The following is a 72,089-nucleotide window of genomic DNA, read 5'->3' as shown; positions in this document are numbered from 1 at the left end:
AATATTTTCTGAGCCTCAGCTCTGGACATACGGGTTGGATAACTCCCTCCCCTCCAATCTGTGGATATGACCTGAATGCCAACAAAAAGAAGTCCAGAAGGGTCCTTATTATGAATTTGGGCGAAATGGCTCGATAAGGGATGTTTCATGCAGCCCTTTTTAATATTGTACACGTGTTAAGAGATCCTAACTCTAAGGGGTCTCTTAGTTCTGCCAATGTATTGTTAATTACATTTACATTGTAACAGATAGAGAACACCCTTTGTGGTGCATGTAATAAAATTTGGTATCCGCCATTTAAAGCTATTGGTGGTGGAATTCACCTCCAATGTTTTTTTGGGCCCTCCTAACAAAAGGCAGTTCGGACAGGTGCCACACCGAAAAAAACCTTTGGTGGTTAACCTAGTGGAATACTTCTGGGTATTTGGTTTTTTAACAGATGGGGCTAGGGTGATGCCCAAGTTGGGGGCCTTGGTATAGACTACCTGAGGTCGGGATGGAATCAAGCTACCTATCAATTTATCTTGTTGGGCCAAATGCCAATGTTTACGAATAATCTGTTCTATTTTTTTAATAATCCTTGTTAAACGGTAATATAATTCGAGGTGGTTGATCTTTCGTTTCGGAACTGGTTTTAACATAAAAAAAAGCTGCTCTGTCGAGGTTGTTCACCTCATCTAATGACCTATGTGGTATATGTTGTGGATAGAAACTGCGAAGTCAAAATTTTAGCCTCCTTCTGAAAGTCCATGTCTGACGTGCAATTGCGTTTGAGACGCCTATACTGTCCTTTTGGGACATTAGTTAACCATCTCGGTAGATGGCAACTGTTGAACTTGATAAACCTATTTTTAGCCGTTGGTTTTGTAAATGTTTTGCAATGAAGTTTTGTGTTTACTGGAAAGATTTCTATATCTAAGAATTCTATATTATTTTTACTACAGGTGGATGTAACTTTAAATTACGGTCATTATTATTGAGACAGAGGATGAAGTCGTCTAGTTCGCACTGGATACCCCTCCAAATTAAGATGATGTCGTCTATATAATGATGCCATAGCACCAGGTTCGCGCCGAGTAGGGGAGTAATGATGGAATCTTCCCACGCCGCCATAAATAAATTGGCGTAACTCGGCGCGAACCTGGTGCCCATGGCTGTGCCCGTTTGCTGTAAATAATATGTGCCTTCAAAATAAAAATAATTATGAGTGAGTATGAATTCTATTGCAGATGTGATATATTGTATTTGTTCTATTGGGATATCTCCTTTCTCCAAAAATTTGGTAACCGCCTCTATCCCCTGTTTGTGATCTATAATGGTGTATAATGAGCTAACATCTAGTGTTGCTAAAATGTGCTCGGGTGTCCAAGTAAAGTGTTCCAATAATTTAATAATCTGTGTCGTATCCTTTAAATAATAATCTGTTTTTTTGAACAAAGGGCTGGAGAAAGCGATCAACAAACTGTGAAAGATTTGATGTTAAAGAACCTAAACCAGAAACGATTGGACGACCTGGTGGGTGAAAGAGATTTTTGTGTGTTTTAGGTAAACAATAAAAGATGGGTAAACGTTCAGGTGTGCCCAGTATGAACTTAGACTCATCCTCAGTGATAATCTTATTTTCCAAAGCAATGTGACATAGGTTATGTAATTGAGTACTATATGTGGAAGTAGGGTCAGTCTCAAATTTTTTGTATGTCTGTACATCCTGCAACTGTCTAAGGCATTCTTGGTTGTAGTCAGTCGTGTTTAAAATGACTAAAGCTCCGCGATTATCCACAGGGCGGATGGTTAAATTGGCCATAGATTGTAAGTCCTGAATGGCCTTCTTTTCTGTCACGATGCCGGCTGGCAGGTAGTGGATCCTCTGTGCCAGAGAGGGATGGCGAGGGCCGCGCTAGTGGACCGGTTCTAAGCCACTACAGGTTTTCACCAGAGCCCGCCGCAAAGCGGGATGGTCTTGCTGCGGCGGTAGTGACCAGGTCGTATCCACTAGCAACGGCTCACCTCTCTGACTGCTGAAGAAGCTGAAGATAGGCGAGGTACAAGGGAGTAGGCAGAAGCAAGGTCGGACGTAGCAGAAGGTCGAGGCAGGCAGCAAGGATCGTAGTCAGGGGCAACGGCAGGAGGTCAGGAACACGGGCTAGGAACAGACAAGGGAACGCTTTCACTAGGCACTAAGGCAACAAGATCCGGCAAGGGAGTGCAGGGGAAGTGAGGTAATATAGGGAAGTACACAGGTGATCACACTAATTGGTAATTGGGAAGATTGGGCCAGGCACCAACATTGGTGCACTGGCCCTTTAAATTGCAGAGACCCGGCGCGCGCGCGCCCTAGGGAGCGGGGCCGCGCGCGCCGGGACAGGACCGACGGAGAGCGAGTCAGGTACGGGGACCGGGGTGCGCATCGCGAGCGGGCGCCACCCGCATCGCGAATCGCATCCCGGCTGGAGGCGGGACCGCAGCGCACCCGGTCAGTGGATCTGACCGGGGCGCTGCAGCAACGAGGATGAGGCGAGCGCTCCGGGGAGGAACGGGGACCCGGAGCGCTCGGCGTAACAGTACCCCCCCCCTTGGGTCTCCCCCTCTTCTTGGGGCCAAAGAACCTGAGGAAAAAAAAGTCAATTTTTCCGTGATGAGGTCCGATGCACATTAGGAGGGGTTCTGTGCGGAAACGCATGAGACAGTCCAATCTTTCATTGTTAATACAATAGATGTAGAGGGGTCTGGCGAGACTGGTCACGGGGACGTAGAACCTGTTGAAGAGAGAGGCCAAAAAAATTTTTCCTGCAGATCCGGAATCCAAGAAGACCATAGTAGAGAAGGAGAAGGTAGAGGCAGATATCCGCACAGGCACAGTAAGGCGTGGAGAAGCAGAGTTGACATCAAGAACTGTGTCACCTTTGTGCGGAGTCAGCGTACGTCTTTCCAGGCGGGGAGGACGGATAGGACAATCCTTCAGGAAGTGTTCGGTACCGGCATAGTACAGGCAAAGATTCTCCATGCGGCGTCGTGTCCTCTCTTGAGGTGTCAAGCGAGACCGGTCAACTTGCATAGCCTCCGTGGCGGGAAGCACAGGAACGGATTGCAGAGGACCAGAGGAGAGAGGAGCCGGGGAGAAAAAACGCTTCGTGCAAACAAAGTCCATATCCAGGCGGAGCTCCAGACGCCATCCGGAAGAACGCATGTCAATGCGAGTGGCAAGATGAATGAGTTCATGTAGGTCAGCAGGAGTCTCTCGTGCGGCCAGAACATCTTTAATGTTGCTGGATAGGCCTTTTTTAAAGGTCGCGCAGAGAACCTCACTATTCCAGGACAACTCGTAAGCAAGAGCACGGAACTGAATGGCGTACTCGCCAACGGAAGAAACACCCTGTTCCAGGTTCAGCAGGGCAATCTCGGCAGAAGAAGCTCGGGCAGGCTCCTCGAAGACACCACGGACCTCAGCGAAGAAGGACTGGACTGTGGCTGTGGCAGAATCATTGCGGTCCCCATCAAACTTGTCCGGCAGGGACAAGCAGGGGTTAAGAACGGCCGGTTGCTGCGGATGAGTTGCAGGAGCCGGCGGAGGAGATGGTTGTTGCAGCTGTAGCTGTGACTGAAGTTGCTGTATCTGCGGCAGCAGCTGCTGTGACTGAAGTTGCTGTATCTGCGGCAGCAGCTGCTGTAACTGTGACTGAAGACGCTGTGTCTCGGAGATCAAGTATGCCAGCTGTTGATCTCGTTGGGCGATCTTTACGCCAAATTTGTCCGGCAGGGACAAGCAGGGGTTAGGAGGGGCCGGTTGCTGCGGAGGAGTTGCAGGAGCCGGCGGAGGAGATGGTAGTTGCAGCTGTAGCTGTTGCTGTATCTGCGGCTGCAGCTGCTGTATCTGTGACTGAATACGCAGTGCCTCGGAGGTCAAGTATGCCAGCTGTTGATCTCGTTGGGCGATCTTTAGGGCTAGCTGGGCGACCAGTGTGGCGCCCAGTGTAGGATCTTCAGCGGGATCCATGGCCGGATCTACTGTCACGATGCCGGCTGGCAGGTAGTGGATCCTCTGTGCCAGAGAGGGATGGCGAGGGCCGCGCTAGTGGACCGGTTCTAAGCCACTACAGGTTTTCACCAGAGCCCGCCGCAAAGCGGGATGGTCTTGCTGCGGCGGTAGTGACCAGGTCGTATCCACTAGCAACGGCTCACCTCTCTGACTGCTGAAGAAGCTGAAGATAGGCGAGGTACAAGGGAGTAGGCAGAAGCAAGGTCGGACGTAGCAGAAGGTCGAGGCAGGCAGCAAGGATCGTAGTCAGGGGCAACGGCAGGAGGTCAGGAACACGGGCTAGGAACAGACAAGGGAACGCTTTCACTAGGCACTAAGGCAACAAGATCCGGCAAGGGAGTGCAGGGGAAGTGAGGTAATATAGGGAAGTACACAGGTGATCACACTAATTGGTAATTGGGAAGATTGGGCCAGGCACCAACATTGGTGCACTGGCCCTTTAAATTGCAGAGACCCGGCGCGCGCGCGCCCTAGGGAGCGGGGCCGCGCGCGCCGGGACAGGACCGACGGAGAGCGAGTCAGGTACGGGGACCGGGGTGCGCATCGCGAGCGGGCGCCACCCGCATCGCGAATCGCATCCCGGCTGGAGGCGGGACCGCAGCGCACCCGGTCAGTGGATCTGACCGGGGCGCTGCAGCAACGAGGATGAGGCGAGCGCTCCGGGGAGGAACGGGGACCCGGAGCGCTCGGCGTAACATTTTCTCTCATACTAGTATTGTAAATTCTGGGTTTGACATATTTTAAAGTTTTTCTTTTTTTTTTTTTTTCATTTTTTATGTTATTCTACTACATGCATTCCCATTTATTTACATTTTTATTCATATTCCCATTTCTATATTTATTTTTGCATTTATTTATTCATCATTACGCTATTCATGACTTACTGTCTACATTACATTGCATTTTTATTTACTATTATCATTACCATTATCTTGTTGTTGTATCATTATTATTCAGATCCTAAATGGATCTGTATGGAGCAGCACTATGTGTTTGAATCATATGTTTATATTGTATTGAATTCTCCATCTATAGTTCAGATGAACCTCCATTCCGGAGATTTGCACTCTTTTAGTCTGCTGAGTCCAGGTCATTATTTCATACCTGGTCTTAGATGTAACCCTAATTTAGTGTCCATCATTGAGAGACATATATAAGTGAGTAGCCACTTTATTAGGGCATATACCACTGGGTACAACTAATGCTTCTTTAACCCTGAAACGCATTTGGTGACGGAGATTCAGCTTCTTACACTCAGCTCCAGTTCACATTACAGTTGCGGTTTTACAGTGATTATTGGACTATCGCAATTGGAGAGACTTTCAAATATTCATTTCCATTACGGATCTATTTTGCCATTGATCAGTTAAAGCCGGTTTGAAACCCTCCATCTCAAGAACATTGTTGCTGAAAATCTGTTGAAGTGATTCCGCAATATCTGCATATCATCATTTACCTGCATCCATTCAGCGCTCACCAGCTTTCCGTATCAGGTCAGCTGACCTGCCATCAGCTGACCCCTGACATCAGACGCCAAGGAGTAGCTCGCAGGTGAGAACGGCCGCACATTGTGCGAACACCACGCCGCCCCAGCTGGAGCGCATCTGAATTCATCCAACTCGGCCTGACGGCGGTGCGGTGAGTGGCACAATTGTGCCAGGTATTATTTCTATTGCAGAGTTATTCAATGCGGAGTGGACCAACCGGCATTTACGATCTAGTATTGTTATTTGAACAGCACATGAACATTCATAATTGTTTCAGGACCATATTCATTTTTTCAGGACATCACCTGCTACAAGTCATTATCTATTTCATAATTTTACTTACAGGACTGTTCACATTTACAGGGCATTTCTTTTGATTTTTACAGGTGGAATTAATCTGTTGAGCAAAATCTCTCCCACAACACAGACACACTACCATTTTTGTGTCAATTCATGCTCTAACCGCGACATATACTAGTTACAAGTAACCATTTCCAGAGGATTGATAATTTCTATCCTTTTCTATTCTGTAGTGTATGCTTAATTTATTGCTGAAGTGTATTGCTTAACCATTTTATGTATTTTATATTGTGATTCTTATCATTGCGCTAAGTAGGGCCCTGCGGGACACACATCCATTTTATTTTCATTTTTATATTAAATAAGCTATTAGAGTTACTGTTGTCTTTTGCTCTTTCTGACACCAGACATCTACCACTTAATCTTTTTTGATATTGAGCTTAGGACTAATAACTTTTATTTACCTAAAATGGAGAGTTAGTTGGGTTTTTTTCAATTCTGGTGCAAATTCTGGCGCAGACAGAATTTCTGGCGCTCAACCTGACAAAACATGTCAGGTTTGCAACAGTAAATGTGAGCCAATATGTGGGTTAAAATTATCAGGTAATGAGCTCAGGGCAAACTCTTCCCTGCCCTACATGACATATAGGCATGACAAGTATGCTACTTTATCAAACAGACGTTTTTGGTTCGTAGTTCACTGTGAACCAGGAGTGAAAGGGTTAAGTTGCTCTTAAGAATGCTAAGTGCAAAGCATTTTCACCTTTTTTATAGCAACACAATGGCCTTGATTTACTATTATAAACCCGACATGTTTTGTTGGGTTGTGCGCCAGAAAATTCTGTCTGTGCCGGAATTTGCACAAGAATTCTGTCTCCGCTGGAAAAGAATAACCCGACCAACTCTCCATTTTACTGAGAAAACCCGAAAAAAGGGCGTGCCGGTTGGGAAAAGGGGGCATGGTAACAGAAAAGGGGCGTAGTCCCGACATTTTCACAAAAACCCAACATATTTACTAAGGCTTTCACAGAAAATGTGGTGGATTTGAGTTGAGGAAAACCAGACAGATCAGAGCATGTGTAAAAAAAGCAAAATGTAGGGAAAAGTGCAAAATGTTGGGAAACATAGTTACATAGTTAGTACGGTTGAAAAAAGACATACGTCCATCAAGTCCAACCAGGGAATTGAAGGGTAGGGGTGTGGCGCGATATTGGGGAAGGAATGGGATTTTATATTTCTTCATAAGCATTAATGTTATTTTGTTTCAGGAATGTACCTAACCCTGTTTTAAAGCTGTTGTGCTGCTGTGGGCAGTTCCTGAGGTAGACTTTTCCATAAGCTCACAGTTTTTATGGTAAAGAATGCTTGTCGCCCCTTGAGACTAAACCTTTTCTTCTCCAGATGGAGGCAGTGCCCCCTCATCCTTTGGGGGGGGGGGTTTAAACTTGAACAGTTTTTCTCCATATAACCTTAGTAAATACCGTGGAATATAAATTGTAGGGAATTAAAACCCACAAAAAAACCTACACAACACTTTTAGTAAATCAGGGCCAATGAGTTCTCTACTTCTAGTCAATATTGAATAAAACAATGCTCCATTTTGCAACGCAGACTAAATGTATCATCCATACATATTGGTGTCATATAATTACTGTATAAGGTGGAATTTATATTGGTTTATATAGTGGTATGGGGTAGTCTACGAATATACCCCTTTCCAAATGTGTTTAGGGCCTGCAGACTGCTCCACTTACCTTCTTCTGGACCACCTTCTATGAGCCAGAGCAGAAGGTCTGCATGCCCACATGTTAGATTACAAGAACTTCCCTCGTCTGCAGTCATATTCTGACATGACCGGTCCAGTTTCTGGGGAATGCATAGTGTTCTGTAAAGCACCAAGCCATGTTGAACAGGTTAGTGATCAAGTGCTTTTTAAGGACATCAATGTTCTACCGAGTATTTCTGTTCTTGCATAGTGAGTATTTTTGTTCTTGTATGTAATGGACATGTACGTCATGTGTCGCTAGGAGTTAAAGGGATACTCCGCTGCTCAGAGTTTGGAACATACTGTTACGAATGCTGGAGCAGGTGCTGGGAGCTTGTGACGTTATAGCCCCGCCGCATCATGACATCACATCCCGCCCCCTCAATGCTATGGGAGGGGGCATGACGGAAGTGCACATCCTTTTTAATGGCCTGAGCTGTGGAGCTCTATGCATATGGCGGAGTGTGTTTGATGAGCTGCCAACCTTCACAAACCCATAAGATGGGTGAGTGATCCCCAAATTCTCAAAGGGGTCATTCACTTACATGGTAACTTTTTCCAAATAGGTGGCACTAACGAGCAAGCTTTCAAAAGAGCTCATTTGCATATATATTTTTTTTACCAGGGAGCTTTGCATGGCTCATAGGACTCCCTGCACCAACTAGTGGTCTCCATAAGAAAACACTCTACCCTCAGATTCACCAATAACTAGGCCCATTTATAAGGGTACTCCAGTAGAAAACAATTAATTTTTTTTTTTATCAACTGGTGTCAGAAAATTATACAGATTTTTATATTATTTCTATTAACAAATCTTAGCCATTCCAGTTCTTATCAGCTGCTGTATGCTCCACGAGAAGTTCTTTTCTTTTTTAATTTATTTTCTGTCTGACCACAGTGCTCTCTTCTGACACCTCTGTCCATGTCAGGAACTTTCCAGAGTAGGAGCAAATCCCCATAGCAAATCTCTCCTGCTCTGGCAGTTCCTGATACAAACAAAGGTGTCAACAGAGAGCACTGTGGTCAGACAGAAAAGAACTCCAGAAAGAAATGCAGCTTCCTCTGAAGCATACAGCAGCTGAGAAGTACTGGAAGGATTAAGATTTCTAAATAGAAGTAATATTCAAATCTGTTTAACTTTGTGGCACCAGTTCATAAAAAAAATATTATAATAATTCCATCGAAGTAACCCTTTAATGTTTAGAAAAATCTGACTCTCGTCACATTGCTTTTCACCTAACTTTCCCTAGCAGCATATAAAACCGGACAGAGTTGAATTCTTTAGCAGACTCTTCCATTATTTCTGTAGATATCATAGAGACAGGAAATTTCTTATTTTTAGGCCTAACTGCTGCACCAATAAGGAAAGAAATGTCTTTTTTTTTTTTTTTGTCCGTGACGTGGTTGCTGGTCCAATTTATAGAAGCGTCCTACCTTCTCTTTATGGGCCTGAGCTGTGGGACTCAGATATTGCATCCTAATTATACCGCCGAATCCGTCTGGAGACTGAGGTAGGTCAACAATGATGAGACGGTCTTTCATCCTTCCCTGCATGAAGCTTCTCCACTTCGCGTGTGTGTGTTGGCAGTCTCTTAGAAAGTGACTCTGTGGACTGGTATGTCAGGACTTAAAGACGTTCATTGTCTGCTCCGTAATGCCTGAATCCCACTTGAGAAGTGTTGAAACTCAAGCGCACATTTAAGAAGTGCATCAGGGGTTATGTTTTTTTGCAGAGCGGCTGCCATATAAATAATCATTTAATGGATTTTCCAGGTCTTCAGTGAACCCTCGTTCGCTTACAGGCAATAGATCTTATTTAATATTATTCATAATTGTACAATAACAATTAAAGTGATATTTGTCTGACAATAAAAGGGGTTGTCCTCTTTAGACCTGAACTTTCCACACGTCCTATTAGAGCAGTGGTCTCAAACTTTGGCCCTCCAGATGTGGCCAAACTTCAACTCCCAGCATGCCCGGACAGCCATTGGCTGTCCGGGCATGCTGGGAGTTGAAGTTGGGCCACATCTGGAGGGCCACAGTTTGAGTCCACTGTATTAGGGCATATGAGGCTATAACGTAGTTGTCTGCAGATTCAAATCCGCCTCCATTAACCAAACCTACAAAGAGTAGCTTCAGCTCTAAAGATCCTATTGCATCCAAGAGCCACAACATATTATCACTACTTCAAGTAATATTCTTAAAGGGGTACTCTGCCCCTAGACATCTTATCCCCTATCCAAAGTATAGGGCAGGGGTACTCAACTACTTTTAGTAAGGGTCCGCTTATCCAGGTCTGCCATCCGGTAAAGGCCAGAGCTGAATGCTAAGGCCTGGTTCACACCTCTAGCGGCCTCAGTGCCATGAAGTCAAGAGCAAACGAGGGACTGAAGTGTAGGAACTGAATACTGCCACATACTGTACCCTCTGAATATAATACTGCCACACACTGTACCCTCTGAATTTAACACTGCCACACACTGTACCCTCTGAATATAAAACTGCCACACACTGTGCCCCTGAAAATAATTCTGATACACATTGTGCCCCCTGAATATAATACTGCCACACATTGGGCCCCTGGTATATTCCTGCCATATACTATGTCCCTGGTATATTACTGCCACGCACTATTCCCCTGCAATATTACTGCCACACGATATGCCCCCAAATACATTTTCGACAAACACTGTGCCCTGTCCCAACTAATTGTACCTCTGTGCCCCAAATAATTGATGAAACTGTGCCCCCAGAATTAATTATGCCACTGTGCCCCTTGAGTTATATATGCCACTGTGCCCCAGAATTAATTATGCCACTGTGCCCCCAGAATGAATAATGCCACTGTGCCCCACAATTAATGATCATAATGGAAAGAAAAAACATACCCACTCAGAGGGTTACTAATATGGGCTTAGAAATTGCTGTGAATTATTGGCCTTCACTTACTCCACAATGGGGGGAGCTAACCATAGCTCCGCATACCCCCCTCCAAGTAGGTGTTTCACTTAGATACCAGATTTTCAGCAGGGCGTCCACCACAATAAACAAGGAACTTGTCGAGTCAATCCAAGGTAGATATATTCATATTTATTGCGACACGTTTCTGAAGTAAAAATTGGCTACCGCCACTTCCTTCATCAGGCATAATAAGTACTAAAACATCCCCAATATAAACACATTCAGAAATTAGGCATATTACCGGATATCCCACTTCTGTCTCTGCGTTCCGTTCGGCACAGAGGATCATGTGAATGGACCCAGACCGGAAGTCATGTGATTGGACTCATACCCATCATGTGATCAGATCCAAACCGGAATGCACGAGATGCCAAACGGGATGCAGAGACAGAAGCAGGATATCCGGTAATATGCCTAATTTCTGAATGTATATATATTGTGGATGTTTTAGTACTTGTTATGCCCGATGAAGGAGGTGGGGGAAGCCAAATTTCAGAAACGTGTCGCAATAAATATGAATATATCTACTTTGGATTGACTGGAGCAAGTTCATTGTGGTGGACGCCCTGCTGAGAATCTGGTGTCTAAGTGAAACACCTACTTGGAGGGAGGTATGCGGAGCTATGATTGTATCCCCCCCCCATTGTGGAGTAAGTGAAGGCCGATAATTCACAGCAATTTCTAAGCCCATATTAGTAACACCTCTGAGCGCTTGTATATATATTTTTTCTTTCCATAATGGCCATTATCTATGTATGTACCGGGAGTCTACTCGGACCTTAATTCCTGTGGTCTCCAGTGGGTTGCGATTGGAGACCCTTATTGGTGGAGGATCGTTCTATTATCATATGTTTACGTGGCTCCAGGGTGTTTGTGGTGAATCCTAAGTCATTGGGGGTTCACTGGGTGCACCGGTTGAGTCACAATCATTCTATTATTCATACCTTTAAACTAATACATTGTTCCAGTTAGCAGCACTCCCTCATTTTTATTATTTTATTGTGTCCAGAATTTATGATGCCACTGTGCCCCCAGAATTAGTGATGCAGCTGTGCCGCAAATAATTAATAATGCCACTATGCCCCAAGAATTATGCCACTATGCCCCTGAATTAAGGATGCCACTGTGCCCAAGAATGAATTATGCCACTGTGTCCCCATAATTAATTATGCCACTGTGCCCCAGAATTAATTATGCCACTGTGCCCCACAGAATTAATGATGCCTTTGTGCCCCAGAATTAATGATGGCACTGTGCCCCCAGAATTATGGATGTGCCCCTACATGAACTTTGTCACTGTGACTCTACAGCTGTTGAAACTACAACTCCCATCATGCACAGACAGGAGGTCATGATGGGAGCTGTAGTTCTACAACAACTGGAGAGTCACAGGAGGGGGAACACAAATTTGTACCTGAGAGCTTGGCTCCTGCCCCAGATCCTGCGCTGCTCCGCTGCTCTGGGCTCTTCTAGTCAGGCCTGGTCAGAGCAGATAATGCAGGCAGCCCTAATCGTGCCGCCTGCATCACAGGAGAGGCCAGACAGGGACACAGGGTTCCCTCACTCTGGGCGGCTATTCATTTGTATCGGTGTTTTAAAGACACCTTTCAAAATGAATGAGGGGAGATCCGGCGGGAGGTCTGGATGACTGGCGGCCGCGGTCCAGATCTGGACCGCAGTCTGCCAGTTGACTACTCCTGGTATAGGGGATATAATGTCTGATCACGGGGTCCGGCCACTGAGACCCACAATCTCCGTGCAGACACCCGGCATTCTGTACTTTATGATCAGAATGCTGGGTTTGGGAGGCTGTAGTCGTGAAGCCCCACCCCCTTCATTCATGTCTACAGCCAAAATAGTGCTTGCACAAATTTTTTCTCCTCTAATCTCCCGTCCTTCTGGCCGAATTACCAACAGAACTGCGAATAATGGAGTCCGATGGCAATGTGAACGAGGCCAAAGAGGGGTTTTGGGAACCATTTCCTCCTAAAAGATGTGGTGCTGTAGATAGAACCTGTATCTATCAGATCCACCAACAGCTTTGCCTCAGGCACCCAGCTGTACGTGATATTTTTCTAAAGCCTTCCTATCAGAATGATACAGTAAAGCAATAAATGGAAAAAGTGTGAAAAGCCAATGGACTGATCTGGTCCGTTTCATAAGAATATTTCATACATCTTAATAACAGCCCAATCAGAATATGCACATTGACTACAGTGGTTCACAGCCCTCGGTCATGGAGAAGCTCTGTCTTGTTCATTAAAATATATATTTTCCCATTTCTTTGTTCTGCAGTTTTACTTGAGGATGATAAAGCTCATCAATCAAGAGAATCAAAGCTTCACGTTTCATAGGGATATAAAGTGGAGTCACCTACAAGGCAGCTTGGGTATGCAAAAAGGAACCATAAATCTTGCTTGCCGCACGTCTTGTAAAGTTCTACAATTTTCCAAATATTCTTTTTGCATTAGTTCCTCGTGGTTTTCAAAATAATCAGAGATTTTTATCCATTGGACATAGACAATGAAGGTTTTCTTTCAATGGCTGCTGGTAGGGATCTTGAGCATTGTGAAGAATTCATAAGTTCTATTGATAGATTCGATCCAGTTCATCAAAGCTGACCACTCTACTGAGTTAGAGGCTGTTAACACAGCAGAATTTCCATCGGTGGAATTCCTCCTGAAATTAAAACCCCATACACTTCTATGGGTTTCTGCACTCCCGTTGACATCACGGAATTTCCACTTGCCCAATTCCGTTAGCGGAATTCCGTCAATGGGAGTGCGGAAACCCATAGAAGTATATTGGGCTTTCACCTCAGGCAGAATTCCACCGGTGTATTCTGCTGGCGGAAATTTTGCTGTGTGAATAGACCCTTAGGCTACAACAACGCCCGTTCTTGTTGCCGTTTGGCATCTATGTCCTCCCCCTACCTGTTTTCTTCATTGAAATAAAGTCCTGGATTCCACTTTCAAGACATCCTGGTGTGCTGCTTGCCTTCTCTCTGTTTGTTGGATTACATGGACAGTGTTTTCATCAGCTGAGCACCTAAGGAGGAGAAAGAGAATCACCATGTCCACCCTCAGAAGCCCTGCCAGGCTCTGAACTGCAGGAACAGATAAGTCTGTTTTATTTCTTAGCCGTATCTTATGCTGTGCCACATTCTTTTGTATCTCTCTGCATTTTAGACCCTTAGGCTGTGTTCACAGGATGGCATTTCCATGCGGAATTCTGCTTTAGAATTCCGCATCGAGATTCCACAGCAGCAGAGTCCCATTGATTTTAATGGGATTCTGCTCCCCTGTTCACATGGCAGAAATACAGTGCCAGATGTTTCTGGTGTGGAAATTCAGATTCCGGTATCTGCAGATAGAATACACTTGTTTATTCTTTATAGAATCCTAGCACCGGTATTAGTGCCGGTATGTTCACGGCTCCCCAAACTTTAGAACATTGGCAAACACATTTTTTATTTATCTATTTATTTATGTTAGAAAACATGTGAGGTTCCCCGTATAAGCAGTGTGTTTACAAACAGAGAGCCTTCAGCTGTTGCTAAACTACAACACCCATCATTCCCGGACAGCCTCCGGGGGTTGTAATTTAACAACTGGAGGCTCCCTGTTGGGAAACACACTGCTTATACGGGGAACCTCACATGTTTTCTTTCATAAATTAATAGATATATAAATAAGAAACGTGTTTGGCATTGTTCGAAGGGTCTGTTCCCATTATACATTTTTAACATGCCTTTTTTTAAACAACAAATCATGCTAAAAACCCACACAAAGTTCACCGCCAGCCGAACACTTTTCGACAGTTTGGTGAGCCGAACTTGCAAAAAAACTGGCTCATCTCTACTAGTGTCGGATTTCGGCAATTTTTTCACCATGTGCCCATGCCTTTAGGTACCCACTGCTCCCAACATCTCCTAACATCTTATTCAGAATTATAAAGATTGTGGGCAAATTCCCAAACCCCCATCTCAGTCCAATGATACTCCCCTCTAACCGTCTGTCACCTGGACAAAATGTCTTAAAGAGTACCTGTCATGATCTTATATTTTCTAATCCTCCCAGTTAAATGCCTCAATCATGATAAACCACCCCCTGCCTCTATTTTTATAACTTTTTTGTTTTCTACCTTGATATTGATCTGTATATTCTGCTCAGTCTCCATCAGATTCACAGACTGAGAAGGGGCGTTCCCCAGCAGGCGTGACATCCTCTGAAGCCATACAGGGGAGAACTTCCTCCCTCCCTCTGCTACACACAGCCCAGAGCAGTTCAGTGTGAGGTGAGCTATGATTGGTTAAGGCTGCACCCCTCCCCCCCCCTCAGCACTCCAGACTGCATTTCCTGATTTTGGACCTCTGCCAGGCAAGCAGGACCTAGTGGCAGCTTTATTTTTAAACGCAAATAATCATAATTTTTTTTAACAAAGTATATTAGAAAGATTTTTTTATTTACCATAAGGCGTGCAATAGCAACATTTTTTTTAATGACAGTGCCCATTTAAAGTGTGTCGCATAGGCATGTCTAACAATCATTGATCTCTTACCAGGAGGTTCACTACCTAAAAGCCATTCACTTTAACTAGACGTCTTGGAACGTGACTGAGAATTTGTACCTTGTATTTCACCCATGGAAATAATAACAGAATGGCCTTCGCACAAGTATGACTGTTACAACTGTGAATACAAAAATAGGGAACTTCCATTCTCCCAGTGGGATTTCCATTCTCCCAATAAGTGATCAAATACCTTAACAATGCATAGAGAGAGGTTAACCTTTTGTGACAATCCTTTCAATCCTTTTAAATCAATAAACATAAATGTCCTTCATCAATGAAGCATGAAGACCTCTGAATGTCTATTTCCAGCATTTTTTATTTATAGGATGAATTTATAGGATAAAAATCTGTGCCGTCTGCTTGTAAGTCATGTTTTTTTTTCCATTGTACACTAAACCATTTCAATCTTCTATTTTAGTGTGAACACATCCTGATAATCGAATAATCCAGTCTACCTGCAGGGTACATTCACCTCAATGGACAACATTTCACTTCGTGTTACCAGCACATTCCGTATGTGTTATTGTCTCATCACCTCTTCTCTTCATATTGTCCTGATGGATTTTATTTTCACCGCTCTTACTGGAGATGAGAATGACCAGCAGGAAGAGAATCAAACTCCAACAAGCTTTGTTTAGGCCGGATTCACCCTTCAATGGATTCACCAGTTTTGATGTAGTTTGTGGAGTGAACAAAGAAAAGAAAACTACAATGTTTGGAGAATGCAGCCAAGTACTAGTGAGAAAGTAAAAACTGCACATTTTGTGAAAACAAATAGATTTTTGGTTATTTATTTTAGTTTTCATACATTCAAATCCATTTGAAAGTACCAAATTAAATCAAAGTCATATATTCGGACAAACAGATATTCGGAATAGACAATCTGCAAAAGAAGAACCTAATGGCAAAAATCAAAAAGACAAAAATGACGAAAATGACAAAAACTGTCTGATACCAAATACATTAAAAAATTTTTGTTACATTTCGGCCACGCATGATAAAAATTCATTTGGATATAATCTACTGGTTTTTCGGATGAGCGGAGTTATTGTCATGTGTATCTTCTTTGGCCAATCAGCTAACTCCTTCTTGGTTTTTGTGGAGTCAGACTGCAGACAGGGAGGGGGTTGTTACCCTTTTAGGAGGAGGCCGAGCAGATCATGTGACCAAGAGGTTTGGGGAGATTTATATAAACCTGTGCAGAGAAAAAGTTAAACAGTTGCCTATAGCAACCAATCAGGTGGAATCTTTTATTTTGCAGAAAAATTTAAAAATTTAAGATGCAATCTGATTGGTTGCTATGGGCAGCTGCTCCATTTTCCTCTAACAGGTTTTGATAAATTGCCTCCATTGTAACCTTACCGAAAGAAAACAGTTCACAGTTAGGGGCTTACAGTACTTACACAGTTTTCCCAGTCTCTTGAAGATAATATGTGTCTGGTAAAGCAGCCATATTGGAGCTCTTCAGGAGACTGGGAAAGATGGGTGGCATGCATACTGCATGGCATCCAGCTTTCCCAATCTCTTGAAGCCACAGCAGTGATATGTTGCTCATCTTCCCCGCAATCCTCACTGCAGCAGCGTTGCCACTCCTTCTCCACACTAACTATTCTCTGCACCTGCCTGCAGGATAGTTAAATCATACTTTTCTATCATGTTGCTGCAGCGGCAGGACCTTTTATACTCCAGGAAAGCTTTGCAGCTCCTGCCACGCCAATTTTAAGTGGATATATAAGTAACATGTGACCAAGTATTATCGAAATATCTCCAGCCGTTTGGAAGTTATTCAGTAACATATATTTCCCCATAGACTTGTATGGGACTTTAAACATAAACCCCGCCCCTGGCAAATGGCGGTGAGTAAGGGTTAAATCACCTATCCTATGTTTGTTTATGACATATAAGTAACATGTTTGCCAAGTTTCATGTTAAAATCTTTAGCCGTTTGGAAGGGATGCTGGAACATACACACATACATACATACACACACATGTTGAGTTATATATATATATATATATATATATATATATATATATATATATATATATATATATTTACATATATATATATAAAAAAAAATATTGTTCCCCCCAAAAAATGTGATTTTGAACTTTTGTAGAAAAATTTAAAAAATTCTCATAATAATATAAGCCTTCTAATGTCGTAAAAAAGTAAAAGAATATTTAACAAATTATGCCAGCATAAGATAAACAAGTTGTGGATGTGAATTAGTAACTACATTTATTTATCACGGCCACGCCCCTAGTGATGTCACGCCACACCCCCTCAATCCAAGTCTATGGGAGGGGATGCGATGGACGTGAGGCGATCCCCTCCCATAGACCGTCATTGAAGGGGCGTGGGTGGGGTGATGGCACAAAGGGAGTGATCGTTATGTCACGACCCCAGTCACCCGCACCAAACAAAATATTCTGAACGCTTGGGCAATGGTGTACCCCTTTAAGATATCATCTGGCTGCAGCCTAGCATGACCACTACACAATGTGTAGAGTTATCTGCTTTCAACTCTGTGTTCTGTAAATGGGGTGCCGGCTATCAGACCCCCACCAAACAGATACTGATCCTAAGGGTAGGTCATCAACTGAAAAATCACATAAAATCTATTTAAGGTCAAACATATGCTAGAAAATTAAAATAAAAATCTTACTCATTCACTGTAAATAGAATATAAGTGGAATAGCCCCCTCCAATGTATTCTTTCCTATCTTTGACTAAATAGATGGAAACGTTTATCTGTCGGTCATTTTCCGGGAGGTATCTGGAATGTCCTGCTATTAGCTGTGGTCATGTCTCCTTCTTTGATAAATCAATACTCAGCCATAGTCATAACTGTTCTGCGGTATCTTCAGTGATCACTTGCAAGGACAATTAAAGGATTTGGGAAGAAAGTAGTCTTACAATTAAGTCAAATCATCTCCGTCTTCCCCCATCCGTACAGTTGGGTTTGCTTTTTAACCCCCTGCCCCAAGCATGAATCACTGGAGAAGGGCCTGATTTAGCCCGATACAATTTTCGACATCTATTAGCCGACGTTAGGTATCGTATATCCCAATGAATTGTGAAGGGGAGTGATTAATGGTTGAGTTAATGCACGCAATTTAACCCTTGACTACAATCACAGGAAAGAAATGAATCTCTCTTTTATGTAAGAAGTATAAATATTTCCTGAAATTTTGCAGGCTAAATCTGTCTGCATAGGAAATCCTATTAGTTATAATTAGGGCAGATGCCGGATCGACAGCTGGCACCTTCAATCTATACTGGCAACACTCTGAAAGTACATTAGCTCTGTGTTGTATGCACCTTTGGAATATATTGTCTGTTTATGAGCATCTCCTCAAGGTGCACAATAAATGGCCAGCAGTATCTTGGTACATTATATATATATATATATATATATATATATATATATACACACACACACAGGGGAACTCACCCAAAATTTCCCCTCAAGTGCTGGTCCTGCTTATGGGAACGATGTTCCTGTTGTGGAAAAAGTGCAGGAACTTAGTTCCCACACGTTCCTGCAGGACTTGAGCCCTGTAGGGGTCTCCTAGCAGACCAGTGTGTGTGTCCCGATCCCCGTGATCGGAACACACACACACAGCTACTTAGGATTTTTATTTGCGAAATGCTACCATCAGCGAGCAGCAGCCAGTATCTGCATGACATACATGTACGTCATAGGTCGGGAAAACCTTACCGGTAATGACGTACATGTATGTCATGGGTTGGGAAAGGGTTAATAGAAATCCTTGAGTCACATGATGAAAAAAGTTAAAAAGTCTAAATTTGGTTTTGTTATAGATGTACTGACCCGCAGAATAAAGCCATGATGTTATTATTTACTGCATAACAGCATGAATTTAAAATGCAAAAAATTGTATGACAAAATAAAAAAAAAATTCCATTCGACCAGCAAAAAAGAAACGAATAAGATATAGGTAGAAAATACAACTTGTCCCTCAAAAAACAAGCCCTTGTCACGAAGCCGGCTGGCAGGTAGTGGATCCTCTGTGTCAGAGAGGGATTGGCGAGGACCGCGCTAGTGGACCGGTTCTAAGTCACTACTGGTTTTCACCAGAGCCCGCCGCAAAGCGGGATGGTCTTGCTGCGGCGGTAGTGACCAGGTCGTATCCACTAGCAACGGCTCACCTCTCTGACTGCTGATGACAGGCGCGGTACAAGGGAGTAGGCAGAAGCAAGGTCGGACGTAGCAGAAGGTCGGGGGCAGGCGGCAAGGATCGTAGTCAGGGGCAACGGCAGGAGGTCAGGAACACGGACTAGGAACAGACAAGGGAACGCTTTCACTAGGCACAAGTGCAACAAGATCCGGCAAGGGAGTGCAAGGGAGGAGACTAGATATAGCCAGGGAACAGGTGGGAGACAATTAAGCTAATTGGGAAGATTGGGCCAGGCACCATCATTGGTGCACTGGCCCTTTAAATCGCAGAGACCCGGCGCGCGCGCGCCCTAGGGAGCGGGGCCGCGCGCGCCGGGACAGGACCGAGGGAGAGCGAGTCAGGTACGGGGGCCGGGGTGCGCATCGCGAGCGGGCGCTATCCGCATCGCGAATCGCATCCCGGCTGAAGGCGGGACCGCAGCGCACCCGGTCAGTGGATCTGACCGGGGCGCTGCAACAACGAAGATGAGGCGAGCGCTCCGGGGAGGAACGGGGACCCGGAGCGCTCGGCGTAACAGTACCCCCCCCCCTTGGGTCTCCCCCTCTTCTTGGGGCCAAAGAACCTGAGGAAAAAAAACTCAATTTTTCCGTGATGAGGTCCGATGCAAATTAGGAGGGGTTCTGTGTGGAAACGCACGAGACAGTCCAATCTTTTATTGTAAAAACAATAGATGTAGAGGGGTCTGGCGAGACTGGTCACAGGAACGTAGAACCTGTTGAGAGAGGCCAAAAAAAATTTTCCTGCAGATCCGGAATCCAAGAAGAGCATAGTAGAGAAGGAGAAGGTAGAGGCAGATATCCGCACAGGCACAGTAAGGCGTGGAGAAGCAGAGTTGACATCAAGAACTGTGTCACCTTTGTGCGGAGTCAGCGTACGTCTTTCCAGGCGGGGAGGACGGATAGGACAATCCTTCAGGAAGTGTTCGGTACCGGCATAGTACAGGCAAAGATTCTCCATGCGGCGTCGTGTCCTCTCTTGAGGTGTCAAGCAAGACCGGTCAACTTGCATAGCCTCCGCGGCGGGAAGCACAGGAACAGATTGCAGAGGACCAGAGGAGAGAGGAGCCGGAGAGAAAAAACGCTTCGTGCGAACAAAGTCCATATCCAGGCGGAGCTCCAGACGCCATCCGGAAGAACGCATGTCAATGCGAGTGGCTAGATGAATGAGTTCATGTAGGTCAGCAGGAGTCTCTCGTGCGGCCAGAACATCTTTAATGTTGCTGGATAGGCCTTTTTTAAAGGTCGCGCAGAGAACCTCACTATTCCAGGACAACTCGTAAGCAAGAGCACGGAACTGAATGGCGTACTCGCCAACGGAAGAAACACCCTGGGCCAGGTTCAGCAGGGCAATCTCGGCTGAAGAAGCTCGGGCAGGTTCCTCAAAGACACTTCGAATTTCCGAGAAGAAGGAGTGTACAGAGGCAGTGACGGGGTCATTGCGGTCCCAGAGCGGTGCGGCCCATGACAGGGCTTTTCCAGACAGAAGGCAGAACACGAAAGCCACCTTAGACCTTTCAGTAGGAAACTGGTCCGACATCATCTCCAAGTGCTGGGAACATTGCGAAAGAAAGCCACGGCAATACTTAGAGTCCCCATTAAATTTGTCCGGCAAGGACAGGCGGAGGCTAGGAGTGGCCACTCGCTGCGGAGGAGGTGCAGGAGCTGGCGGAGGAGAAGATTGCTGGAGAAGTTGCGACTGAAGTTGGTGCGAAATGGTGGACATTTCCGACAGCTGACGGGTTAGAAGGGCGATCTGTCGGGCTTGCTGGGCGGCCACCGTGGTGAGGTCAGCGACAACTGGCAGAGGAACTTCAGCGGGATCCATGGCCGGATCTACTGTCACGAAGCCGGCTGGCAGGTAGTGGATCCTCTGTGTCAGAGAGGGATTGGCGAGGACCGCGCTAGTGGACCGGTTCTAAGTCACTACTGGTTTTCACCAGAGCCCGCCGCAAAGCGGGATGGTCTTGCTGCGGCGGTAGTGACCAGGTCGTATCCACTAGCAACGGCTCACCTCTCTGACTGCTGATGACAGGCGCGGTACAAGGGAGTAGGCAGAAGCAAGGTCGGACGTAGCAGAAGGTCGGGGGCAGGCGGCAAGGATCGTAGTCAGGGGCAACGGCAGGAGGTCAGGAACACGGACTAGGAACAGACAAGGGAACGCTTTCACTAGGCACAAGTGCAACAAGATCCGGCAAGGGAGTGCAAGGGAGGAGACTAGATATAGCCAGGGAACAGGTGGGAGACAATTAAGCTAATTGGGAAGATTGGGCCAGGCACCATCATTGGTGCACTGGCCCTTTAAATCGCAGAGACCCGGCGCGCGCGCGCCCTAGGGAGCGGGGCCGCGCGCGCCGGGACAGGACCGAGGGAGAGCGAGTCAGGTACGGGGGCCGGGGTGCGCATCGCGAGCGGGCGCTATCCGCATCGCGAATCGCATCCCGGCTGAAGGCGGGACCGCAGCGCACCCGGTCAGTGGATCTGACCGGGGCGCTGCAACAACGAAGATGAGGCGAGCGCTCCGGGGAGGAACGGGGACCCGGAGCGCTCGGCGTAACAGCCCTGTTGTTTGTTGACAGAATTTTTTTTTAAAGTTACAGCACTTGCAAGGCGACTATGGGGAAAAAAAGGCTTTGGCATTGAAGGGGTACTGTGCCCCTAGACATCTGATCCCCTATCCAAAGCATAGGGGATAAGATGTCTGATCGCCGGGATCCGGAAGCTTGAACCCCCTATAATCTCCAGGCCGGCACCACGTCATTCTGAACATTTATGTCACCTCATGCCCTCTCCATTCATGTCTATGAGAGGGAGCGTGATGGCTGTGGTCACTCCACCACAGCCATCATGCCCCCTCCCATAGACATGAATGGAGGGGGAATGGCATGATGTCACAAACATGGCCGCCCAAAGCCAGTGTTCTGAACATAAATTTACAGAATGCCAGGAGTGACGGCCTTAAGATCATAGGGAATCCCAGTGGTCGGTCCGCCCTTAATCAGACATTTTTTTCCCTATCCTTTGAATAGGGGATAAGATGTCTAGGGGTGAAGTACCCCTTTAAGACCCCACAGGCATGCTGAGGGAAGGGGTTTGCACCTTTGTGTATTTTGCCTGAGAATTCCGCAAATTGGATTTTATTTTTTGGCTCACGAATACTGCATTTACCTTTTCTTATTAGAATGCAAAAAGAGCTGTTTAACGCATTATCTAAATCTATGTAATGTACCTAATAAAAGACAATATAACGCATGTAATGAGAGTCTTGTTTGCATAAACTTGTAATGCAGAGGGACAAAGGTTACTTTGATTCACATCCAACAATTTTCCTTTCTGCTTCAGATTTACACCAGAGTTCTTAGTCCTTCTTCTCTGTCGAGCTCACGCCAGTCTCTCGTGTGCTGTAAAACAATACAAGTGATCATGATAGAAACACAAACAAGTGCTATAATTTGCCTTTTGACAGTACAAGAGCATTAACAATACAAGGATAACACAATCTAGCCGAGATCCTGGATTGTAAAGCTCGAGGGGCCTCATATAAATTGTCATCCTTCAGTTTATGGAGCTTTCCTGGTTACCGTCAACCGTAAACCAAAAAACAACATCCGCTCCATTTCCTTGTATCTTTATAACATATGTGAGGGAGCGCGACAAGTAGATATCTAATTTATTGCAACAAGCAATACAAAAAGAAGGTTACACCAGCACTCTTGGTCAAAAAATGGGGCTCTTAGCACCCCTTTTGATCAAAACATGTCCCCCATCCAACACGCGGAGGTGGCCTCACTTTGGATGGGACCCTAACACTCATTCCACTCACTTCTGCTGGGCATATAGCCTCTGACTGGGTGACATGTAGGATCCAATATCAATTTAAAGGGGTATTCCTGGTTTATACATCTTATCCCCTAAACAAAGGTGCTGCCTCCAAGACGTGGACGTGATGTTACGGCCATGCCCCCTAATGACGCCACTTCCCCTCCATTCGTGTCTATGACAGCCATCGTGCCCCCTCCCATAGACATGAATGGAGGGGTGTGGCATGACATCACTAGGGGGCGTGGCTGTAGCGTCATGTTCCCATCTAGGAGACTGAGTCCGGCAAAGAATGCTGGGGGCTCCACCGAGATCGTAAGGGTCCCCATCCGCGGGACCCCTGCGATCATAAATTTTATCCCCTATCCTTTGGATAGGGGATAAGATGTATAAACCCAGAATACCCCTTTAAAAAACCTCCTGGGAACAGTGGTGGATGAGGGACACATTTTGATCAAAAAGTGCACCGAGCATCCATTTTTTACCAAGAGTGCTGCTGCAATCTTTTTTTTTTTTGTATATTTTGTATTTGCCATAGCAGCGTGCACCCGTGTATTAGGTAGTTGTGCTGGTCATTTTTCCATTTTTTATTGCTATACAAGGGATTATGATTTGCAACAACCCATGTGTTATTCAATTGCGTTGTAGTGTTTCCCAACCAGTGAGCCTTCAGCTGTTGCAAAACTACATCTTCCAGCATGCCCAGACGGTCAAAAATGGTCCAGACGTGTTGGGAATTGTAGTTCTACAACAGCTGCAAGCTCCCTTTTTGGAAACACACTGCTTTGTGCACTTAATGGGTGCTCTCTCCAGGAAAGTGCACCCAAAATGTGCTAACCCATTTTTTTTTTCTTGTTGTTTGAGATATGTGCATGCTGAGGATTACATCAGATTTCAGGACTACACCAATGACCAGCATTTCTTATTTTTTTTTATTTTTTATTTTTTGTATTTTCTTTTATTACATTTCTTTTATGTGTTTTGTGGCATATAAAAGTTCCATCCACAGGATAGGGGATGTGTTTTTACCTTTACTTTACAGGCTTAATAGTAAAAGTGTCTCATTACTAAGCCAGGGCTTAGTGTTAGCCCCCAAAACAGCTAGTGCTAACCTCAAATTATTACCTTGATACCCAGAGGTACTGGGAAGAGCCGGTACAAACAGGACAGGAGCATCAAACATGGCACTCCTGGGCCTAGGCGGTCAAAGGCTGCTGTTATTTAGGCTGGGGAGGGACAATAAGAATGGTTCTCACTCCCCCTGGTAACATCAGGCTGTTGCTGCTTTGTTGATATCTGGCTGAGAATGAAAAAGTTGTTTTGCAACAGCTGGTGGCATCATGGTTGGGAAAAACTGCCCTAGGATATGGCTAGGATATGCAACCCTACCAACAGTGAGAATGAAAAGGCAGCATTGGTCACTGTTCTTCCCCTATACAGCACTACACCAGGGCAGCATACCCTTCCCCGATTAGTGATCCCAGAGCCCTACAAATCATAAAGTGATAGCTAAACCAAGTAATGTGCCGCCATGTTATTCTGGTGGAAGCTCCTTTAATGGACATCTCACCCTACTCGAATACATAAGTTCATTCTTAAATATTGATTCAAATACTTGGTCACTATGTAAAATAAAGGGGGATCAAATTGACTCCCCTCTATGGTGTTTGGTACTGCCATCGAGGACAGAAGATCCTAGTTTTAGGGTCTAGTTTCTCAATAGTGCACAAAATTTATTTTGAATGTGCCCAGCTCCATATGAGCAAATGAGCCTCAAGTAGTCATCGGGGTGTGCGGCCTCATAAACTAGTCATGGTATCCCGGCCTGTAATCATTCCTACTTAGGTATTATTGGTAAGGCTAATGTCACCACTTCTTTTTTTTTTTTACTGAAATTTAATGCAGGCCGAGTAGCAGCAATATCCCTGAGCATGAAGTGGCCTCTGGGCTAGATCGAGACTTCATGGATGGAAGCCAAGGTACCCAAAGGAAGTCAAAAAGAGGGTTGCTATGCAACTGTTCTCACAGATGATCTGTTACTATGGATCAGCTGATCATCACAACTCAGCTCTGGGCTTGATTAGAGATTGAATTCCTGATTGGTTAGCCTTTGTTTTAAGACCCCTGGCTTTTGCAATATGGTGCAGCTAATAGCATCTGCTCTTTGGATTTTCCCCCTGTGATTTCTAATGTCTTGTTTTAGTCTAGTTTTGTTTCTATTATCTCCAGTTTGTTCATACTTGTGTAGGTATTGCGTTTGAAGTTTCTGCTGTGAAATTGTCAGCATAGGGTGTAAAGGAGCAAGGACTCCTGTTAATTGTAGGAGTCTCAGCTTTTGTTTACTAAGCAGGAATTCAAGTAATACACATTTATTGGGTTGGGTAGTGAATGAGCGGCAATGAGTACAGCATTGCCATTCACCTTCAGGCCTCTGCACACATTAGCTGGGCACTCTGCAACTGTAGTGAGCAGCAATGCACACAGCATCACCCCTCACCTCAGAGTCTGAGCACTTGCAAGGCCGAGCAGGTGCAATGTCCACAAATTGCTAGTAGGGATGGGCGAACTTTTCAAAAATTTGATTCGAACGATTTGCCAAATTTTCCGAAAAAATTTGGTTTGATGCGAATATATTTGTGGCGAATTGCTATTAAAACATGTATTTCCGGGCTACAGAGAGCCTCAATAGGGGTGTAGAACATTTTGCCTTGTTGTAACACTCATAGGGAGTGTTCTGTGAAAGTGAAATAATAATGTTATTCAGTATGACATGCAGATTACAGGCATTGCTATTAGAATCGCTGCCGCAGAGTGCCACAATGACAGAGTCTGGATGTGGCAGCAGGGTCAGGAGACCATATGGCGACCCAATGGTTGCTTGCAGTCTTTGGATGGGGAGTGCTTCCTGTGATGATCTCAATTGGAAGACTATGAAACGACTTCTAAACTCTCCCTGCCTGCCTGCAGTGTTGCGGGCTTAAGGTCAATGGATTTCCCCTGTGCTGATCTGTATTAGTGACCACACAGTGTCTTCTCTCTCTATGGCCAGAATGAATGCGGGCTAGAGGTAAATGGATTCTCCACTGTAAAGATCTGTATTATCAGCAACAGTGATAAGTGCGCACACACAGTCTCTGCTCTCTCAGCTAAACGGGAAATGCCTGTGTTCGGCAATGGCTGCCAAATATATAGCGCTGTTACATCACAGAGCTGGCTGGCTGCTAATAGGCTGCATGCCGCCATGTGATTCAGGGTGATCCCACCTACCCGCCTTCCCAGACTTCCTTGCCCTATGTCCTTACACATGTAGCCATCATTTTAGCCCCCCGGCCCGCACAAAATGTAGTGAATGAAGTGATTCGTTACCACGAAGCGCGAGGAAATTAAGATTTGCTAGCGCTGAGACCCCTCAATGTAATACCCTTGTAATGTGTTTGGGGATGAAAGTCCTGGGGGAATCTGAGCACTGGGAAACAATGTTCGGACCCAGGAAAGGTGACTGCTATAGGTGAAGATCCGTTCTGCAGTCTTGTGACCTGTAGCATCGTTTCAATGATCCCACTAGCCAATGTTTTATCACCTTCATATTTGACCAGGGCAGATCTAACAGATGGGGAAACCTCTTTAATAATGCAGAAAACCTTGTATTGGAGTCTTCATCAGGAGTGTGCTTGTGTCCCTTTATTCTAGTGATTGGGGTGGTCTTAGTAGCCAAACCCCTTCCCACCAATTACAACCTCTGACACTTTAAAGAGGTACTCCGGTGCTCGAGCATTCTGAACATTTTGTTCAGAATGCTCAGAGCTGGAGGCCATGAACGTGATGTCACGGCCACGCCCTCATGGTGTCACACCACCCCCCCCCCCTCCATTCATGTCCATGGGAGGGGGGGTGTCTGTTAGCACGTCCCCTCCCATAGGCATGAATGTAGGGGGTGTGGTGTGACACCATGAGGGCATGGCCGTGACGTCATGACCAATGCCGCAGGAACCTGGTGTTTGTTTAGAACGCTGGGTCCTGCAGGAGATCGTGGAGGCCCCAGCAGTGGGACCCCCGTGATCAGACATCTTATCCCCTATCCTTTGGATAGGGGATGAGATGTCTAGCAGGGGAGTACCCCTTTAAAGGACATTAGCAGCTTTGTATAATCTATGGTCACAGTAAGGACTGAAGAACTAGTCATCGGTATTAAAGGTATCTTTCCAGAGACTGTCAATATCTTGGTATCACTTATCTGGTCCGATTTAATGCATAAATCAGGTAAATCGCTTTTGAACGGAAGCAAGAACCGAGCAGTCCCTAGAAATTTGTGACAATGACAATAATTACAGCAACAATTACTGACAATAATCACATTTTAATCGTTATAATCAAAATATCATTATATGTTATAATGAATTGTGCTTGCAGAAAAGATAAACATAATTATATTTAGCATTAGAACTATTAGATATTTTTCTAATTATAGTTTCTACTCATTTAAAAGTCTTGCAAAATACTGGTTTTTATAATAGCTGTAGAATTTTTTGTAGCAATGTATTCTAAGACCATAAACTAGCCTGAGATATCATGAGGTTGGGAGTCCAGAGAGTCAACCAGAGCAATATATTAAAGTTTAAGGCCATGTTCACACAACGGAATTTCCGAGCGTAATCCAGCAGAAAAATTCTGTTTGGAAATTCTGTTGCAGCAGAGTCCCATTGCTTTTAATCTTGATTCTGGCCTTCACCAAAAAACTTGACATGTCAATTTTTTTGGGTGGAATACACTCTGAAATGCATTGCCATCTATGGAGACGGCACATTTCCAAGCGATCCTAGCGCTGGCATGTTCCTCCAGCGCCCCGTATGCAGAATGTCTACTCATGTTTTCCCGGCAGACATTCCAAAAATGTAATACGTAAAGAAATATAGTAGTCAGCACTCACCACATTTTCTTTTAAAAATCCGAGGCCAGAGGAAGCACAAGTAGCGCGAAACTGCACTGTTGCCGTCAGCTGTATTTTCCCTGTTTGTCTCCCCTGTCTTGTAAGTTTTACGTGAGTATTTAATAAAGAAGATTTTTAAAAGAAGATGCGGTGAGTGCCAACTACTATATGTGTTTACAGGTTGCATCTCTATATCTTTTTGGGTCTGAGCACTGAGTTTCTAGAGCCATCTGTTCATACAGAGCTGCATCCAGTTATATTGTGCTGTAGGGGCAGTGCCGGCAGAAAGTTTCTTACTTCTATTTTGAATTCCAAAAATTTTCGTCATGTAAACATAGCTTTACCATCATTTAAAAAATAAATAAAAATACTTTTCATATGTCACTAAGGCATGTCAAACATTTTGTTTGGTTCAGGTCTTAGTGAGTCTCCTGATCACAAGATGTAGCCAGGATAAGCATGTGGCAAAGGACTTTCCTAGCTCAACGTTCAATCCATCTCATTACAAGATCTCTGCTCCATAGACTTATAATGGACTTATAAGCATTGAGCCCGGGAGTGAGGAGCACAGCCTTTTTTCTTTTAGCTATATCTGGAGACCTGGGTGGTCTGCCCTCTCCCTTCACAATCTCGAGAATAGGTGATCGACTCTCCACGCTGAACAAAACAGTAGACCCGCACACTATCAATTTATTCTATATGAAGCCACTAGAGATAGCCGAGTGCTGTACTCAACTATCTCTGATAGCTCCATAGAGAATGAATGAAGTGCATGGAGAAACACATCTCCATTTTTTTTTGGGGGGGGGGCTGAGTTGGGAACCCACTGTTGAAATGCAAAGAGTTCTGTCATTCGGGAACCCCAGCAATCAGCCAAGCATTGCATGGCTTATAGAACTACACACATCTTTCGGGGCTCTCCTCAAGGAGAAACTTTATCCCTTCAATCTCCTAGTAAAATACACTGCATTCCCTTTCTGACACCATTTTCACTAGTTACACAACTCATTGATCTTCGTAGAGAACCTCAACTAAACTTTATGAAAAGTTGTTAAAGCAAAGCTTTATGTCACAAAATAAAAACTGAAAAATAATGGGTTAAAAAATATATATTTTGACCCTCCTATTTGCTAATAAAATTTGCAACAATCATTGTATGAGAAATTTCTTTACAGGTCCTATTAATATAAATCTTTTTTCCAATATGAAGAAAATGTAGTTCTCCTTCGGTCAATAAATAAGACCTGCTTAATGAGGTGACCGGGAACATAATAGTCATTTAGCTGCAAGATCAAAGCTGCCACCGTACCAGAGAACCGGAGGAGCATTTTACTGAGCTCGACTGTATAAAGAATTGGTCTTATATGATACTCTGTAGGAACAAGTAAATTGTAGTTATGATGTTCTTTACGGCTCAGTGTTTTAGACTGTATGTTTCCATATACATTTCTTTCTCTGAAGGTAAGAACATTTTGAATTTACAGAGAACAAGGAGAGATCTCCAAAATGGTGAAGGCACGTAAGAGGTGGCTGACATGCCCCCCCCCTCTATCGAAGTCTATCGGAGAGCCCTAGAGACCCAAACACTGTATCTCTGGCTCTCCCATATAGATGCAGAGAGGGGGCGTGTCGGCCGCTGCTTCGTGCGGGGGCCAACATGCTCAGTTCCTGGGGACTGCCGGGGTTCCATTGCCGGAGATTGCCAGAATTCCTAGTGGTCGGCCCACCCCCTCGATCAGACACTTATGCCCTATACTCTGGATAGGGTAAAAGTGTTCCTGCACCACAATACTCCTTACATAGGAACACAGTACACAGTAGGACTAAAATGCTGCCTCTAGTGGTTGCAACAGGTAGCCAGAATGTTATTATTTAATTACAGTTAAAACAAGAAAAAAAAATAAGTGGCTCACCTTTCCAAAAGCTGAGTACGCTTGCTGTGCCTTTTCCACTACACTATATATATATATATATATATATATATATATATATATATATGTGGATAAAAAAGAAAAAAAGAGAGGCTGGCACTCTTAATCCCTTATCGACATCAGACGTCATGGTGCGGTGATACATAACGCACCATGACGTACGTTTACGTCATGAGCATGATCGCGAACACTGGACCAGTGCTCGCATCATGCACGGCAGGTCCCGGCTGCTGTCAGTAGCCAGGGACCTTCCGGTAATGGCGGAAATCAGCAATCGTTCAGATGTCCGCCATTAACCTCTCAGATGCCATGATCAATACAGATCATGGAATCTGCGGCAGTGTGGCACTTAAAATGGATGATCGGATCACCCGCAGGGATCCGATCATCTGTAATGGTGGACAGAGGTCCCCTCACCTGCCTCCGTCTGTCTCCAGGGGTCTTCTGCTCTGGTATGAGATCAAACAGACCAGAGCAGAAGGTCGCCGATAACACTGATCAGTGCTATGCCCTATGCATAGCACTGAACACATAAAAAGTGTAAAAAAAAAATGTTAAATGTCCCTTTACCCACAAAAAAAAAAAAAAAATGTATAAACATAGTTGGTATTTGGTGCATAAATGTTCGAACTATCAAAATGTAATGTTAATGATCCCGTATGGTGAACGACGTAAACAAGAAAAATTCAAAAATTGCAGCTTTTTTGTCACATCATATTCCAAAAAAATGCATTAAACATTTATTAAAAGTTTTAAATACGGAAATGTGGTATCAATAAAAAATACAGATCACTGCGCAAAATTGAGCCCTCATACTGCCACAAAATAGAGGGATTTTTAACGTACTAATTTGGTTAAAAATATATTTTTTAAAGCAGTACAATAATAGAAAAGTATGTAATCATGGGTATCATTGTAATCGAATTGACCCACAGAATAAAGAAAACATGTCACTTTTAATGTGAATTGTACAGTGTGAAAACAAAACCTTACAAGATTTGGTAAATTGTGGTTTTCTTTTCAATTTTGCCACACAAATAGTATTTTTTTGGTTGTGCCATACATTTGATGGTAAAATGAGAGATATCATTGCAAAGGAAAACTGGTTGCACAAAAAACAAGCCCTCATACTCATTTGTGGATGAAAATATTAAAGAGTTATGATTTTTAGAAGGCAAGGAGGAAAAAATGAAAATGCAAAAAATAAAATTGGCCTGGTCCTTAAAGGGGTACTCTGCCCCTAGACATCTTATCCCCTATCCAAAGGATAGGGGATAAGATGTCAGATCGCTACAGTCCCGCTGCTGGGGAGTGCCGGGATTACCGCTGCGGCACCCCGCTGTCATTACTGCACAGAGGGAGTTCGCTTTGCACGTAATGACGGGCAATACAGGGGCCGTAGCATCGTTACATCACGGCCCCGCCCCTCGTGATGTCTCGGCCCGCCCCCTCAATACAAGTCTATGGGAGGGGGCGTTGCGGTCACCAGGCCCCCTGCTATAGATTTGCATTAAGGGGACGGGCCGTGATGTCACAAGGGGTGGAGCCATGACGTCACACTGCTCTGTCCCCTGCATCGCCCGTCATTACGCACAGAGTGAACTTGCTCTGGGCAGTAATGATAGCGCAGTGCCGCATCGCCGATCCCCGGGGTCCCCAGCAACGGGACCACGGCGATCTGACATTTTATCCCCTATCCTTTGGATAGGGGATAAGATGTCTAGGAGCAGAGTACCCCTTTAAGGCTAAAATGGGTTTGGTCCTTAAGGGGTTAAGTAAGTACTCCGGGATATAAATTATTATTATCATTTTTTTTTTTTAAACATGTCAAGAATTCTATAATTAAAAAAAATGAACCTACCTTCCTCTTCTCCGAGAGAGAGAGATAACACAGCTTAGTTTTTATGTATAGGTCTACAGGTTTTATTATATATATATATATATATATATATATATATATAATATACTTATACAAAAATACAACAAATCATTTTGAAGGATATCATTATCTTAGTCTATAACTGAGAATTAAATATTAAGTATGAACATAATAGTGATTTCATTGGGAGATCAAATACACCATTTATTGTATCAGAGAACAAGAGGAAATCTTTTCAGCGTAATCTGGTCACGCACGGGATAGCATTCAGTGTCAGACGCTATAGTAACACTTATAGATAACCCAGCTGGATAAGCTTAGAGCTGAGTAAAAGGGAATTTGATGCTGTGCCTGAAATTTTTGCGATGAGCAGTCACAGTAGGATGTTTTCGGTAATATTTCTGCACCGTAAATTATTAAGCAAAACCACCTGATGTTCCTGTCAGACACTAAATCAGACAAATTACACTGGACGAAGGTTTTCATTGCTTTTGTTTAAAAGCTTGCATGAGGAAAAAGACAAGACCTTAAGTCGATCGTGAAATATTGGTGTCGGGTGTCATGGAAATATGATTAAGTAAGAAATGATGACTTAGGCACAAGAAGACTTATTTACTTCTGGTGCTTAAAGTGAAACCCTGCCATGTCATTATGTCTTGATAGACAATTTAATATTTTTTTTCTTGTTTTCCTGCACTTAACAATTTAAAAAAAATCCTTATGTATTACCAGGGAACAGTCGCCAAACTGCTGTTGTTGGATATTTTGGTTATTTTTGGTTTTGATGTATTATTTTATGTAATATAGAAAAATCTCCTTGTATAGTCAGTAAACTCCTGTTATTCGATCTGTTATTCAGATTATGTGGTTTTTATTTTATAATTTTTTTCAGTTTCGACATATTCTTCTGTGAAAAAATAAAAAAATAAAACTCCATGTATTACCAGGACGTCACCAGCAAGCTGCTGTTGATGGATGTGTTTGTTATCTAGTCTATTGGGGATATATCAAAACCTGTCCAGTTGAACGCCATGTCTAAAGTGAAACTGAAACCATGCCGGTTAGCTCAGTGGGCTGTTCGGGATAGCCGCGGCGAAATCACGGCATCCCGAACAGCTTACAGGACAGCGGGAGGGCCCCTACCTGCCTCCTCGCTGTCCGATCGCCGAATGACTGCTCAGTGCCTGAGATCCAGGCATGAGCAGTCATGTGGCAGAATCATCGATCACTGGTTTCCTATGAGAAACCAGTGATCAATGTAAAAGATCAGTGTTTGCAGTGTTATATGGGACCTATGGGAGCTATAACACTGCAAAAAAAAGTGGAAAAAAAAGTGAATAAATATCATTTAACCCCTTCCCTATTAAAAGTTTGAATCACCCCCCTTTTCCCATAAAAAAAACCCACAGTTTAAATAAAAATAAACATATATGGTATCGCCGCATGCGGAAATGTCCGAATTATAAAAATATATCGTTAATTAAACTGCACGGTCAATGATGTGTGCGCAAAAAAATTCCAAAGTCCAAAATAGTGCATTTTTGGTCACTTTTTATGTCATGAAAAAATGAATAAAAAGCGATCAATAAGTTTGATCAATGCAAAAATGGTACCGTTAAAAACTTCAGATCACGGCGCAAAAAATGAGCCCTCATACCGCCCTATACACGGAAAAATAAAAAAGTTATAGGGGTCAGAAATGACAATTTTAAACGTATTAATTTTCCTGCATGAAGTTATGATTTTTTCCAGAAGTACGACAAAATCAAACCTATATAAGTAGGGTATCATTTTAACCGTATGGACCTACAGAATAAATATCAGGTGTCATTTTTACCGAAAAATGTACTACGTAGAAACGGCAGCCCCCAAAAGATACAAACAGCGTGTTTTTTTTTCAATTTTGTCTCACAGTGATTTTTTTTTACGTTTCACCGTAGATTTTTGGGCACAATGACTGATGTCATTACAAAGTAGAATTGGTGGCGCAAAAAATAAGCCATAATATGGATTTTTAGGTGCAAAATTGAAAGAGTTATGATTTTTTAAAGGCAAGGAGCAAAAAACGAAAATGCAAAAACGGAAAAACCCCCGGTCCTTAAGGGGTTAAGCAGATTAAAAAAATATAAAATTATGGTCGTATTTTTTAGTACCTGTTTTTTATCTTTTTTTAGCATGTACATTTTTTATTTCTATCAGTAAATTTGGCTTTTATTACTTGTTATTTGTTTTCAATTTTCTGTGTTTTTTTTTTAATTATAAGTCAAAGCTCAAATTCCTTCCATCCCTCTTAGCACTCTTTTGGGAGGAACAATCAGGTAATTAAGTTGATTTAGATAAAAACTGACACATTTTTTAAATTATATACACCTGTGAAAAACATGTGAACAAGGAAAAAAAAATGTCCAGGCATGCTGGGAATTGTAGTTTTGCAACGGCTGGGGGCACCCGGTTGGGACTGAGCTGCTGTACCAGACACAACCACCACAATGGGGGAGATTCACCAAGATATGAGCTGAGGAAAGGCTGACTAGTTGCCCATACCAACCAATAAGATCACTTCTTTCATTATTCAGAGGCCTTTTCAAAATTGAAAGAAGCGATCTGATTGTTGCTATGGACAACTGGTCAACTTTTCCTCTGCACAAGAATTGGCGAATCTCCCCTAATGGGGGGCATCTATCAAAGTCAGTGTTGGTGCACTGAGGTTATACACATACAGTTTTGATGGTGTTTTTGGATTAAATGGTACAGGACATGTGATAAATATATGATCTAGTGCACATTTTTGTGAAATATCCCTCGGAGCTCCACTTTGTATGATTCTTTCTCTGCTAATTTTCTGACATTTGTTTCCCGTGTGACATTTGTGCGACTTTGTGAAACTACTGTCTACAGACAGTTTTGTAAGCCATTTCTGGGCTAGGGGTAGGTTTTAGTGTTGAGTGGCATAGGCTATGTTCGAATTTGCGATATTTCGCGAATATATGGACGAATATTCATCATATATTCGCTAAATTCGCATATTCGTAATATTCGCGTTATATTTTCGCATATGCCAAAATTTGCATATGTGAAAATTAGCATATGCAAAAATTTGCATAAAAGAACATTTGCATATGCAAAAATTAGAATATGCGAAAATTAGCATAAAAGAAAATTCGTACGCCAGTCTCACACAGTAGTATTAGAGCCTTCTTTACACCACACAAGCTGGAAGCAGAGAGGGATGATCACTGTGATGTGTACTATAAAAAACAAAACAAAAAAAAAAAAAAACAATATTCGTAATTGCAAATGTATAGTGCTAAATTCGAAATTCGCTAATAAAATTCGCATTGCGAATATTCGCGAGCAACACTAGTAGGTTTTTGGTTTCACTGAGGGTTATGCAATCAATTTGCAACTTTTTAAGAAAAAATCACACTTCATAAATCTCTGACCACTGCAAAGTGAAAAAGCAAAAATGTGTACCTAAGTCTTATTAGCCAAAATGAAATCATGTCAGCAAAGAGTTGCACACTTTTTGTGCAAGTGCGACAAATTTACTCCAAAATCTGTGTAAATGTCTCCAATGATAAATGTCCCCAATTACTTTTAAATGAAAGAATTGGCTCCTCAACTGTTCAGACTAATGGGGTCAGTCACCTTTGGATCGAATTTTGACAACATATCCTAACAATAGGGTTGGAAGAAGCATATGTGTGTGTGTGTGTGTGTGGGGGGGGGGGGGGATGGTCATTGCCCTGTGCTGGTGTCCAATTGTAATAAACCACAATTGTAAACAAGGTTCCGTTTAGTTATTGCGTTATTTATTCATTTCATATTAGAAAGTATATTATAACATTAGGCCATATGCAGGGTTGAGCCGGAGGTAGACAAAAAAAAAAAAAGTTTACATTCCATTAGGTAAAATTCCTGGTTCTCTCAAACTAAAGATCCCATAATTCCTTGTTTGTAAGTGTGAGCTAATTTTCCTTCCTCCCACTCAGCCACCCCACTCATCGAAACACACCTGTGCTGCCTTCAATGCAATAGACCAGTGTTTTCTGACCAGGGTGATGCCAACTGTAGCAAATTCTTGCAGAATGATCTTCCATACAGCGGTTGATCCACCTATTGAAGCAAGGACATGCTCCCTCTGATCACCTGACTTGTTATGTAATGTCTCGGCCGCACTGCAACCTGGGAAAACCTGAGACGACACTCATTTTGTATGCTGTTAAAAAATAAACATGGGGCAAAAATCACAGAAGAATTGTGAGACCACCATGAAACACAGGCACATACACTATACTATGAACTACACTAACACTATACTACACACCCCTGTAGCATAGTCAAATAACAAAATCCTGGAATACCCCTTTAAGGTCATCCACATTAATCTAAAGTCGATCAAAGTGATGATTTTAGCCCAAATAATGGTTTTAGCAAGTTATAGTTTTAACCAACCATTGACACTTAGCAATAAATGTAGTTTACATCTTTAGAGCAAATATCTGACATTTGCATAGGGCGCTGCCTCAAACTTGTGGTCTGTAGATGCCTTCTTCATGCCTCGAGTACGTAACATGATAGTAAATATTCCTTTCCCCTTTAGGTTCTTTTCGTATATATTTTATTACACTTGTGAAATTTTTAAGACAGATGTTGACTCACTATCATTTATTGCTGCAAAATGCCTGGCAGGGATCATAGAATCTCTTATTCGTGTCAAGATTTGCCATGTCACAGTCTTCAAAGAATGGTAAGTAATATCCCAGGCTTTTTCTTCTTCATATCCTGCTGTGTCTTACATGTAAAGCTATGATAACCCACAGGGATATGCCATCTTCTCTGAGACTGTGGCATTAGAGATGACAGCAAAATATCCACAATCTCAAGGTTGTGCAAATGGGAATTTACATGCTTTTATTTATTTATTTTTCACTTACTTCACCAACATTTCCTATAGAGTAAATTTACCTGAAAAGTGCTTAATGGTGGATTATGCTTCTGGTAAGAATAAATATTGTCCTAATAATAACAATAATAGATATTACAATATTGAAACTGGCAATACAAATTATAGAGCTGTTGGCCAAATACTGATTCGAGCGGCAGCTACATTCATCAGTCTCCCCATACACATGCAGGCTCAGCTTTGCTTCTCTGGTAATAGCTTATCTTCTTGGGAATGTTGAAATCCAGTAGATTATTATCTCCCGTGACACCTGCCATTGAGGGAAAGATAGGGAGGCCTACATATAAATTAAAGCGTACCTGTCAGTCCCCCTCCCCCCCCCTCAAAAAACAAACTGATCATGTACATCATTTTTATGTGTCTATGACCTATACTCCTTTCAGAATTACCTTTATTTACTTCCATCATTGCTCAGTGAGGTTTCTATCTATGCAATGGCATGGGGTGTGTCCCTCGCTTCTCCTCATTACGATAACTCCTCCCCCTCCCTCACTCTGCTCTGACTCACAGAGGGCCAGGAGCAAGCACAGCAGCTCTGGACCTACCTGCAGCCCTGTCAATCCCTTATGGTGTCCATGATGTGTCAATGACCACTGGACACTGCAGGACTGGTATGTGTCCCAGAAGGCAGGGGGACCCCTTGTAGCTACTTTTTTTAACTGTCTTTTTCAGTATGAAATATTGAAAATTTTCTGATGAAAGCAATTACAAAACATATTGGCCCTCATTTACTAAGAGTGTTGTGTAGGTTTCTTTGTGGGTTTTAATTCCCTACAATTTTTTTTCCACGGTATTTACTAAGGTTTCCCTACATTTTTAAATTTCCCTACACTTTGCTTTTTTTACCCATGCTCTGATCTGTCTGGTTTTCCTCAGCTCAAATCCACCACATTTTACGTGGAAACCTTAGTAAATATGTTGGATTTTTGTGAAAATGCCGGGAACACGCCCCTTTTCGGAGACCACTCCCCTTTCCCAGTGGCCACACACCCTTTTCAGGTTTTCTTCGCAAAATGGAGATCTAGTCGGGTTTTTTTCAATTCCGGGCAAATCCTGACGCAAATTCTGGCGCAATGCGACAGAGTCTGGTGCACAACCCGACAAAACGGGTCCGGTTTGCAATAGTAAATGAGGGCCATTGCTTTGCATGCTTTATAACATATCCAAAGTAAATGTATGACAGTGCCCATTTAAATAGTCTGCTGGCTCCAGTGGGTTTTGCCAGCATTTATTTTTTTTGTCTCACCAACACAACACAGCCTCTTTCCATACCTATTAAGGTATAGAGATTTCATAGATAGAAATGTCCACTCAAGACCTTTGTCTAAGGGTGGCTCTAATGGATTAGGCCTATCCATGTAATACATAACCATATGGTAGCCGAAAAAAATATATGGCCAACTACAGCTTACACACATGTCAATTGTGTCTTACTCATAAACTCTGGCAAAATACTTAATGCAAGTTTCTTTAGTTCAGATGCACTCTTGTATTACACGTTAATAAAGATTAGTTCAGGATAAAACGAACTCTTTGAGTCAGCCAACTGTTGCTTAATGATTCGGGGGCATCTATCCCTTACTCATGAGCCAGTAGGAGCCCTCAAAATGTCACATGACAGTACATTCATCCTGAACTGATCTTTATGAACATGTGAATGAGGAATACGTCTGAAATAAAGATACTTGTATTAAAGTGAACATCCAATGATGGTCCTGGCGGCAGGATATGTGATTACAATTAATGGCAATTTCTGAGTCTGAGACTTGCCACAAACTATTGTAATCTGAATATGTATTTGTCAGAATTCACATGAAGGTCTATGGGACTTCAAATCCATTTATACTCCCAGGGCAAGTTTCAGGCACAGAAGTTGTAGCAAATTTTAAACACACATCCTGGGACCATCAATAGGCATGGGTTTTAAGTCAGTCTTCATTTTGTAAAATCTAAGACGCAATTGATATATGTAAAAGTATATTCCTGCTTAAAAATGTGTTACCCTATTCCCACCATTACTATTGTACTAGTGATGGATAGGAGTCTGAACCCTCACATCGGAAAATGAGTTTTGTGCATTAAATAAGAGTGTTACCTATACAAAGATTGCATTCTAAGTACCAGCAGCTTACCCCATCAACAACAGCCGATAGTTGGTGGTATCTAAAGCTAACTCTGCTCTAATAAGCTAAACCTCACAAGTCCTAAATTTAGAAAGGAGTTATCTTGAAAAGACAAATCTTGTAAGGCGAGATGTTCACACACCATTTAGTAGCATTTATTTGTCATTTTCTTTTTGGTGTTTTTAATGGCTTTCTTTTTTTTTAGATCAGAAATGCTTTGGGCAGATATTAACCTCTAAGTTAAACTATAGTATAATTAACCCCTTAAGGACCCAGCCAATTTTCACTGTAGGACACTGACCACTGTCACTTTAAACATCAATAACTCTGGGATGCTTTTACCTGTCATTCTGATTCCGAGATTGTTGTTTCATGACATATTCTACTTTATATTTGTGATAAAATTTTGTCGATACTTGCATAATTTCTTGGCGAAAAATTCCAAAATTTGATGGAAAAATGTAAAATTTTGCATTTATTTTTACTTTGAAGCTCTCTGCTTATAAGGAAAATTAATTTTCCAAATAAATTATATATTGATTCACATACACAATATGTCTACTTTATGTTGGCATCATAAAGTTGACATATTTTTACTTTTGGAAGAAATCAGAGGGCTTCAAAGTATAGCAGCAATTTTCCAATTTTTCACAAAATTTTCAAAATTGAAATTTTTCAGGGACCAGCTCTGTTTTGAAGTGGATTTGAAGGGCCTTCTTATTAGAAATACACCACAAATGACCCCATTATGAAAACTGCACCCCTCATAGTGTTCAAAATGACATTGAAAAGGTTTGTTAACCTTTTAGGCATTTCACAGGAATAGCAGCAAATTGAAGGAGAAAATTCAAAATCTTCATTTTTTACACTGGCATGTTCTTGTAGACCCAGTTATTGAATTTTTACAAGGGGTAAAAGGAGAGAATTCTTCCTAAAATGTGTAACCATATTTCTCTCGAGTAAGGAAATACCTCATATGTCTATGTAAATTGTTTGGCGGGCGCAGTAGAGGGCTCAGAAGGGAAGGAGCGACAGTGGGATTTTGGAGAGTGAGTTTTTCTGAAATGGTTTTTGGGGGGCATGTCACATTTAGGAAGCCCCTATGGTGCCAGAACAGCAAAAAAAAAAACACATGGCATACTATTTTGGAAACTACACCCCTCAAGGCACGTAACAAGGGGTACAGTGAGCCTTAACACCCCACAGGTGTTTGACGACTTTTCGTTAAAGTTGGATGTGTAAATGATTTTTATTTTCACTAAAATGCTAGTTTTCCCTCAAATTTAAGGGATTTACAAGGGATAATAGGACAAAATGTCCCCCAAAATTTGTAACCCCATCTTTTCTGAGTATGGAAACACCCCATGTTAGGACATAAAATGCTTTGCGGGCAAACTATAATGCTCAGAAGAGAAGGAGTCACATTTGGCTTTTGAAAAGCAAATTTTGCTGAAATAGTTTTGGAGGGCATGTCCTATTTAGGAAGCCACTATGGTGCCAGGACATACTATTTTGGAAACTACACCCCTCAAGGTACGTAACAATGGGTCCATTGAGCCTTAACACCCCACAGGTGTTTGATGACTTTTCGTTAAAGTTGGATGTGTAAATGTTTTTTGTTTTTTTCACTAAAATGCTGGTTTTCCCTAAAATAAATATTTTTTACAAGGGATAATTGGACAAACTGCCCCCAAAACTTGTAACCCCATCTCTTCTGAGTATGGAAATACCCCATGTGTGGAAATCAAGTGCTCTGCTGGCGCACTAAAATGTTCAGAAGAGAAGGAGCGCCATTGGGCTTTTGGGAAGAAAAATTGTTTGGAATGGAAGTCGGGGGCCATGTGAGTTTACAAAGCCCCCCGTGGTGCCAGAACAGTGGACCCCCCCACATGGGACCCTATTTTGGAAACTACACCCCTCACAGAATTTAATAAGGGGTGCAGTGAGTATTTACACTGCACTGGCATTTGACAGATCTTTGGAACAGTGGGCTGTGCAAATGAAAAATAAAATTTTTCATTTTCACGGACCACTGTTCCAAAAATCTGTCAGACACCTGTGGGGCGTAAATGCTCACTGTACCTTTACTGTACATTACGTGAGGGGTGTAGTTTCCAAAATGGGGTCACATGTGGGTATTTAAATTTTTTGCGTTTATGTCAGAACCGCTGTAAAATCAGCCACCCCTGTGCAAATCACCAATTTAGGCCTCAAATGTACATGGTGCGCTCTCACTCCTGAGCCTTGTTGTGCGCCGGCAGAGCATTTTACGCTCACATATGGGGTATTTCCGTACTCAGGAGAAATTGCGTTACAAATTTTGGGGGTCTTTTTTTCCTTTTAGCACTTGTGAAAATAAAAAGTATGGGGCAACACCAGCATGTTAGTGTACATTTTTTCATTTTTTTTACACTAACAAGCTGGTGTAGCCCCCAACTTTTCCATAGCATAAGGGGTAAAAGGAGAAAAAGCCCCCAAAAATTTGTAGTGCAATTTCTCCCGAGTATGGAAATACCCCATATGTGGCCCTAAACTGTTTCCTTGAAATACGACAGGGCTCCGAAGTGAGAGAGCGCCATGCGCATTTGAGGACTAAATTAGGGATTGCATAGGGGTGGACATAGGGGTATTCTACACCAGTGATTCCCAAACAGGATGCCTCCAGCTTTTGCTAAACTCCCAGCATGCCTTGACAATCAGTGGCTGTCCAGAAATGCTGGGAGTTGTTGTTTTGCAACAGCTGGATGCTCCATTTTGGAAACACTGCCATACAATACGTTTTTAATTTTTATTGGGGGGGGGGGGGGACAGTGTAAGGGGTGTATATGTAGTGTTTTACCCTTTATTATGTGTTAGTGTAGTGTAGTGTTTTTAGGGTACATTTGCACTGGTGGGTTACGGTGATTTTCCCGCTAGGAGTTTGCGCTGCGGCGAAAAATTTGCCACAGCCCAAACTTGAAGCAAGAAACTTACTGTAAACCTGCCCGTGTGAATGTACCCTGTACACATGGGGGGACAAACCTCCAGCTGTTTAAATACTACAACTGTTGCAACAGCTGGAGGTACGCAACTACAACTCCCAGCATGCCGAGAAAGCTGTTTGGGCATGCTGGGATTTGCAGTTTTGCAACATCTGGAGGGCTACAGTTTTAGAGAACACTGCAAAGGGATCTCCAAACTGTGACCCTCCAGATGTTGCAAAACTACAAATCCCAGCATGCCCAGACAGCAAACAGCTGTTTGGGCATGCTAGGAGTTGTAGTTTTGGAAGATCTGGAGGGATACAGTTCAAAGACCACTAGATAGTGGTCTCAAACTGTAGCCCTCCAGCTGTTGCAAAACTACATATTCCAGCATGCCCAAACAGCTGTCTGGGCATGCTGGGAGTTGTAGTTTTGCAACATCTGGAGGGCTACAGTTAGAGAGCACTATCTAGTGGTCTCAGACTGTACCCTCCAGATGTAGCTAGGCAACTCACCGGCTTCCGTAGGATCCAGCTGCACGACGTCGCCACCCACCGATCTCCGTCACAGCCCGCCGATCTTCGTCACCCGCAGCCTCCGGATCAGTAAGTGGATCTTCGGCACGTGGTCCTGTGTCGTTTCCCTGTCCTGCCCCGCTTATTGTGGGTGGGCAGGATGGGGAAAACGAAAGTAAACCCCCCCACCCCCGATCTGCTATTGGTAGTCGCGTCTAGACCACCAATAGCAGGGATAGGAGGGGTGGCACCCCTGCCACCTCAGTCCTATCGCTGGTAGTTGTCATGGACACCCGCGATCCCCCTTCTTTTCCGGGTCACAAGTGTGATTTCACTTGCGATTTGCCGCGATAGCCGACATGGGGGGGTTTTATTAACCCCCTGGGCGTTTGCACGGGATGCCTGCTGAATGATTTCAGCAGGCATCCCCATCCGATCCCCGCCCGGTGCGCGGCAGGGGCTGGAAATCTCCATGATGTACGCGTACGTCATGGGTCCTTAAAGGGGTATTCCGGGCCAAAACTTTTTTTTATATATCAACTGGCTCCGGAAAGTTAAACAGATTTGTAAATTACTTCTATTAAAAAATATTAATCCTTCCAATAGTTATTAGCTTCTGAAGTTGAGTTGTTGTTTTCTGTCTAACTGCTCTCTGATGACTCACGTGATCTGTGCAGTTCCTATAGGGATATTCTCCCATCATGCACTGCTCCCGGGACGTAACATCATCATTGAGCAGTTAGACAGTAAACTTCAGAATCTAATAACTATTGGAAGGATTAAGATTTTTTAATAGAAGTAATTTACAAATCTGTTTAACTTTCCGGAGCTAGTTGATATATATATATATATATAAAAAAGGTTTTGCCTGGAATACCCCTTTAATTACCAGGGTGTCATGACGTACGTCAAGAGTCCTTAAGGGGTTAAAGGGGTTATCCAGGGAAAAACTTTATATATATATATATATATATATATATATATATATATATATATCAACTGGCTCCAGAAAGTTAAGCAGATTTGTAAATTACTTCTATTAAAAAATCTTAATCCTTTCAGTACTTATGAGCTTCTGAAGTTAAGGTTGTTCTTTCCTGTCTAAGTCCTCTCTGATGACACCTGTCTCGGGAAACGCCCAGTTTAGAAGCAAATCCCCATAGCAAACCTCTTCTAAACTGGGCATTTCTCGAGACAGGTGTCATCAGTGAGCACTTAGACAGAAAAGAACAACCTTAACTTCAGAAGCTCATAAGTACTGAAAGGATTAAGATTTTTTAATAGAAGTAATTTACAAATTTATAGAAATATATATATATATATATATATATATATATATATATATATATATATATATTAGGGCTCAGGGTTTATGACAAATGGACAGATATTAATTAAATTTATTTATTATTATACAGTGTGACAATATATTATTAAATAAGATATAATAAAATAAAATAGAATAGAGTAGTGGCGTCTGCGTCTCACAGGGCCCTTGTGAAGGCGCAGCACCAGTTAATATTACCTAAAATATAAGTGTTCCACAATGTGTTAAAAAATATATTAAGACCACCATATAAAAGTTCATATAAAACCTCTAATAGGAATAGACAGGGAGAGAAATCTGGGCAGGAGAGTCCTAGTTCATCCACAATACTCAATTCTCTCCTCTCTCCAAAAGTTCTGCAAATTGTAACAGATTCCAGTATAGTTGTAACCAATAGCAACCATATAAGTTTTTGTTAGTAACCCATAGCAACCATTTATATGTGTCCGGCTGCAGCAGTAGATCACAATTGAACACCATTGCAAATCATGTTCATGCACTTGCTCTTAGCAGGTAATTGTCAATATATACTTGTGTGCAGTAACTGTTAATAAACATTCATATCTTTAGATACTTTGTATCTCACCACTCCCGGGCGCTGGTGCGCTGGACTTCACGGGGATGCTGCAATCTCCTCCAGTTGCGCTATGAAATCCCACAGTGTATTATCACTGGATGGCTCTCATGGCGTGAGACAGCATCACCGGAGATTCTGCCGTCTACCACGGTGGTAATGCTGGATGACAGTGGGTTCCGGGTGGTGGTACTGCAGCGGTTCTGCAGGTAAGTATGTTGTTAAGCCGGTGGCGTCCTAGTGGCAATGAGGCGCGTATATCTCCTGTACCGGGTGCCGGGTGATTGACAGTTATGTTTCCCGGTATCGGACTGCTGGTTGCTGAGCTGGGCAAATTGGCTGGTGGTCCCCCTAATAACTATTGAGACCACCAGTCAATTTGCCCAGCTCAGCAACCAGCAGTTGCTGAGCAAAACTTATATGGTTGCTATTGGTTACAACTATACTGGAATCTGTAACAATTTGCAGAACTTTTGGAGAGAGGAGAGAATTGAGTATTGTGGATGAACTAGGACTCTCCGACCCAGATTTCTCTCCCTGTCTATTCCTATTAGAGGTTTTATATGAACTTTTATATGGTGGTCTTAATATATTTTTTAACACATTGTGGAACACTTATATTTTAGATAATATTAGCTGGTGCTGCGCCTTCACAAGGGCCCTGTGAGACGCAGACGCCACTACTCTATTCTATTTTATTTTATTTTCTTATATCTTATTTTATAATATATTGTCACACTGTATAATAATAAATACATTTCATTAATATCTGTCCATTTGTCATAAACGCTGAGCCCTAATATAGATATATTTCTATAGACAAACTACTTTCTGACACTATAGGTGTCTAATTAGGTAGCCTGGATTATTTGGTGGGTAGTTAGACAAGAGCCTCTCCAACTCCTTTACACTAATTTACAAATCTGTTTAATTTTCTGGAGCCAGTTGATAAACTTCATAAATGACAATTAACAAAAAATATGTTTTTCAAAATGTTACATAATAAAGAATGTAACCAAAATGCTCATAAAAAAAAAACAATTTAAGAACCTGTTGAAAGGGGTAATACCAAGAGTACAACTTATCATTAGTGATGAGTGGCAGGCGCCATATTTTAATGTGTGATATTTATTTTTGCATGCGAAAATTCGTAATGAAATTCACATAGTGCACATGTGCAATTATATCTTTCACCTAAAAGAAGGGAGGGATCAGTGTCCAGTCTGAAAGTGAGGATATTCGCATAAATATTCACCTAAATGTGCATAAATTTGCATAAAAAAAGAATATTCGTCATTACATATATGTCTATATTATAAATATTCGCAAAATTGCGATGTGCCAATATTTGTGGTAAATATTCACATTTTGAATATTCAGGATCAACACTACTTATCAAGTGTTGAGTGCAAATATTCAAAATGCTAATTTTTACCGCGAATATTGGCACTTTACGTATTCGCGGATATTTAGAATATAGTGATATTTATTCGTAATGGCGAATATTCATGTTTTTTTTTTTTTGGGGGGGGGGGGATATGCAGATATTCTCGAATATGCAAATATTCGTGAATATCGGTATTTCCCTCCCTTCCTTTAGGTGAGAGATACAATCGCGCTTGCACACTATGCAAATTTCATTACGATTTTTTGCATGGAAAAAAAGAAAACAAACATAGCGAATATGCAAATTTCGCAAACATAGGATGAATATTCATCCATATATTCACAAAATATCGCAATTTTGAATATGTCCCCTGCTGCTCATCACTACTTATCATCCATCCACAAGATAGTATTTGATCGGGTTCACAAGCTTCCGCATGAATGGAATATTGTTGGAGCATGCATGCTGCACTTAATTCATTTGCCATGGGACTGATTAGCCAAAACTAACACAAAGTGTAATTTAAGGGGACAGAACTATAAATGATGCATGACAGTTATTAACCCTTCACAAATTGTACAGTATTTCTAGTTATACCTTATGGTAGGTTAACTTCACTCCTATGCCTCAATGTAGGGGGTCACTTGTGACACTGATTACAATATAGCAGATTTAATATTTAATATTTGGCTTTGATGCATACTTTTTTTCCAGGAAGACACACATAATGTGTAAAAAAAAACTTTAAAACTCATTAACCATTTTATTTGCAAAAAAAAAATCTCCTTTCTTCTGCACTTGATCTGAAGTAAGGACTACTTTCTGTACAAGAAAAAAAAAAAAGGAAAGAAAAAAGTTTGTACAAAAAAATAAAGAAAATAAATTGTCATCCCGAGTTTCTGTGCTCACTCATAGCCAAAAGCAGAAACTTTCTGGCACACAGAAACGTTCTGCTTTTGATGGGAAACCCCATGGAAGTCAGCAATTGGCAGCATTCCAACACTGGTGACAGTAGCATTGGCTGCAGGTAGGAGGTTGGGGGATATTCCCAGGGTCCTCCTGGCCTGAGGAATTTATTAGAAGTACTCTCCGGGTTAGTGGTTGTGCAAAGCAATTTAAGCACATCCCAGCTCCTTGGGTGTTTCTTTACAAATAGAAATACTTTCATTCAAAGGGCGTAGACCATGCAGCTCCTATGGGACTCTTTTTGACAGCTTTACCTTAAAGGGGTTATCCATCATAAGGTGATTTTAGTAAGTACCTGGCAGACACTAATGGACATGCTTAGGAAGGATCTGCGCTTGTCTTGGGGCTAAATGGCTATGTTGTGAGATTTCCTGTTTGACTTTTCTTTTTTTGACTACAAATACCACAATTCCAAAAATATCTTCTGAGACAGCAGTCATATTGGGGTTAAAATCACAGAAGAATTGTGAGAAAACCATCACACACAGGCACAGACACTATATATATGTCACGATGCCGGCTGGCAGGTAGTGGATCCTCTGTGCCAGAGAGGGATTGGCGTGGACCGTGCTAGTGGACCGGTTCTAAGCCACTACTGGTTTTCACCAGAGCCCGCCGCAAAGCGGGATGGTCTTGCTGCGGCGGTAGTGACCAGGTCGTATCCACTAGCAACGGCTCACCTCTCTGACTGCTGAAGATAGGCGCGGTACAAGGGAGTAGGCAAAAGCAAGGTCGGACGTAGCAGAAGGTCGGGGCAGGCAGCAAGGATCGTAGTCAGGGGCAACGGCAGAAGGTCTGGAAACACAGGCAAGGAACACACAAGGAACGCTTTCACTGGCACTAAGGCAACAAGATCCGGCAAGGGAGTGCAGGGGAAGTGAGGTGATATAGGGAAGTGCACAGGTGAACACACTAATTGGAACCACTGCGCCAATCAGCGGCGCAGTGGCCCTTTAAATCGCAGAGACCCGGCGCGCGCGCGCCCTAGGGAGCGGGGCCGCGCGCGCCGGGACAGAACAGACGGAGAGCGAGTCAGGTAGGGGAGCCGGGGTGCGCATCGCGAGCGGGCGCTACCCGCATCGCGAATCGCATCCCGGCTGGCAGCGGAATCGCAGCGCCCCGGGTCAGAGGACGTGACCGGAGCGCTGCCGCGGGGAGAGTGAAGCGAGCGCTCCGGGGAGGAGCGGGGACCCGGAGCGCTCGGCGTAACAGTACCCCCCCCCTTGGGTCTCCCCCTCTTCTTGGAGCCTGAGAACCTGAGGAGCAGACTTTTGTCTAGGATGTTGTCCTCAGGTTCCCAGGATCTCTCTTCAGGACCACAACCCTCCCAGTCCACTAAAAAAAAATTTTTCCCTCTGACCTTTTTGGCAGCTAAAATTTCTTTGACCGAGAAGATGTCCGAGGAGCCGGAAACAGGAGTGGGAGGAACAGATTTGGGAGAAAAACGGTTGAGGATGAGTGGTTTGAGAAGAGAGACGTGAAAGGCATTAGGGATACGAAGAGAGGGAGGAAGAAGAAGTTTATAAGAGACAGGATTAATTTGACACAAAATTTTGAAAGGACCAAGATAGCGTGGTCCCAACTTGTAGCTAGGGACACGGAAGCGGACATATTTAGCGGAGAGCCATACCTTGTCTCCAGGGGAAAAAACGGGGGGAGCTCTTCTTTTCTTATCCGCGAACTTCTTCATGCGTGATGAAGCCTGTAAGAGAGAATTTTGGGTCTCTCTCCATATGATGGAAAGGTCACGAGAAATTTCATCCACAGCGGGCAGACCAGAGGGCAAGGGAGTAGGGAGGGGGGGAAGAGGGTGACGGCCGTACACCACGAAAAATGGGGATTTGGAGGAAGACTCAGAGACCCTGAAGTTATACGAGAATTCGGCCCATGGGAGGAGATCTGCCCAGTCATCCTGGCGGGAGGAAACAAAATGTCGCAAATAATCACCCAAGATCTGGTTAATCCTTTCTACTTGTCCATTGGACTGGGGATGATATGCAGAAGAAAAATTTAATTTAATCTTGAGTTGTTTACAGAGAGCCCTCCAGAATTTAGACACGAATTGGACGCCTCTATCCGAGACAATCTGCGTAGGCAACCCGTGAAGACGAAAAATGTGTACAAAAAATTGTTTAGCCAACTGAGGCGCAGAAGGAAGACCAGGAAGAGGGATGAAATGTGCCATTTTGGAGAATCGATCAACGACCACCCAAATAACAGTGTTGCCACGGGAAGGGGGTAAATCAGTAATAAAATCCATACCAATCAGAGACCAAGGCTGTTCGGGGACAGGCAGAGGATGAAGAAAACCAGCGGGCTTCTGGCGAGGAGTCTTATCCCGGGCACAGATAGTGCAGGCTCGCACAAAGTCCACAACATCCGTCTCCAGAGTCGGCCACCAATAGAAGCGGGAGATGAGTTGCACAGATTTCTTGATACCCGCATGACCTGCGAGATGGGAGGAGTGACCCCATTTGAGGATTCCGAGGCGTTGGCGAGGAGAAACAAAGGTCTTTCCTGGAGGAGTCTGCCTGATGGAGGCAGGAGAAGTGGAGATCAGGCAGTCAGGTGGAATGATGTGTTGCGGAGAGAGTTCAACTTCTGAGGCATCCGAGGAACGAGAGAGAGCATCGGCCCTAATGTTCTTATCGGCAGGACGAAAGTGAATCTCAAAATTAAATCGGGCAAAGAACAGAGACCACCGGGCCTGGCGAGGATTCAGCCGTTGGGCAGACTGGAGGTAGGAGAGGTTCTTGTGGTCGGTGTAGATAATAACAGGAGAACTTGATCCCTCCAGCAGATGCCTCCATTCCTCAAGTGCTAATTTAATGGCTAGAAGCTCTCGATCCCCGATGGAGTAGTTCCTCTCCGCTGGAGAGAAGGTCCTAGAGAAAAAACCACAAGTGACAGCATGCCCGGAAGAATTTTTTTGTAGAAGAACAGCTCCAGCTCCCACTGAGGAGGCATCAACCTCCAATAGGAAGGGTTTGGAAGGGTCAGGTCTGGAGAGGACGGGAGCCGAAGAAAAGGCAGACTTGAGTCGTTTAAAGGCGTCTTCTGCTTGAGGAGGCCAGGACTTGGGATCAGCATTTTTTTTGGTTAAAGCCACGATAGGAGCCACAATGGTAGAAAAATGTGGAATAAATTGCCTGTAATAATTGGCGAACCCCAAAAAGCGTTGGATAGCACGGAGTCCGGAGGGGCGTGGCCAATCTAAGACGGCAGAGAGTTTGTCTGGATCCATCTGTAGTCCCTGGCCAGAGACCAAATATCCTAGAAAAGGAAGAGATTGGCATTCAAACAGACATTTCTCAATTTTGGCATAGAGTTGGTTGTCACGAAGTCTCTGAAGAACCATACGGACATGCTGGCGGTGTTCTTCTAGATTGGCAGAAAAAATTAGGATATCGTCCAGATATACAACAACACAGGAGTATAACAGATCACGAAAAATTTCATTGACAAAGTCTTGGAAGACGGCAGGGGCGTTGCACAGTCCAAAGGGCATGACCAGATACTCAAAGTGTCCATCTCTGGTGTTAAATGCCGTTTTCCACTCGTCCCCCTCTCTGATGCGAATGAGGTTATAGGCGCCTCTTAAGTCCAATTTAGTGAAGATGTGGGCACCTTGGAGGCGATCAAAGAGTTCAGAGATGAGGGGTAAGGGGTAGCGGTTCTTAACCGTGATTTTATTAAGACCGCGGTAGTCAATGCAAGGACGTAAGGAGCCATCTTTTTTGGACACAAAGAAAAATCCGGCTCCGGCAGGAGAGGAGGATTTACGGATAAAGCCCTTTTTTAGATTCTCCTGGACGTATTCGGACATGGCAAGAGTCTCTGGGGCAGAGAGAGGATAAATTCTGCCCCGGGGTGGAGTAGTGCCCGGGAGGAGGTCGATAGGGCAATCATAAGGCCTGTGAGGAGGTAGAGTCTCAGCTTGTTTTTTGCAGAAAACATCCGCGAAGTCCATATAGGCCTTAGGGAGACCGGTTACTGGAGGAACCACAGAGTTACGGCAAGGGTTACTGGGAACCGGTTTTAGACAGTTCTTGGAACAAGAGGACCCCCAACTCTTGATCTCCCCAGTGGACCAATCCAGGGTAGGGGAATGAAGTTGAAGCCAGGGAAGTCCAAGGAGAATTTCCGAGGTGCAATTGGGGAGGACCAAAAGTTCAATCCTCTCATGATGAGATCCGATGCTCATAAGAAGGGGCTCCGTGCGGAAACGTATGGTACAGTCCAATCTTTCATTATTTACACAATTGATGTAGAGGGGTCTGGCGAGACTGGTCACCGGGATGTTGAACCTGTTGACGAGAGAGGCCAAAATAAAATTTCCTGCAGATCCAGAGTCCAAGAAGGCCACTGTAGAGAAGGAGAAGGCAGAGGCAGACATCCGCACAGGCACAGTAAGACGTGGAGAAGCAGAGTAGACATCAAGGACTGTCTCACTTTTGTGCGGAGTCAGCGTACGTCTTTCCAGGCGGGGAGGACGGATAGGACAATCTCTCAGGAAGTGTTCGGTACTAGCACAGTACAGGCAGAGGTTCTCCATACGGCGTCGTGTCCTCTCTTGAGGTGTCAGGCGAGACCGGTCGACCTGCATAGCCTCCACGGCGGGAGGCACAGGAACAGATTGCAGGGGACCAGAGGAGAGAGGAGCCGAGGAGGAGAAACGCCTCGTGCGAACAGAGTCCATATCTTGGCGGAGTTCCTGACGCCTTTCGGAAAAACGCATGTCAATGCGAGTGGCTAGGTGAATAAGTTCATGTAGATTAGCAGGAATTTCTCGTGCGGCCAGAACATCTTTAATGTTGCTGGATAGGCCTTTTTTGAAGGTCGCGCAGAGGGCCTCATTATTCCAGGACAATTCTGAAGCAAGAGTACGGAATTGTACGGCATACTCGCCAACGGAAGAATTACCCTGGACCAGGTTCAACAGGGCAGTCTCAGCAGAAGAGGCTCGGGCAGGTTCCTCAAAGACACTTCGGATTTCCGAGAAGAAGGAGTGTACAGAGGCAGTGACGGGGTCATTGCGGTCCCAGAGCGGTGTGGCCCATGACAGGGCTTTTCCGGACAGAAGGCTGACTACGAAAGCCACCTTAGACCTTTCAGTGGGAAACAGGTCCGACATCATCTCCAGATGCAGGGAACATTGGGAAAGAAAGCCACGGCAAAACTTAGAGTCCCCATCAAATTTATCCGGCAAGGATAAGCGTATCCCAGGAGCGGCCACTCGCTGCGGAGGAGGTGCAGGAGCTGGCGGAGGAGATGACTGCTGAAGCTGTGGTAGTAACTGTTGTAGCATAACGGTCAGTTGAGACAGCTGTTGGCCTTGTTGCGCTATCTGTTGTGACTGCTGGGCGACCACCGTGGTGAGGTCAGCGACAACTGGCAGAGGAACTTCAGCGGGATCCATGGCCGGATCTACTGTCACGATGCCGGCTGGCAGGTAGTGGATCCTCTGTGCCAGAGAGGGATTGGCGTGGACCGTGCTAGTGGACCGGTTCTAAGCCACTACTGGTTTTCACCAGAGCCCGCCGCAAAGCGGGATGGTCTTGCTGCGGCGGTAGTGACCAGGTCGTATCCACTAGCAACGGCTCACCTCTCTGGCTGCTGAAGATAGGCGCGGTACAAGGGAGTAGGCAAAAGCAAGGTCGGACGTAGCAGAAGGTCGGGGCAGGCAGCAAGGATCGTAGTCAGGGGCAACGGCAGAAGGTCTGGAAACACAGGCAAGGAACACACAAGGAACGCTTTCACTGGCACTAAGGCAACAAGATCCGGCAAGGGAGTGCAGGGGAAGTGAGGTGATATAGGGAAGTGCACAGGTGAACACACTAATTGGAACCACTGCGCCAATCAGCGGCGCAGTGGCCCTTTAAATCGCAGAGACCCGGCGCGCGCGCGCCCTAGGGAGCGGGGCCGCGCGCGCCGGGACAGAACAGACGGAGAGCGAGTCAGGTAGGGGAGCCGGGGTGCGCATCGCGAGCGGGCGCTACCCGCATCGCGAATCGCATCCCGGCTGGCAGCGGAATCGCAGCGCCCCGGGTCAGAGGACGTGACCGGAGCGCTGCCGCGGGGAGAGTGAAGCGAGCGCTCCGGGGAGGAGCGGGGACCCGGAGCGCTCGGCGTAACAATATATATATATATATATATATATATATATATATATATATATATATATAGAATTGTGTGATGAAAGGTATTGGGGCCAAAAAAAGAGAGAAGATGGCCCCATATTTACTAATAAAGAGAGAAGATGGCCCCATATTTACTAAGGGGATCTCTCATCTCATCTCCATATGCCATTAGTTTCTGTCTTTTACCAGACTCACTATACCTTTCATGTTCCTATTGTACTGTTTTGATACTATCTTCCATGCATAATCTTCAGCTTCTCCCTACTAAGTTGCCTATGACCTTAATCTGGGCCATCTCTTAACTATGCTTTTATTTAGAGGTATAGATATAGAAGTTGTGAAGTTAAGTAGGGGACCTTGGTATAGATTTTGCATTGAAGCTAGGAGTTTGAAGACTCAAATCTGCTTTTATCTATTGACTAAAACTCTGTACTGTAACATTCAACTTTACATCATTGCCAGCTACTTACTTTTATACTGATAACAAGTTCAAACAGGTGCCATTAATACAGGTAACAAATGGGACAGAGCAGACTCATAAAGAAGAAGTTACAGGTCTGTGAGAGACAGAAATCTTTGCTTGTTTGTAGGTGACCAAATGCTTATTTTCCACAATAATTTGCAAATAAATTCTTTAAAAATCAGACAATGTCATTTTATGGATTTTTTTTCTCATTATGTCTCTCATAGTTGAGGTTTACCTATGAGGAAAATTACAGGCCTATCTCATCTTTTTAAGTGGGAGAACTTGCACAATTGGTGGCTGACTAAATACTTTTTTGCCCCACTGTACCAAGGCCAAAAGCTGAACACTCCTTACAGTGAAGTCATGAAACTCCACATCTCCGGTCTTTCAAATTCCAGTCCCATGGGAAAATAGACTTGTTTGGCAACAATCTAGGTATAGCACACTGTAAAGAATTTTGATCTCTGTTTGATGTCACTGATGACATACATTGCTATAGATATAGGAAGGATTTCGGTATAATAGTCTTTATGTATAATACATGAGTTCCTCAGTATGTGATCTTAATCCAACCCTGTATTTTTCTTAATTTTCTGATTAAATAATCCCATTCAGTCTTGTAGTTCTACATCTGTAAATCTCTTTCTTGGGGGATGTGAACACATTATTGTCACAAGATGTCTGCGCGGTAATGAACAATTTTCATGTTTAGGTCTCTTTATGTCATCACTGTTTATGTAGGTATCCTGTCTCCTCTGGTTTCCATGCCACTTCCTTATTAACTCACTGACATTGCAAAGAACCAGTGTTCCTGCATCTGCATAACAAACAGCTCCTTTACCGTGTAATAGAGATACTGTATTCTGCGACAATTTACTTTTAAGAGTCTGATGTTTATCCATAGAGATAAATAAGATGGCGAGAGAATAACCATGTCGCTCCGGGGTTCATTGATTTAATGTAAAGATCACAGAGTCCTTCATAGCTTTCAATTTCAGTAACAGCATTGTTTATCAATTATCATTTTGTTTATTAAATAATTAATCACAGTATTTAGAGTTTACCTTGTGTTGCAAAAAAATGTAATATGAAAAACGACCCTTTAAAATGGGTCCATCAAATACAATATAAAATTTATAATGGAATTTATTTTTTTGCAGTACATTTTCTTTAAAACATATACAGTTTAATTATGCTCATTTTCCCCCCTGCACTACTGATGTTTACTCAACGTTATTAAAAAAAAGACATCAATGGTACAACGGTTTGTATTTTATTAGTTAAGATACATTTTGTTCATCTGTAATTGCTTCTTAGGCAACAATCAGACCACATTTCGTTAGTGATTGAGGCATAAATCCAGGTTTTTCAATTTTTGAGTCGCAGAATTGATAAAGGGCAAAAGGTGGTGTCGTCAATTTTACTCAATGCCTGGAGCCTTAGGCTATGTCCACACATATTTTTGGAGATAAATTTGGGGCAATCAATGCCATTTTATGCCTCAATATGGAACTGTTTAATCAGTTTTTCCTTCACATTGAATTATTATTATTATTATGATTTTTTTTTTTTTTTACAGTCGTAATTATTAAAAGCCATAAAAAAGGGAAAGGTAATTATTTTGGACGTAATACTTCTGTTTCACATGCAAAACAATGTACATGTTTTTGCCATTTTTTTTTTTTACTTTTTGATGGGCAAACATTTCAAAATCTTTAACAATTACAAGGAAGGCCCTAATGTTCATAATAGCAATAAAATATACCACAAATGCAAATAAAGGTAAATTGATTATAATACAAGCATATTTTTGAGTATTTAAAATGCACTTGTGAACATAACCTTAGAAGGGCCAAATAACTGTCTACCACTAAGGAATATATGTAGTATTATAAATGATGCAGGGAAGAAGAGGCCCTGTTATATACTTTTAGAAAGAGCTCAAGAGACCAAATGTCATGAGACAGCAAAAATGGACATTGTATCTCATCAAATGTCCAAAACAAGAAAGCTTTTGACATTGCATATGATTGTATTTATTGTAAATTGTCTTGTTAGTTCCCACTCAGCACAATTTTATGTCCCTAATTATTACACACAATAAAAGTTTACTTTTTTGACACAAATCTTCCCATTTTGGGAAACATTGCTGGGACATAAACATCCCCAAATTGTCTGATTTGTAAATAGCATCAAAGCTTTTGCTGTGTACAAAAAACAAGGCAGTAATTTGTAAAAAATGTGTATGTTCTCTCTGTGTTTGTGAGAGTTTTCTCTGGGTACTCTGGTTATCTCCCACACTTCAAAACATACTGAAAGGTGAAGTTAGATTGTGAGCCCCAATGGGGACAGGAACCAATTTTAGTGTACAGTACGGCAGAATCTGTGAGCACTGCATAAAATAAAGAATTATTATGAAAGGGGTTACATGGGGTTGATTTAGGGTGCTGTCACATAGGTCCAGCAATCCAGCTCAGCTTCCCTCCAGCGCTATAGAAAATTTTTGAAGGCAAAATAATCAATGAACGGACCCTATTTGAATGGGAAGGTTCTGATTAATCTGGCACCTCAATTGGGAGGCCTGATGGCTGAATGGGTGAAAGCATCCTGCAGCATTTTCCCATCCAGTCGGCAGAAACAACTGGGTGTCGGACCATGCCACAACTGATACACTTTGCCATCAATTGTGGCCGGTGATCCGGTTAAGTACTGAGCCGGATTGCCAGACATATGTGCCGATACCCTTACAAATGACTGCAGGATGAGACTATACACAGGGTTTATAGTCTGGAACTATGGAGGAACATGTCTCCGCACATGTGCTGTATACACAAAACAATAGTAAAGTTTTCATTGAGATGATTTAAACATTTTCCTTCATTGTTAAACAAAATGGTTACAAAAGTAGCCAAATTTTTTCATTAAAGAAAAAAAGTCTCACACTAAATGAATGCCATTTCATTGCCATCACCAAGGGCATAGCTACAATTGACACACTGTATGCAAGGCCCTTGGACACATCGCTGCCTTCTTTCTCCCCTGAGCAGCCACATTTGGTTAATAGGCAACGTAAAATTTATCTGCAGGATTTCAGAAAAGCTTACACTCTCATGTGGTAACAAATTTTCTATCCTTTAACCATAGAGCCTTTTGGTTCAGCTGGTTTGATTTAGGAGAGCTCAGGATCTACACTATGTTATGTCTTCTGCCGGGTGTTTCTCAGAGGCGCTAATAGTAAATTGATTCTCCACACATGGAATACGGTGTATCCAGTTTCGCGAACAAATCTATTAATAAAAGAAACGTTATTAACCTTATTCGCTAGCTTAAAACAGACAGAAAAGAAAAGTCTTAAAACAGACCTGGAAAAGTGAAGCCTCCCCTACGTAGCCGAAATACATGCAGAAAATCCCTTACGTCCTGGGATTGGTCTATCTCAGTGCCACTGCTTTATACCACCATGGCCTCTATTAAAACTTCCATTCAGACCGAATGAATGCCGGATTTATGACCAATTAACTGTTTGCTCCCAAGCCATATATAATAGGTTTCAGCTTTTTCCCTGGTGACATTGAAGCTCCAATTTTCAGAAGCATAAAGTACACGAAGCTCCAGCATCTGCACTGGAAGCAGACGGAGTGAGGAGCATATGTATTTTATCATGGACTCCCACAAGTCAGCCCCGGCTTGTTCCCTAACACCTGGAATTCATATCTCAGAATTACATGTAACAAAAACAAAATTGCTTCTCGATGTAAAAAGACATTAAGTTCACAGTAAAGTTTTATGCGCAGACACATATTGCAGCGTGCCGTATACTGTACCGGTAACTCTCTGGATCTTAGGAGAATTCAAAAGTAAGGCACGCCGTGTAATGATCATCTCCTTCATTTAAGCTGCGAAACATATGGTGCTAGTAAAACGTGTGAAAAGCACAAGTAAACTGTATCCAGCTCACTGCCTGTGTCCCTGATGAAGCCATGCTGGGCCGGAGATACAGATATAAAACCAAATTAATCATATTAGACACCTTACTGTACCATACTAGTATTTTATATTACACCATATTGTATTAGTCAATATATACTGTACATTTACTACATTGAGCTTTATTTAAATGTAAAATATAATTTCATATTAATTTAATTTATAGTCATTTATACCATAATGTGCTTAACTATACTGGTCTACGCTACACTATGTTATAGTTATACTCTATGAGATTTTTCTTTCTTACTATGCTAAACTATTTTATTCTGTATTGCACTGAGCTATGAGTATTGATTCCTGCATTTAGTAACTGGGCGCTTACTGCTATGCATTAAAAGGATATTGACTTTTACTATATCATATATATTTCCCTACAGTAGACTATACTTAAGTAAACTATAACTAAACTATACTTTTTTTTCTGTTAGGCTATGGTCACACATAGTATTTTGCTCAGTGTTTTTTTTTTTTTTTACCAAAACTAATAGAAAAAATTATGAAAACATTTGCACCCTTTCTGTGTCGGTTCCACTCCTGTTTTTTGTTAAAAATACTAAGCAAAATCCTATGTGTGAACACAGCCGTACACTATGCAATACTTCAATCTGCTTTACTGTAATACACTATACACAACTACGCTATTTTCTTTAATTTATTATATTATACTATAAATACTATAAGGACCTATTCTATTCTATTCTATACTTTTTGTATTTTATTATAATATATGATTTTATATTTTTTGTATTTTATTATACTATATGATTTTAAAGTGTATTATTTTATTCTATACTATATTTTTCTGTATTGTAGTATATTAAATCATTTTATACTATTCTATACTGTAATATGACAGTGAGAGGAAGAAAATACCAAACGTGATTAAACTCAAAGTCCCAGGATTATAGTTCTTATACATCTATTTGTCATAATTCTGGAACTGGTGGTTCTACTTTTAGTGAGGTATGGTATGCTTATACTATACTATACTATCATATACTTTTCTATACTACACTACACGATACTACACTATCTTATACCACTATGTCATTTTATACAATGCCATACTATCACATACTATAATAGACTACACTATACTGCATTATACTATACTACACTTTATAGTTTTTACTATACAATCACATACTGTTCTATAATAAACTACACCATATTATACTATACTATATAGTGTTATACTATACTAGTATATACTATTCTGTAATAAACTACACCATATTATATTATATTATACTATATAGTGTTATACTATACTATTATATTATATACTTTTCTATAATAAACTACACCATACTTATATTATACTATACTGTATAGTGTTATACTATACTATTATATACTATTCTATAATAAACTGCACCATACTACCTTATACTATATTATATCGTTTTATACTATCATGTACTATTCTATAATAAACTGCACCATACTACATTATACTCTACTATATATAGTTTTATTCTATACTATCATATATGTTTCTATGATAGATCACAATATTACATAATACTATACTATACATTATAGTTGTATACTATCACTACACCATATTACATTATACTATATAGTATACTACTCTAAAATACACTACACCATATTTCATAATACTATAATGCTATATTATATCCTTTGGTTAAGATTTATTTTAATTATTTATTTATTTTATACTTTTTTGGTTACTATTAAGAAAACCCCTATTGACTTAAGTATAAAAATACCATTGTATATTTATAGGCACTGTTATTTTGGTTTTCTATACAGTAAGTGGATATTTACATAGATGGTGATCTGGACCCAAATAAATCATTTATTGAGCTACAAGCAGAGTTTTTTTTTATTGGAGAACCCAACATGTCATTGCTTTTTATGGATAGCCCACTGATTTTAATGGGCACATTGTAATGCGTAATTTCCCCTGTGAAGAACTGAACACTTTTTGGTGGTTTCACAGAGAGATTACGGTTCTGAGGCACCTTGTGGTCACGTAAGTGAGGTATCTCCACAACTAGGACACAATGGTTTCTACTTATACCATTGTTAGTATTGTTAGTATATGTTAGTATTACATTTTTTATCAATTTTATTTTAGGAAAAAGCTAAACAAATAAAACATATTCTTGCTAAATATTTTTTTTTATAATAAATGTTGTGATGGTTAGAGGAATATCAGTTTATATGTTTATATTAATAGAAAAGTGCTTTGTTTTTCAAACAAAATTATATATATATATATATATATATTGTATTATGTTTTACTGTATTTTATCTAAAGAGGATGTGACTTTTTGTCATCATCACATATTCGGGTGCTTTTTTTTTTTTTCTGGCCCCTCCTGTTCATTAGCTATCAATTTTCCTACTTTTGGCACCCGATATGCTAATAGAGGTCTAGACTGTCAACTGGGTGGTCACCAATGCTCAGTTCTCAAGGAGAAAAATACTCAGGTTGATGCCCCATTGACAGTTGAGCAGCGGTGACTGTTCCCTGCACAAGCTATGGACATTATTGAAGTCTATGGTTTGTGAAGGAGTTGCCACTGCTGTCTGTGGGGCGTGATCTGAGTGATCACCCAATTGACAGTTGAGACGGGTGTTTCGCAACCAGTGTGACTCCACCTGCGCCTTCGGCTATCCGGGCATACTGGGAGTGGTAGTTTTGCAACATGTGGAGGCGCACTGGTTTCAAAACATTGGTCTAGACCCTCATTAGCCTACCAGGCATCTAAAGTAATGGCACCAATAGCTAGTTAATAGGAACGGTTTGGAAAAAAATGATTAGAGAGTAACCAGATCTGTGGAGCAGCAGTGTCATAGAGTACCGGTACTCTACAAGTATGTCAAGGTGAACAAATTACCCCTGGGTCTTGAAGTTTCATAAGAAAATAAAGCAATTTTGCAAAACAACTTACTTAAAAAGTCCTTATAGTTTTATAGTGTGTACAACTTCTATGAAGCCCCAGGTGTCTCCACAGTGACAGACTACAAATAAATCCTGTGTAGTCTGATCCTGCATATCTCTTTAATTATCGTTTGCGTCATAGGAAACACTCTTATGTTATAGTGCATTAAAGATTAAAGGGGTTATCTAACATAAGGGGACTTTAGTAATTAAGTGTCATACAGTATTGGACATCCTAACCAAGGATCTGTGCTTGTGTTGGTGGTAGATTGCCGTGTCCTGTGCCCCCATCACACTGCTGGCTTGTTTGTGTAAACTGGCTACTTCCTGTTTCTGTGGCCTGCTTCAGACTTCAATCCCCAGGATCCTTTGTTTCAAGGTGAGAGGTGACTTATTTTCCTCCCACACTTTGGTCGCCGCACCCATTGCAGCACAGAACAACCTGGCACACAAGCTGTGAATCTGTGCGATGATGAATGTCCGCACATGTCCGCCAGTAACGTCTTTGGGGGGGCCAGCTTTACATACAACAGAGAAAGCAGCCAAGTCCCCTTTTAGCACCTGACTTGTGATGTATTGTCTCAGACCACATAGCAAGCTGGGAAAAGTATGAGACAACACTCATTTTGTAGGCTGCAGAAAATGAAATCCTGGGTTAAAAAGAAAGACAAAGAAATATGATACAGCCACCAAACACAGGTAAGTGAAGTAGATTAGTAACTATACTAACTTCACTGTCCCTTACTTACATTCAAATAACTACAAATCCTGGAATACCACTTTTACCCCTTAAGGACCAGGCCATTTTACACCTTAAGGACCAGAGTGTTTTTTTGCAAATCTGACCACTGTCACTTTAAACATTAATAACTCTGGAATGCTTTTAGTTATCATTCTGATTCCGAGATTGATTTTTTCGTGACATATTCTACTTTAACATAGTGGTAAAATTGTATGGTAACTTGCATCCTTTCTTGGTGAAAAATCCCCAAATTTGATGAAAAAAACTTTGAAGCTCTCTGTTTGTAAGGAAAATGAATATTCAAAATAAATTTTTTGGGGGTTCACATATACAATATGTCTACTTTATGTTTGCATCATAAAATTTATGAGTTTTTACTTTTGGAAGACACCAGAGGGCTTCAAAGTTCAGCAGCAATTTTGACATTTTTCACAAAATTTTCAAACTCACTATTTTTCAGGGACCAGTTCAGTTTTGAAGTGGATTTGAAGGGTCTTCATATTAGAAATACCCCATAAAAGACCCCATCATAAAAACTAAACCCCCCAAAGTATTCAAAATGACATTCAGTAAGTGTATTAACCATTTAGGTGTTTCACAGGAACAGCAGCAAAGTGAAGGAGAAAATTCAAAATCTTCATTTTTTACACTCTCATGTTCTTGTAGACCCAATTTTTGAATTTTTTCAAGGGGTAAAAAGGAGAAAATGTTTACTTGTATTTGAAACCCAATTTCTCTCGAGTAAGCACATACCTCATATGTCTATGTTAATTGTTCAGTGGGCGCAGTAGAGGGCTCAGAAGGGAAGGAGCGACAAATGGTTTTTGGGGGGCATGTCACCTTTAGGAAGCCCCTATGGTGCCAGGACAGCAAAAAAAAAACACATGGCATACCATTTTGGAAACTAAACCCCTCAAGGAACGTAACAAGGGGTAAAGTGAACCTTAATACCCCACAGGTGATTCACGACTTTTGCATATGTAAAAAAAAAATTTTTTTTTACCTAAAATGCTTGGTTTCCCAAAATTTTACATTTTTCAAAAGGGTAATAGCAGAAAATACCCCCCAAAATTTGAAACCCAATTTCTCCCGATTCAGAAAACACCCCATATGGGGGTTAAAATTGCTCTGCTGGCGCACTACATGTCTCAGAAGAGAAGGAGTCACATTTGGCTTTTTGAAAGCAAATTTTGCTCTGGGGGCATGCCGCATTTAGGAAGCCCCTATGGTGCCAGAACAGCAAAAAAAAAAAAACACATGGCATACCATTTTGGAAACTAGACCCCTCTGGGAAAGTAACAAGGGGTAATGTGAACCTTAATAACCTACATGTGTTTCACGACTTTTGCATATGTGAAATTTTTTTTTTTTTTACCTAAAATGCTTGGTTTCCCAAAATTTTTACATTTTTAAAAAGGGTAATAGCAGAAAATACCCCCCCAAAATTTGAAGCCCAATTTCTCCCGATTCAGAAAACACCCCATATGTGTCACGATGCCGGCTGGCAGGTAGTGGATCCTCTGTGCCAGAGAGGGATTGGCGTGGACCGTGCTAGAGGATCGGTTCTAAGTCACTACTGGTTTTCACCAGAGCCCGCCGCAAAGCGGGATGGTCTTGCTGCGGCGGTAGTGACCAGGTCGTATCCCCTAGCAACGGCTCAACCTCTCTGGCTGCTGAAGATAGGCGCGGTACAAGGGAGTAGACAGAAGCAAGGTCGGACGTAGCAGAAGGTCGGGGCAGGCAGCAAGGATCGTAGTCAGGGGCAACGGCAGGAGGTCTGGAACACAGGCTAGGAACACACAAGGAAACGCTTTCACTGGCACTAAGGCAACAAGATCCGGCGAGGGAGTGAAGGGGAAGTGAGGTGATATAGGGAAGTGCACAGGTGTAAACACTAATTGGAACCACTGCGCCAATCAGCGGCGCAGTGGCCCTTTAAATCGCAAAGACCCGGCGCGCGCGCGCCCTAGGGAGCGGGGCCGCGCGCGCCGGGACAGAACTGACGGAGAGCGAGTCAGGTACGGGAGCCGGGGTGCGCATCGCGAGCGGGCGCTACCCGCATCGCGAATCGCATCCCGGCCAGAGGCGGTATCGCAGCGCCCCGGGTCCGTGGAACCGACCGGAGCGCTGCAGTGAGAGGAGTGTAGCGAGCGCTCCGGGGAGGAGCGGGGACCCGGAGCGCTCGGCGTAACAGTACCCCCCCCCTTGGGTCTCCCCCTCTTCTTGGAGCCTGAGAACCTGAGGACCAGACTTTTGTCCAGGATATTGTCCTCAGGTTCCCAGGACCTCTCTTCTGGACCACAACCCTCCCAATCCACTAAAAAGAAGGTTTTCCCTCTGACCTTTTTAGATGCTAAAATTTCTTTGACGGAGAAGATGTCCGAGGAGCCGGAGACAGGAGTGGGGGGAACAGATTTGGGAGAGAAACGGTTAATGATAAGTGGTTTAAGAAGAGAAACATGAAAGGCATTAGGAATACGAAGAGAAGGAGGAAGAAAAAGTTTGTAAGAGACAGGATTAATCTGGCGCAAAATCTTGAAAGGACCAAGATAGCGTGGTCCCAACTTATAGCTAGGGACACGGAAGCGGACATATTTGGCGGAGAGCCATACCTTGTCTCCAGGGGAAAAAATGGGAGGAGCTCTTCTTTTCTTATCCGCGAATCTCTTCATGCGTGAAGAAGCCTGTAAGAGAGAATTTTGGGTCTCTCTCCATATGATGGAGAGATCACGAGAAATTTCATCCACAGCGGGCAGACCAGAGGGCAAGGGGGTAGGGAGGGGGGGAAGAGGGTGACGGCCGTACACCACGAAAAACGGGGATTTGGAGGAAGATTCAGAGATTCTGAAATTATACGAGAATTCGGCCCAAGGTAGAAGATCTGCCCAGTCATCCTGGCGGGAGGAAACAAAATGTCGTAAATAGTCACCCAAGATCTGGTTAATTCTTTCTACTTGTCCATTGGATTGAGGATGGTATGCAGAAGAAAAATTTAATTTAATCTTGAGTTGTTTACAGAGAGCCCTCCAGAATTTAGACACAAATTGGACGCCTCTATCCGAGACGATCTGCGTAGGCAACCCGTGAAGACGAAAAATGTGTACAAAAAATTGTTTAGCCAACTGAGGCGCTGAAGGAAGACCAGGAAGAGGGATGAAATGTGCCATTTTGGAGAATCGATCAACGACCACCCAAATAACAGTGTTGCCATGGGATGGGGGTAAGTCAGTAATAAAATCCATACCAATCAGAGACCAAGGTTGTTCGGGAACAGGCAGAGGAAGAAGAAAACCAGCGGGCTTCTGGCGAGGAGTCTTATCCCGGGCACAGATAGTGCAGGCTCGCACAAAGTCCACCACATCAGTCTCTAGAGTCGGCCACCAATAGAAGCGAGAGATGAGTTGCACAGATTTCTTGATGCCCGCATGACCTGCGAGATGGGAGGAGTGACCCCATTTGAGGATTCCGAGGCGTTGGCGTGGAGAAACAAAGGTCTTTCCTGGAGGAGTTTGCCTGATGGAGGCTGGAGAAGTGGAAATCAGGCAGTCAGGAGGAATGATGTGTTGAGGAGAGAGTTCAATTTCAGAAGCATCTGAGGAACGAGAGAGAGCATCGGCCCTAATGTTCTTATCAGCAGGCCGAAAGTGAATTTCAAAATTAAATCGGGCAAAGAACAGAGACCACCTGGCCTGACGAGGATTCAGCCGTTGGGCAGACTCGAGGTATGAGAGGTTCTTGTGATCGGTGTAAATAATAACTGGAAATCTTGATCCCTCCAGCAGATGCCTCCATTCCTCAAGTGCTAATTTAATGGCTAGAAGCTCTCGATCCCCGATGGAGTAGTTCCTCTCCGCCGGAGAGAAGGTCCTAGAAAAAAACCCACAAGTAACAGCATGCCCGGAAGAGTTTTTTTGTAGAAGGACAGCTCCAGCTCCCACTGAGGAGGCATCAACCTCCAATAGGAAGGGTTTAGATGGGTCAGGTCTGGAGAGCACGGGAGCCGAAGAGAAGGCAGACTTGAGTCGTTTAAAGGCGTCTTCCGCTTGAGGAGGCCAAGACTTGGGATCGGCATTTTTTTTGGTTAAAGCCACAATAGGAGCCACAATGGTAGAAAAATGTGGAATAAATTGCCTGTAATAATTGGCGAACCCCAAAAAACGTTGGATGGCACGGAGTCCGGAGGGGCGTGGCCAATCTAAGACGGCAGAGAGTTTATCTGGATCCATTTGTAGTCCCTGGCCAGAGACCAAGTATCCTAGAAAAGGAAGAGATTGGCATTCAAACAGACATTTCTCAATTTTAGCATAGAGTTGATTGTCACGAAGTCTCTGAAGAACCATACGGACATGCTGGCGGTGTTCTTCTAGATTGGCCGAAAAAATTAGGATATCATCAAGATATACAACAACACAGGAGTATAACAGATCACGAAAAATTTCATTAACAAAGTCTTGGAAGACAGCAGGGGCGTTGCACAGGCCAAAGGGCATGACCAGATACTCAAAGTGTCCATCTCTGGTGTTAAATGCTGTTTACTTTGATGACATTCAGATTTTCTCTTGGGATTGGGATTTTAATGTTCAGCATGTCAGATTTGTGTTGCAAATCCTTAGAGAGAACCATTTGTTTGTCAAGCCTAAAATAGTGTGCATTTGGGGTGCAGGAGTGTCACGATGCCGGCTGGCAGGTAGTGGATCCTCTGTGCCAGAGAGGGATTGGCGTGGACCGTGCTAGAGGATCGGTTCTAAGTCACTACTGGTTTTCACCAGAGCCCGCCGCAAAGCGGGATGGTCTTGCTGCGGCGGTAGTGACCAGGTCGTATCCCCTAGCAACGGCTCAACCTCTCTGGCTGCTGAAGATAGGCGCGGTACAAGGGAGTAGACAGAAGCAAGGTCGGACGTAGCAGAAGGTCGGGGCAGGCAGCAAGGATCGTAGTCAGGGGCAACGGCAGGAGGTCTGGAACACAGGCTAGGAACACACAAGGAAACGCTTTCACTGGCACTAAGGCAACAAGATCCGGCGAGGGAGTGAAGGGGAAGTGAGGTGATATAGGGAAGTGCACAGGTGTAAACACTAATTGGAACCACTGCGCCAATCAGCGGCGCAGTGGCCCTTTAAATCGCAAAGACCCGGCGCGCGCGCGCCCTAGGGAGCGGGGCCGCGCGCGCCGGGACAGAACTGACGGAGAGCGAGTCAGGTACGGGAGCCGGGGTGCGCATCGCGAGCGGGCGCTACCCGCATCGCGAATCGCATCCCGGCCAGAGGCGGTATCGCAGCGCCCCGGGTCCGTGGAACCGACCGGAGCGCTGCAGTGAGAGGAGTGTAGCGAGCGCTCCGGGGAGGAGCGGGGACCCGGAGCGCTCGGCGTAACAATATGGGGGTGAAAAGTGCTCTGCTGGCACACTACAGGTCTCAGAAGAGAAGGAGTCACATTTGGCTTTTTAAAGCAAATTTTGCTCTGGGGGCATGCCGCATTTAGGAAGCCCCTATGGTGCCAGAACAGCAAAAAAAAACACATGGCATACCATTTTGGAAACTAGACCCCTCGGGGAATGTAACAAGGGGTAATGTGAACCTTAATACCCCACAGGTGATTCACGACTTTTGCATATGTAAAAAAAAATTTTTTTTTTACCTAAAATGCTTGGTTTCCCAAAAATTTTACATTTTTCAAAAGGGTAATAGCAGAAAATACCCCCCAAAATTTGAAACCCAATTTCTCCCGATTCAGAAAACACCCCATATGGGGGTTAAAATTGCTCTGCTGGCGCACTACATGTCTCAGAAGAGAAGGAGTCACATTTGGCTTTTTGAAAGCAAATTTTGCTCTGGGGGCATGCCGCATTTAGGAAGCCCCTATGGTGCCAGAACAGCAAAAAAAAAAACCACATGGCATACCATTTTGGAAACTAGACCCCTCTGGGAAAGTAACAAGGGGTAATGTGAACCTTAATAACCTACAGGTGTTTCACGACTTTTGCATATGTGAAATTTTTTATTTTATTTTTTTTTTACCTAAAATGCTTGGTTTCCCAAAATTTTTACATTTTTAAAAAGGGTAATAGCAGAAAATACCCCCCAAAATTTGAAGCCCAATTTCTTCCGATTCAGAAAACACCCCATATGGGGGTGAAAAGTGCTCTGCTGGCACACTACAGGTTTCAGAAGAGAAGGAGTCACATTTGGCTTTTTAAAGCAAATTTTGCTCCTGGGGCATGCCGCATTTAGGAAGCCCCTATGGTGCCAGAACAGCAAAAAAAAAAACACATGGCATACCATTTTGGAAACTAGACCCCTCGGGGAATGTAACAAGGGGTAATGTGAACCTTAATACCCCACAGGTGATTCACAACTTTTGCATATGTAAAGAAAAACATTTTTTTACCTAAAATGCTTGTTTTCCCAAAAATTTTACATTTTTAAAACGGGTAATAGCAGAAAATACCCCCCAAAATTTGTAACACAATTTCTCCCGAGTACGGCGATACCCCATATGTGGCCCTAAACTGTTGCCTTGAAATACGACAGGGCTCCAAAGTGAGAACGCCATGCATATTTGAGGCCTAAATTAGGGACTTGCATAGGGGTGGACATAGGGGTATTCTACGCCAGTGATTCCCAAACAGGGTGCCTCCAGCTGTTGTAAAACTCCCAGCATGCCTAGACAGTCAGTGGCTCTCTGGCAATACTGGGAGTAGTTGTTTTGCAACAGCTGGAGGCTCCGTTCTGGAAACAGTGGCGTACCAGACGTTTTTCATTTTTATTGGGGAGGAGAGGGGGGCTGTGTAGGGGTATGTGTATATGTAGTGTTTTTTTACTTTTTATTTTATTTTGTGGTAGTGTAGTATAGTGTTTTTAGGGTACAGTCACATGGGCGGGGGTTCACAGTAGTTTCTCGCTGGCAGCTTGAGCTGTGGCAGAAAATTTGCCGCAGCTCAAACTTGCAGCCGGATACTTACTGTAAACCTTCGCCCATGTGAGTGTACCCTGTACGTTCACATTGGGGGGGGGGGGACATCCAGCTGTTGCAAAACTACAACTCCCAGCATGTACTGTCTATCAGTGCATGCTGGGAGTTGTAGTTTTGTAACCGCTGGAGGCTCCATTTTGGAAACAGTGACGTACCAGACGTTTTTCATTTTTATTGGGAAGGGGGGCTGTGTAGGGGTATGTGCATATGTAGTGTTTTTTTACTTTTTATTTTATTTTGTGTTAGTGTAGTGTAGTGTTTTTAGGGTACAGTCGCACGGGCGGGGGTTCACAGTAGTTTCTCGCGGGCAGTTTGAGCTGCGGCAGAAAATTTGCCGCAGCTCAAACTTGCAGCCGGATACTTACTGTAATCCTCCGCCCATGTGAGTGTACCCTGTACGTTCACATTGGGGGGGGGGGGGGGGGGAACATCCAGCTGTTGCAAAACTACAACTCCCAGCATGTACGGTCTATCAGTGCATGCTGGGAGTTGTAGTTTTGCAACAGCTGGAGGCACACAGGTTGTGAAACACCGAGTTTGGTAACAAACTCAGTGTTTTGCAACCAGTGTGCCTTCAGCTGTTGCAAAAGCTACAACCCCCAGCATGTACGGACAGCGGAAGGGCATGCTGGGTCTTGTAGTTATGCAACAGCCGGAGGCATACTACTTTGGCTGGGGATGCTGGGGATTGTAGTTATGCAACAGCTGGAGACACACTGGTTTGCTACTTAACTCAGTGTGCCTTCAGCTGTTGCAAAACTACAACTCTCAGCAGTCACCGACAGCCAACGGGCATGCTGGGAGTTGTAGTTATGCAACCACCAGATGCACCACTACAACTCCCAGCATGCACTTTAGCTGATTGTGCAAGCTGGGAGTTGTAGTTATACAACAGCTGAAGGTACAGTTTTCCACAGGGCATGTTGGGCGTTGTGGTTGTCTGCCTCCTGCTGTTGCATAACTACAGCTCCCAGCATGCCCTTTTTGCATGCTGGGAGCTGTTGCTAAGCAACAGCAGGAGGCTGTCACTCACCTCCTGCTGCTGCTCCACGATGCCGCCGCACATGTCAGTCCCTCGCCGCCGCCGTCGCTCCTGGGGCCCCGATCCCAACAGGGACGCCGGGGATCGGGGTCCCCAGCACCCGGGGTCTTCTGCCCGCACCCGCTCACATCCTCCGGAAGGGGGGCGGAGCGGGTTGCAGGAGTGACACCCGCAGCAGGCGCCCTGATTGGTCGGCTGGGGCCGGAAATGCGCAGGGCGTATCCATACGCCCTGTGTCCTTAAGGACTTAGAAACGGGGGTGTATGGATGCACCCTGTGTCTTTAAGGGGTTAAGAACGAATTTGCTGGATATAAAAGCTTCATATTCCTCAGGTTTTATTCCTCATAACCTGACACACAAGCTGTTGATCTGTGTGATGATGAATGTACGCACATGTGCTCCAGTAACGTCATCGGGGGGATGGCTTCACATACAACAGAGGAAGCTGCCAAACCCCCTTTTAGCACCTGACTTGTGATGTATTGTCTCAAGCCACACAGCAAGCTGGGAAAGGTCAGAGACAACACTCGTTTTGTAGGCTGCAGAAAATGAACTTCCAGGGAAAAGAAAGAAAAAGAAATCCAATACCAGCCACCAAACACAGGTAAGTGAAGTAGATTAGAACTAGACTAACTTTTCCGCCCCTGTCTAACATTCAATGTCCTGGAAAACCCCCTTCAGCATCTATTCACACATACAGTGTTCTGCGCAGATTTGATGCGCAGGATTTCAAGCTGTGTTCAGTCAGTTTACATTGAAATTTGCAGCAGAAAATCCTGCGCATCAAATCTGCGCAGAATACTGTAGGTGTGAATAGACTGTTAAAGGGGTTCTCCGCTGCTCAGCGTTTAGAACAAACTGTTCCGAATGCTGGAGCTGCCCCCTCAATGCAAGTCTATGGGAGGGGGTGTGACGGCCTTCATGAGGGGGCGGGGCTATGATGTCACAAGCTCCCGGTGCCGACTCCAGCGTTTGGAACAGTTTGTGCCAAACGCTGAGCAGCGGAGTACCCCTTTAAGGACATATTTTGCTGTGTATAAAAGCATCATATTCCTCATAATTTTATTTTCTGCAGCTAATTGCGTAATAAACTCCAACTAACTCACATTTCTTCTGACTATTCTGAGTAATGTCTAATACATCCATCCGTCATTTGAATAGTCTCCGAACCCGGCAATCATCCTTTTAAAGTGTCTAACCTTAATAATTAATAATGGAGAAGTCTGGACGTGTTCAGTTCATCCGCTCGCTTTTACAGCTCATTTAGATTTAAATATTTCATTTTCAATAGCGAGATGATTAGGCAAGTAAACACATCGCCTCTTCCCGCCATGTAAATTTCGCCGCTTTTAATTATGCCGAGTAAAACTATTGATCAAAAATTATTCCAAGCAGGAACCTTTAATTCCATCTAATGCTGCAGACAATATCAGCCTTGAATCTTCCAGCCTTGTTTATTTGAAGAAATCAGAGAATTACATATGGCCCGTTTCCTTATATGTGAACGCTCATTAGTTATGTCTCATTTAATTGGTATAAATGGGATTCGCGTTTGGGAAGATGTGTTAAGACATAGGCAGCTATTACAAAAAAAAACAAAAAAAATATACTTGTAGAATTCTAATTAGTCCTTTTAACATAGTAAAATTTGAAGTATTTATGCTCCGAGCTAAAAGAGAAACTGAGAACAAAAGATTAAATTTAATATGCAGATATAAATCATTTTTACTCAATGTCTCCACACAGTTAACTCTTGAGAAGGAAACTCTAGAGAGCACTCTCTTGCATTCTAGATTGTTTTCATTCCTGTCTTGACACATTTAAAGGAAAGGTCCACTTTACACTGCAAACTTTGCAAAACATCTTAATTAAAAATTTCCCAGGTGTCTCCATAGTGACAGACTACAAACAAACCTTGTAAAGTCTGATCCTGTAGTCATATTCTTTCCATCTGTAGCTTAAAGGGGTACTCCGCTGCAAGACATCTCATCCCCTATCCATCTTATCCCCCCACGATCTCCCACAGCACCCGATGTTCTAAACAAATGCCAGGTTCCTGGGGCAGTGTTTGTGACATCACAGCCACGCCACTCCATTCAAGTCTATAGGAGGGGGCATGTCTGCCAACACCCCCCCTCCCATAGACATGAATGGAGGGGGCGTGGCATGCCATCATGAGGGGGGGGGGGTCGTGATGTCACTATCATGGCCTCCACTTGAGCACATACATACCCCTTTTATTCTCACTGACATTGGTGGGACTAAAATATTTTGGTCACACTATACAATTGTAGTTTTGTACTATATATATTTATAGATATACAAAGGAGCTGTTGTCAAAAGTTGTTTGAAAAATTTAGATATTATAGATGTCCAAATTAAATATTTGGTAGCAAAGTTGAACCTTGCCTTTTGCTCTATTTTGGGGGAACTGTGTAGTTATGTTGGTGTTCTAATGGGGATTCATACAGATCTTTTCACACTTACCTTTTCTTTAATCAAGTTAAGGACTCTTATTTCATATAGAGACCAAGTCAATACAATATCACAACATCAGAACACTCAAAAACCTTCATTTATGTAACAATATTTGGCTGTCCTGGCTGTCACGTATGGGCAGGGAAGGAGTGCACACTGTTCTCACCCACTCCCCCTATCTCTGCCTACTTACGTACCTGCCCTAGGTAGCGGGTCCGTGACCACGGTGACGGTCCCTACTTACAATAAGTGAGGGCAGTCCAGTCAAAATAATAAACTATAATGCAGACGGAGGTCGGGACACATAGTGGAATTACTCAGAATAACAGAAATAGTAACTAAACAAATATACACTAAGTCGCTGTTCACAGTCCGAGTCGATACCAAGAGGTTAAAGATAAGCTAATTCGCAGAGCCAGGAGAAGAGTCAGAGAGCGGAACCAAAGGGTCAAAATGCCAGATATAACAAATACAATATAAATGCTAGCTAGCAGTACACAGAACTATTTAGATGGCAAGAATTGGGAGTAGACTGCCAGCTTATATGGAGCCAGAACAGGTGCTCTGATCAAGATAAACTGACCAGTCTCAGCAGACAAGCATAACCATAGAAACAAGACCAAACAAAAGCTCTCAGTGCAGAT

This window comes from Hyla sarda, chromosome 5, assembly GCF_029499605.1.
Source record: "Hyla sarda isolate aHylSar1 chromosome 5, aHylSar1.hap1, whole genome shotgun sequence".
Lineage (NCBI taxonomy): Eukaryota > Metazoa > Chordata > Amphibia > Anura > Hylidae > Hyla > Hyla sarda.
Note: the sequence above shows the minus strand (reverse complement) of the source record.